The sequence below is a fragment of the Theropithecus gelada genome, chromosome 16, assembly GCF_003255815.1.
Source record: "Theropithecus gelada isolate Dixy chromosome 16, Tgel_1.0, whole genome shotgun sequence".
In the NCBI taxonomy this organism is placed as follows: domain Eukaryota; kingdom Metazoa; phylum Chordata; class Mammalia; order Primates; family Cercopithecidae; genus Theropithecus; species Theropithecus gelada.
Window position 1 is genome coordinate 9,883,853 of NC_037684.1, and position 70,705 is coordinate 9,954,557.

The 70,705-nt window shown below is 44.8% G+C and overlaps 2 protein-coding genes and 3 pseudogenes across 7 annotated transcripts; all 5 read right to left on the reverse strand.

The window, feature by feature from the left end:
• Positions 1–13,532: 13,532 nt before the first annotated feature.
• Positions 13,533–13,962, reverse strand: LOC112609737 (annotated as a pseudogene). The gene has a single exon (XR_003116232.1). The product of XR_003116232.1 is annotated as a small nuclear ribonucleoprotein E pseudogene (transcript).
• A 5,160-nt stretch (positions 13,963–19,122) lies between these two features.
• On the reverse strand, positions 19,123–20,587 carry LOC112609266 (annotated as a pseudogene).
• A 2,487-nt stretch (positions 20,588–23,074) lies between these two features.
• Positions 23,075–24,181, reverse strand: LOC112609270 (annotated as a pseudogene).
• A 4,505-nt stretch (positions 24,182–28,686) lies between these two features.
• Positions 28,687–41,039, reverse strand: RDM1 (RAD52 motif containing 1). Of its 5 annotated transcripts, XM_025362515.1 has the most exons (7): positions 40,901–41,039; positions 40,338–40,517; positions 35,755–35,877; positions 34,837–35,005; positions 32,835–32,933; positions 30,802–30,887; positions 28,698–29,061 (listed from the first exon to the last, which is right to left on the reverse strand). In XM_025362515.1, exons 1-7 carry the CDS (start codon positions 40,994–40,996, stop codon positions 28,960–28,962), a joined length of 855 nt encoding a protein of 284 aa, XP_025218300.1. In that variant the 5' UTR covers positions 40,997–41,039; the 3' UTR covers positions 28,698–28,959. The 5 variants fall into 5 exon arrangements, 3 of the variants coding, with proteins under 3 accessions (XP_025218301.1, XP_025218300.1, XP_025218302.1); XM_025362516.1 differs by lacking the exon at positions 32,835–32,933 and having other exon boundaries at positions 28,687–29,061; XR_003116217.1 differs by lacking the exon at positions 34,837–35,005.
• A 3,632-nt stretch (positions 41,040–44,671) lies between these two features.
• Positions 44,672–55,422, reverse strand: LYZL6 (lysozyme like 6). Its single transcript, XM_025361819.1, has 4 exons — positions 55,392–55,422; positions 47,935–48,093; positions 46,941–47,019; positions 44,672–45,010 (listed from the first exon to the last, which is right to left on the reverse strand). Exons 1-4 carry the CDS (start codon positions 55,420–55,422, stop codon positions 44,941–44,943), a joined length of 339 nt encoding a protein of 112 aa, XP_025217604.1. The 3' UTR covers positions 44,672–44,940.
• Between the last annotated feature and the right edge of the window lie 15,283 nt (positions 55,423–70,705).

A 70,705-nucleotide genomic window follows, 5' to 3' on the forward strand; every position in this document is an offset into this window, starting at 1 on the left:
AATTGGACTCAGTTCAACAAACACTGATGGCCTTCTCTAGGCTTGGCCCCTTGCCAAGTAGAGGGTAGACAGGCACAGTGCCTCCTTGCCAGGGATGCACGTTGATCAGAATGGTCCGGGAGAGCCTCAAGTTTGCAGCTGCCTCCCTGTAGCTCTGAGGTCTAGAGACGGTGTGGTCAGCCCCAAGGGGGCTGTTTCCAGGGCAGACGGCATTGGTGTTTGCAGTGGGGACTTTCTTGTCAGGGAACAAGCTGTGTTGGGAAGGAGTGAAAATCCTAGAGGCTGCTTCATGAAGATGGTGTGTTGGACTAGTAGGGGCCTTGGGAACAAGCTTCCCCAGCGTCGAGGGCTCCTGTCTCCTGCCCTGTCCCCTCCACAGAGGCCCCTGCAGTATACTGGCCTTTCCTGCCACATGGGAATTGGTTCCGAACATGGGGTTTGCCTCTCAGCTGCAGACACATATCTCTTTCTCCCCTGATGGGCAGTGGCAGAGAGTATGGGCATTTAGAGTAAGCAGACCTGGGTCTGAGTTCTTGCTTGGCCGTTGATTCACTCAGTGGCCATGCTCCCTAACTTTGCTAAGCCTCAGTTTCTTTGTGAAATAGGTATAATAATATTACCTACTGCTTCATGTGAGGATTCAAAAAAATACCCCATTACAAAAATGTTTGGAGGCATTACACAACTGTTTTAGCAAAGCTGCCTACCATTGAGCTGGCTGATCTAAAATGAGGGCAAAATTCTTCTTAGGGAGGGAATTACTCTTAGGATTAGGGGGAAAACACCTTAATGGGCATGTGTGATTATAAAAAGGGAAATCCGTCCATTCCCTCCCACCCCTACCTCATGTTGCCTAGAGAGGGCTAACTCTTTCTGTGTAAGAAACAGGATTGGAAGTCACTCATGGTCAGTGTGAGAGGTGGGGCAAGGATATGGGGTGGCGAGGGAGAAGAGGGGAGATGTGCAGGGCTCTAGAACACAGTGGGCCAGATCCCAGAGGATAAAATCAGGCCAGGGAGAGATTAATTTATTCTGTCAGGGAATGGCCAGTGGTTTTTTAAGGCAGGGATTTTTATGGCTGGTATCCAATTTCAAGTTCTAGCCTGAATTATTCTGTGCTATATTCAATACCTATCTTAATGTGCAAATCTCCAGTAAACACGTTACATCCAATAGCCTTACAGCATGGTTGTTTTGGGGGAATGAAGAAGTGAGGGCCCTGACTTTTGTGGGGTGAAGCAGCATGTGAAGAAATGGAGAACTCCGTGGAAGCTGGGAATCAGAGGAAGAGGTGCCATGATGTAACAGGAGCCTTCAGTTCTTCTTGGGGATGTTGATGGAGTGAGTCTTGACTACTTGCAGTATCTGAGATGGAGAATAGGAATGACTTTTTGGATATTTTGGTGAGGTTCCGGATACCCACATAGCAGAGGCTGCCAACTTTTCAGTGTAAAAAGGATAGAGGACATGCTAAGGCTCAGATCAGTGAGAACTGGGTGGGGCCCAGGCAGCAAGTGGCTGTGGGTTCTGGCCTCACCAAGAACACACCACAAGGTCCGCCAGCTGTAACACTGGAGCATCAGGAGGGTCCCAGGGCAAGGTGAGATGAGCCATATGTCAACACGTCAGCTGGCGTCAGCAGAATGAGAACCATGCCCCACCCGCAACCAGCGTCATGAGGCCCTGTATCCTGAAGCCACCTTGGGAGGTAAGAAACAGTCCTGACAAGGAGTTTGAACTTCACATTGGCCATGAATATTTACCTGAAGTGAAACTGCTTCATTTCAGAGGAGCCCATTTTCCTTAATTACCCTTGTTTAAGTTGTTTCTTCCACCACTGGTGAGAGTGGGTGCTCCAGTGTGAGCTCTGTTACTGAAAAATAGACAGCAACTCTTTTCTGCGTGTCCAAGTTGTAACATGTACATTTTTGACACTGCTACATGATTAATGATGAAGAATTACCCCAGGGTCACATATACACACAGTCCTCCAGCCATAAAACCTCCCTCTCATGTTGCAGACACACAGGCTGCTTTCTAGCCCCATCGCCGCAGACACTCTAACCACCCGTTTGTCTTGTCAAAATCCTGTCAGTGCTTCTGAAAATAGGAGAGAACCACTGACAGCTCACACCCTCATTTTCTCTCCTGCAGCTGCTTTTTGATTGCTCCAACCCCTTAAGCAGGCTTAATTTCCCTGCAGGGACCAGCCAGGATATGCTCAGAAACTAGGACATGGAATTGTTTTGTTAAAACAAACAAACAAACAAACAAATTAGAAAAAAGAAAGAAAAGAAATGGAAAACATAGAGACAGTCTGAGTCACAGCGAGGCGGGGCGTGACCCAGACAAACTGGGTATCAGGGTGGCTGGATTTTCTCTTTACTGTTCTGTAGAACGCGGCCTTTCCCGTTCTGATAATATTAGCTAATGTGTCCCTCAAGCCTTGTTGGTAAGATTAAAGAATTGAACAGTATCTGGCACATTGTAAACTTTCTCTCTCACCCTCTATACTTTTGCTCTTTTTCTTTCTCCATCTTTTCCACTCTCTCCATCAGTGACAAGGTGAATGATAGTACCATTAAGAATCCCCACTGTGGCCAGGCGTGGTGGCCCACGCCTGTAATCCTAGCACTGTGGGAGGCCGAGGTGAGTGTATCACCTGAGGTCAGGAGTTCAAGACCAGCCTGGCCAACATGGTGAAACCCCTTCCCTACTAAAAATACAAAAGTTAGCTGGGTGTGGTGGTGGGTGCCTGTAATCCCAGCTACTCGGGAGGCTGAGGCAGGAGAATTGCTTGAACCTCGGAGGCGGAGGTTGCAGTGAGCTGAGATGGTGCCACTGTACTCCAGCCTGGGCAACAGTGAGATGCCAAATTAAAAAAAAAAAAAAATTCCCCCTATGAGGAAATAGGAACTTTCCAGTTGGAGGGGGGAGCACATGGAAATAGAAGTTGTCATAACCCCACATTTTGGGCAGCCACGCCAAAAAGCAATGTGAACCTCCTTCATCTGCTGTTTACAAAGCAGCTCCACCACTTACTAGTTGTCTAATTCTGGGCAGCTGGTTGACGTTTCCAAGGTTCCCCTCCCCTCCCCTCCCCTCCCCTCCCCTCCCCTCCCCTCCCTTCCCCTCTCCTCCCCTCCCCTCTTCTTTTTTTTGAGACAGAGTCTTGCTCTGTTACCGAGGCTGGAGTGCAGTGGTGCCATCTCGGCTCACTGCAAGCTCCACCTCCCGGGTTCACGCCATTCTCCTGCCTCAGTTCACTCCTCTCCGAGTAGCTTGGGACTACAGGCGCCCGCCACCACGCCCAGCTAATTTTTTTTATATTTTTAGTAGAGACGGGGTTTCACCGTGTTAACCAGGATGGTCTCAATCTCCTGACCTCATGATCCGCTCGCCTCGGCCTCCAAAAGTGCTGGGATTATAGGCGTGAGCCACCGCACCCGGCTCCAAGGCTGTTTTCTTATTGGAGATATGAGGATGATGCTATACACTACACAATGTGGCTATGATTAGGAATTGGCCTAAAATATGTAACATGGTACTTGGCAGATACTCCGTAAATGTGGCTGTTTAAGCTAAAATGAGGAAGCTTAGCTGGTCAGGCCAACAACCTAGGAGGTGACTTTTCTTTCTTTCACACCTTTCTTAGGTTGGGCTCCTCCAAAAGCAGAATCTGAGATAAGGGTTTGAGTGCAAATATTTTTTTCTTTTTTTTTTTTGAGACAGAGTCTCACTCTGTTACCTAGGCTGCAGTCCAGTGGTGTGATCTCAGTTCACTGTAACCTCCGTCTCCTAGGTTCAAGCAATTATTGTGCCTTCTGAGTAGCTGGGATTATAGGCATGCGCAACCATGCCTGGCTAATTTTTGTATTTTTAGTAGAGACGGGGTTTCACCATATTGACCAGGCTGGTCTTGAACTCCCAGCCTCAGGTGATCTGCCCGCCTCAGCCTCCTAAAGTGCTGGGATTACAGGTGTGAGCCACCGCGCCTGGCCGAGTGCAAATAGTTTACTGAGAGGTGATCTCAGGAAGCTCCAGAAGGGAAACGGGGAAATGAGGTATACCTTATCTTATTTTAGCCTCAGATCAACCCTCTCAAGATAGATATTGTTATTATTCTTTTTTTCTTTTTTTTTTTTTTTGAGACGGAGTCTCCCTCTGTTGCCCAGGCTGGAGTGCAGTGGTGAGATCTCAGCTCACTGCAAGCACCGCCTCCTGCATTCATGCCATTCTCCTGCCTCAGCCTCCCAAGTAGCTGGGACTACAGGTGGCCGCCACCATGCCCGGTTACTTTTTTTGTATTTTTAGTAGAGACGGGGTTTCACTGTTAGCCAGGATGGTCTTGATCTCCTGACCTCGTGATCTGCCCGCCTCGGCCTGCCAAAGTGCTGGGATTACAAGCGTGAGCCACTGTGCCTGGCTGTTGTTATTCTTTATATTCTATAGATGAGTTAAGTGGTGGTTTTAAACATGTCCACAATTCTATGATATTTGTACCATTAAGTGGTGGAAAGTATGTCCTCTGTTCTTGGATCTTTGCAACATTATCAATAGATGGATCAGAGTGACTCTCAATGCTAGATCAGAAAATGTTGCACAGATGCTTGCTATTCTTTTTGAAATACTCGCTCAGGAAGCCTTTGAAGTGTAGCTACCCTGAGACTGCCATGTTGGAGAGACCTTGTGGAGAGAGAGAGAATTAATATCTGACTGTAACTACCTGAGAGACCCCACACCAGAACCTCCCAGCCAACCCTTTCCTGAATTCCTAACCCACAAAAATTATGAGAGATAAGAAACGGTTCTTGTTTTAAGCTTAAAGTTCTGAGGTGATTTTTCTATACAGAAGTTGATTACTGGAGCATGATCTTGATGGGATATGGAGCATGCTACCCCAAAATGTGGCACCTTGGCCTACTGAGTATTTTAAGCTGAAAGAAACTGAGAAAACTATAGAAACAGGGAGGTCACTCTCTTACGTCCTCCCACCTTTCTCCCTTGAAGCAGGCCGTAAAAGAATTCTGACCTACCTCCTCTGAAAATAGGTCGTAAGATCTTCATTCCAGAGAGGTCCTCCCCAACCCTGGAGGCCAAGAAGAATGTGAGCAAGCAGGCCTTGATAAGTCTTCCCCTCCCTCAGTTTATTACCATTAGATTATACCCTTTTGTCTTCTAATCATACTTCTGCATGACTGTACATAAAAGTAGTTTGTCTTTAGTATTTGGATTTTCATTTCCGAAGTCTCCTGTTTTATGTAAAACTTACCATAAATAAATTTGTATGCTTTCTCTTGTTAATCTGTCTTGTTATAGGGGCCTCAGCCATGAAACTCACAATGAGTGAGAAAAAGATACTACTTTTCCTCCCCTACAATTTGTGCCCAGATTTTTCTGACTGCAGAGATCTCCTTCAATAACTATTTATTTATTTATTTATTTATTTATTATTTTTATGTTTTGTGGCAGGGCCTTGCCTGTAGCCTAGGCTGGAGTACAGTGGCATAATCACAGCACTGGAGCCTCAACCTCCTGGGCTGGAGTGGTCCTCCCACCTCAACTTCCTGAGTAGTTGGGACTACAGTCATGCGACACCATACCCAGCTGATTTTTGTATTTTTTATAGACACAGGGTTTCGTCATGTTGCCCAGACTGGTCTCAAACTCCTGGGCTCGAGCCATCTGCCCACCTCAGCCTCCCAAAGTACTGGAATTAGAGGTGTGAGCCAACATGCCTGGCCAATAACTCCCTATTTCATAAAAAATAAAATGCAGACTCCTCTGCATGGCATTCAAGTCTTGACAATTTGGCCCCAGACTACTTTTTAACCCAAAACCCAGCCATGCCAGCCTGTGATTTCATTGTGAAACGATGGAGGGGAACAAAAAAGCATGAGCTTTGAAGAGAGTGTGGCATTGTAGAGGAGAAAAAGTAGTATCTTTTCCTCACCCATTGTTTCATGGATGGCACCCTTATAACAAAAGACAGATGAACAAGAATACAGCATAACACATTTATTTAATTTTTAAAATCAGAGTTTTGCATGACACTGAAACCTTCAGAAATTACACAAATACCCAGGGGAAAACTGCTGTTTTTTTATGCTTAGGTTTGATGAAGAATGGGCTGTAAACCAAAAATAAAATTTGAAGCCTTTCAGCCATCTGAATGGGCACCTCCTCTTGGCCAAGGGCATTCTAAAGTTAACCTGAAAAACTAGTTCAGGTCATGATGGGAAGGAGGAGTCAGACTTGTTACCATTAAAGTCGAAAAGATCTTAAGACTGATAGAACAGACTCTTTAAATCTGGTAAGAAACATTTACAATCTACTCTCTCTGAAGCCTGATACCCGGAGGCTTCATCTGTATGATAACAGCTTGGTCTCCACAACCCCTTATGGTAACCTAGACATTCCTTTCTAATGATTCCAGGTTTTTAGGAAATAACTCAACCAATTGCCAATCAGAAAATCTGAATCCGTCTATCTGGCCCTTCATAATAAAAAAAAAAAAAAAAAAAAAAAGAAAGTCTTCAGCTATTCAAATAGTTGTCGTATAGGTATTGTGTCACTTTTCTCTCCTGCTCTCAACATTTTCTCTTTATCTTTTGCTTTCAGCAGTTTGACTTTGATATGCCTAAGTATAGGTTTCTCTGGATCAATCCTATATGGGATTTGCTGACCTTGAATTTGTAAATTCAAGCCTTTCAGAAAATTTGGGAAGTTTTCTATAATTATTTCTTCATATTTTTCCCACTTCATTCTCTTTCCTCTGCTTCTTCACTTCAAGTATTCATATGTTGATGAAAAGAGTCGAACTCTGTAAAATATTTGAAGAGATTTATTCTGAGTCAAATATGAGTGACCATGGCCCATGACACAGCCCTCAGGAAGTCCTGAGAACATGTGTCTAAGGTGGTGGGGACTAGCTTGGTTTTATACATTTTAGAGAGGCATGAGACATCAATCACATACATTTAAGAAATACATTGGTTTGGGCCGGGCGCGGTGGCTCAAGCCTGTAATCCCAGCACTTTGGGAGGCCGAGATGGGCGGATCACGAGGTCAGGAGATCGAGACCATCCTGGCTAACACGGTGAAACCCCGTCTCTACTAAAAATACAAGAAAAATTAGCCGGGCGAGGTGGCGGGCGCCTGTAGTCCCAGCTACTCGGGAGGCTGAGGCAGGAGAATGGCATGAACCCGGGGGGCGGAGCTTGCAGTGACCCGAGATCGCGCCACTGCACTCCAGCCTGGGGCACAGAGCAAGACTCCGTCTCAAAAAAAAAAAAAAAAAAAAGAAAAAAAAGAAATACATTGGTTTGGTCCAGAAAGGCGGAACCACTCAAAGCGGGGTCGGGCGGCTTTCAGGCCATCGGTGAATGTAAACGTTTTCTGGTTGACAGTTGGTTGAGTTTGTCTAAAGACCTAGGATAGATAGAAAGTGAATGTTCAGGTTAAAATACAGATTGTGGAGACCAAAGTTCTTTTGAAGTCTTATAACAGCTGCCCTTAGAGACAATAGGTGACAAATGTTTCCTATTCAGATCTTAGTGAATCTGTTTAAGATTGGGAGGTTCTAGAAGAAAAAGATTTAGCTATGTTAATAGAGATGCTTTACAGTACAAAATTTCCCCCACAAAGAAAAGCTTTGAGGGGCCATTTCAAAGTATGGCAAAGTAACATGTTTTGGGGTAAAATATTTTGATTTTCTTCTTTGTCTTGTTATGACACGGTCAGGCTGGAAAGTAAATCATGATATATAGGGTTAAATAAAACCCATCTCATGAGAATTTACCATTTGTAGGGCATGACTCCCTGACTCCCCAGACCCCTTAGATAGGAATTTAGGCAAGATAAAAAAATTAGTCCATACTTAATGCTAGATCTTTTGAAATTATCCCACAGGCCTCTGAGGCTCTGTTCATTCTTTTCTAGTCATTTTTTCTTCTTCTTACTCAGGTTATAAATTTCTACCAACATATCAATTTCACTGATTGTTTCCTCTGTTATCTTCATTCTGCTATTAATGTCATGCAGTGATTTTTTTAAATTTTATATATGTTTTAGTGTTAAAGAGAAGCTTTAGCTCTAAAATTGTTTTTCTGCTGAGATTTTCTACCTTTGCCTTCATTATAAACATATTTTCCATTACCTCACTAGATAGAGTTTGACACTGCTCGAAAGTCCTTGTCTGGTAATGCCATTATCTGGCTCATCTGAGGGTTGGTATCTATTGGGTGTCTCTTCTCTTGAGATTAGGTCACATTTTCCTGTTGAATAATTTTGGATTGTATTTAGACATTGTGAATATTACGTTGTAGAGACTCTCGATTCTGTTAAACTGGTCTGAAGAGTTTTGCTGTTTTTATTTTAGCAGGCTGTTAACTTAGATTGAAACTGCAAACTTTCCTGCCTTTCCTAAGATGACAACTCCAATCTTAGCTCAGTTCTGGAAGTTTTAGCTGCAAGCTGCTTTCATGTTTCCTCAAGTACGTACGGTAGAGTAGTCAGCCAGAAACTTGAACTAAGTTTATATAAAGAATTTGGGATTCCCCCATGCTAATTTTTTCCTTTCTGGGCTTCCTGCTCCCTCTTGAATGGTAACTGTTGTCCCAGGGTCCTTCCCTTTTTTTGAGATCGAGTCTGGCTCTGTCGCCCAGGCTGGAGTGCAGTGGTGCCATGTCGGCTCACTGCAACCTCCACCTCCCAGGTTCAAGAGATTCCTCACAGCAGCTTCCCAAGTAGCTGGGATTACAGGCATGTTGCACCGGGGGTTTCGCTGTTTTGGCCATGCTAGTCTTGAACTCCAGCCTCAAGGGGGCCACACGCCTTAGCCTCCCAAAGTGCTGGGATTACAGGTGTGAACCACGGCACCCAGCCAAAAGCTGGGTAATGGTAATTTCAAGATGGTGATATCTGCTCTGCTTTCATTAAAACCTTTCCTCACATTTTCTTTTTTGTGTCTATCTCTCTCCACCACCATCCACACACACACACGCACACACACACACACACACCTACCCACACATCCCACCAAATAGTCTATTTGCCACCTCTCTAGATCACAAAGTCCCTGTTAGAATCCAACTGTAGGTGGCACCAAGATCAACAGAGCTGCCATTTGCTCCTGTTTTCCCAAACCTTATTGTGAAAGCACTAAAAGGAAGTATGTCAGGGCTGCACGTGAAGCCATTTGACTTTTTCCTCATTAAAAAAATTCGGCCAGGGACGGTGGCTTATGCCTGTGATCCCAGCACGTTGGGAGGCCGAGGTGGGCAGATCACGAGGTCAGGAGATCGAGACCACGGTGAAAACCCATCTCTACTGAAAATACAAAAAATTAACTGGGTGTGGTGGCGGGCGCCTGTAGTCCCAGCTACTCGGGAGGGTGAGGCAGGAGAATGGCATGAACCCAGCAGGCAGATGTAGCAGTGAGCCGAGATCGCGGCCCTGCACTCCAGCCTAGATGACAGAGCGAGACTCCATCTCAAAAAAAAAAAAAAAAAAAAAAAAATTCAAGAACTACAATGTTCATAAAGTGCACATAACATAAATGTTGTTTATATTTAATTTTTTTGAGACAGGGTCTCACTCTGTTGCCCAGACTGGTCTTAAACTCCTGGACTCAAGTGATCCTCTTGCCTCAGCCTCCCAAAGTGTTGCGATTACAGGCATGAGCCACTGCACCTGGCCAAATATTCAGTTTAATAATTATAAAGCAGATACACATGTAATATCATTACGAATGGTCGCTGTTAGTATTCCAGAAGCCCCCAGTGTGCCCCTTTCCAATCACAACCATCTCTCTAACCCTTACAGGTAATCAATATCCTGACCTTTGTAATAATTTTTTTGCTTGTAAACTGTAGTTCTGGCTGGGCAGAGCGGCTCACACTTGTAATCCCAGCAGTTTGTGAGGCTGAGGCAGGAGGATTGCTTGAGCCCAGGAGTTCGAGACCAGTCTAAGCAACACAGCAGGACCTCCTCTTTACAAAGATTTAAAAGTTAGCTGGGCATGTTAGCCTGCACCTTGAAGTCTCAGCTACTGGAGAGGCTGAGATGCAAGAATCGCTTGAGCATGGGAGGTCCAGGCTGCAGTGATCCGTGCTTGCACCACTCCAGACCCTGTCTCAAAAATAAATAAAATAAAATGTAGTTTTACCTATTGTATGTCAGTCATAAACAACATACTTTAGTCTTGCCTCCTGGAACATTGTATAAATGAAATCATATTATGCATATTATTTTCTGTATCACTTCTTTCACTCAATAATCTGTTTTTACATTTAAGATGTTGTATGTTGCTGAGGTTGGTGCATTTCAAGGCCTGTGTTGTGCTTCCAATAAGGAGGCCACGATCTACATTTGGCTACTGATAGTGGCTAATTTGACGGAGGAACTGAATCTTCAATTTCATTCATTTTAATTACTTTTAAATTTAAAAGCTGATACTCAATGCAGTTATTAGAAAATGTACGTTTGTGGCCGGGCACGGTGGCTCACACCTGTAATCCCAGCACTTTGGGAGGCCCAGGTGGGTGGACCAGCCTGGCCAACATGGTGAAACTCTATTAAAAATACACAAATTAGCCTGGCATGGTGGCAGGCACCTGTAATCCCAGCTACTTGGGAGGCTGAGGCAGGAGAATCGCTTAAACCTGGGAGGTGGAGGATGCAGTGAGCTGACATTGCACCACTGCACTCCAGCCTGGGCAACAAGAGGGAAACTCCGTCTCAAAAAAAAAAAAAAAGTATATTTGCAACAACTTGGGTATGTGATGGCTGCTTTTTCAACTGCAACTTTTATGAAATCTAAACATAGATTAATTTTTTTTTTGTTTGTTTGTTTTTGAGACAAAGTCTGGCTCTGTTGCCCAGGCTGGAGAGCAGTAGCATGACCACAGTACACTGCAGTCTCAACCTCCCAGGCTCAAGTGATCCTCCCACCTAAGCCTCCTGATTAGCTGGGACTATAAGCACACACCTTCGTGTCCAGCCAATATTTTTAATTTTTTGTAAAGATGAGGTCTCACTGTGTTGCCAGGCTGGTCTTGAACTCCTGGGCTCAAGCAATCCTCCTGCCTAGGGCTCCCAAAATGCTGGGATCACAGGGATGAGTTACCTCCGGCCACATTAAGTATTATTATTATTTATTTTACTATTCTCCCTAGACTGCTCAGCAGAACAGATTAAGTCTTTTTGATAAAAATTTAGCAACCACATTTAGACTTCAAAGAGTTAGTATGGAAAAAAGAATGTAAACTCCCCAATTAATTTTTATACTAATTACATGCAGAAATAATACCACTTTGGATACATTGAAGACTTAGTATGAAAATAGAATATCTCATTAATAACACATATAATAATTACATGTTGAAATGATAATATATTGGATATATGGGTGAAATAAAATATATTAACATGTTTCACCTGTTTCTTTTTTAGTTTTATTTTTTAAGTGACTACCAGAAAAGTTAAGATTATGTATGTGGCTTGCATTGTGTTTCTAATGAGTACTGCTGCTTTAAAGTATTCCATTGTACAATGATTCTGCAATGTATTAATTCACCTACTGTGGATGGATACTGAGATTTTTCTAGTTTTTAATTGTTACAAACAAACAATGCTGCTTTGAACATTCTTATACTTGTATCCTGACAACACTTTTGCTTGAGTTTCTCTAGGATATAAGGGTACAAAATTGTTTTCTAAGAAGTTGTGCTATTTCAAGTTGGCCGACTGAGAACATGCTATGTCTCTACCCATCTGATCTCTACCAAATCCCTAAAAATTGTGGAACAGAAATCATTTAAAAACCCACAACCGTAGTTCAAAATGTGGAAGCAGCTCTACAAATTCTCCCCTGTCAGAAATGCCCTGGAATTACCTACAAGTTCTTGGTTGGGACAGGGCATTAGGAGAAGCCAGAGGCACATCAATCCAATATCCTTCTTCCTTGGGCCAGGCAGCAAAAGGTGTCCTCCTCCAGGCAGGAGCAATTGGTGTTAGAAAGGAGGCAGGGTCCTGAAATCCTGGATGAAGGGTGTACACTCCCTTACTAGCCATCTCCCACAACTTCCTTATTCTCAGAAGACTCCATCCGGAACACAAGCCCCAGAATCCCACCCCTCCTCTAGAGCTGGAAAACAGAACGGTCCGGTTCTAGCTTTTTTTTTTTTTTTTTCTCTTATCAATAAGATATCAGACTCAGGATAGGGTAAAACTCTTTTAAAGTGGTCTTTTTAGATTACTATGATTGTCATGCGTTTTATTTTAAATGGAGAACTCATGTATGACCTGTCTACATAAGTTGAACTAATGATGTGACACACAAACTGTTGTGAAAAATGCCAGTTACTTTGAATGTAAGCATTTTTCCCAAAATCATTTGTCTAAACTAATTCCTTTAATAAATCAATAAGAAAATGATGAAACAATTCAACAGGAACATGAACAAAGGAAATAAAACTCAGAGAAGAAACATAAATGTTCAATAAATATATAAAGATGTTTAATTAAATTCATGAGTAATCAGAAAAATGGATATATAGATGGCATCCCTTTTATTCACCCATAACATCAACAAAAAGTTGGAGAATACCCAGCAGTAAAAAGGTGTGGGGAAATGAATGCTGTCATATTCTGTTGAGGACAGAGTAAGTTGGCACAACATTTTTAAGGGCAATTAAAATTTCATATCTACATAGTCTGCAGTGCAACAATTCCATTTCTAGAGATCCATTCTTTTTTCTCTTTTAGATGGAGTCTCGCTCTGTTGCCAGGCTGGAGTGCAGTGGTGCAATCTCGTTCACTGCAACCTCTGCCTCCTGGGTTCAAGGGATCCTCCTGCCTCAGCCTCCCGAGTAGCTGGGACGATAGGTGTGCACCACCATGCCCGGCTAATTTTTTTGTATTTTTAGTAGAGATGGGGTTTCACCATGTTGGCCAGGATGGTCCCAATCTCTTGACCTCATGATCTGCCCGCCTTGGCCTCCCAAAGTGCTGGGATTAAAAAAGAAAAGAAGAAGAAGAAGAAAAAGAATATAACCATGTATTACTTGTATAATAAAAAATAAATTTAAATTGCCTCTTATTTTAAAGACAGTGTACCAAATTTAATTTAAAAATAACCATAGGATTGCAATCAACAGAGGTTGATTTGGGGTATGGAGGGGAAATATCTTTTCTCAGAGGTACCAATCTCAAAATTCTGGACCAAAAAGACCTTACAATGCAGATAGTTTTTTGTCATATTTCGAGAGCATATACTCGCAGTTTCTCAGTCCAACTGTATGTTTCCACACATTTGCATCAATGTAAGAAATATAGTTTCCTTGCAAATGTCTGCGAAGAAACACAATTTATATCCTTAAATAGGTAGGAAAAGAAAAAAACAGGATAAGTAAAAGAATCATGGCAACCTTGTGGGAAATATTTAGATATAGAAAATAACACCTGCTTTCTAATTTCCAGCAGTATAAGTTTCCCAGTTTGCACAATTTTTTTAAAGAAGCAATGTAAACGTTTTAATACAAACAATCCCACAGCATTTATTGCCATCTTGTAATAACATAAAGGTAATCAAAACAATATGAATAAATGTTCATATTGGACGAAGGACATCTAAAAACAAACTGTATCCTTCTCCACAATTTCTCACTTCATTGATCATTTTCAGTTGGAGACACTTTATAGCAGAGTAATATTATCTCCTTTTAGCATGATCCGACCCAGTTGTTTTCTTGACTTTGTTTTAGAATGAATCTCTTCTGCATCATCTAATACAAGGTTCATATACTCATTAAAACCAATGATACAGCCTTCTATCCACATATTCACTTGCTCATAGAGCCACGCCTGAATCCACAATCTATTTTGTAAGTATCTGAAGATGAGGTTGATGGGCTGCACTACAACCTTCTGCATTTTCTGGCCCTGGTCACGGTATGCCATGTTGGAATTTCAAAGAGCACACCTGCACACTGCTTCTGAGAGCAACTTCCCCCAGTTTGCACAATTAATCAAGAAATAATGTGGGGCCACTGGCACAAATGACGAGGCATCTCCCCGAAGCTTAACTTCCTATCTATCCAATCTCTTGGACAGATAATGGCAGTTAATTACTTTGAATGTAAGTATTTTATCCAAAATCATTTATGTGTCTAAACAAACCCCTTCTACAAATCAAGACAAAAACGATAGATAACGCAACAGAAAAATAGGCATAAACTTATTATTATAAACAAACAAGAAGAAAGAAACCCTATGCCAGGTAACACCAAAGCTTGGGCTCAGTGCTCTCTGTGAAAACATCCTAGGATTTTTCTTTCCACTCCTATCACAACCGATCTGACTTAACCCCTTCTCACTTTACACCTAGGTTTTGCTAGACCTTTCTATTTTGTTGCCCTGAATTAAGCTTTCCCTTGTAGAGCACTCTACATATGGATTCTGAAATAATCTTCTGCCTGTCTACACTTGAACATAAAGCAAAAAATAAAATAAAATAATCCTCCTGGCCAGGTGTGGTTGCTCACGCCTGTAATCCCAGCACTTTGAGAGGCTGAGGTGGGCAGATTGTGAGGTCAGGAGTTTGAGACCAGCCTGGCCAATATGGTGAAACACCATCTCTACTAAAAATACAAAAATTAGCCAGTCGTGGTGCCAAGTGCCTGTAGTCCCAGCTACTCGGGAGGCTGAGGCAGGAGAATCGCTTGAACCTGGGAGGCAGAGGTTGCAGTGAGCCGAGATCACACCATTGCACTCCAGCCTGGGCGACAGAGTGAGACTCTGTCTCAAAAAAAAAAAAAAAAAAAAAAAATCAAAAAATCTCCTGATTTAATAATTTAATCTCTCTGGCTTGGAAACTTTCAATGACTTTCCATATCTCACTGTGTGGCCTTCAAATTCCTATGTCTGATAATAGAGGTTCTACATAATCATATTTTCATTGCTCCCTCAAAAAATTATTTGCAGCCAGATTGGACTACTAAATTCTGATCATACCTGTAGCCATGTCTTTGTCATCTCGTAATGCATTGGAGGTTGACCTGCAACCTCCTTAGGTGGCTCTGGAAGCTGAGCTGGGACCATTTGCTGGCTTGAAGGTTCAACCTCCTCGGGGGGCTCTGGAGCCTGAACTGTGGCCTCCTGTTGGGCTGGAGAAGGTTCTGCCTCCATTTGGGGCACTGGGGTCTGAGCTAGAAACTCCTGCTGAGTTAGAGATGGTTCCACCTCTTCAGGGAACTCTGGATGTAAAGATGGGGACACCTGCTGAGTCAGAGAGAGTTCTACCAACATAGGGTCCTCTGAAGATTGAGCAGGGCCTGCCTGCCGGACTGGAGAGGATTCTACCTCTTTAGGTGGCTTTAAAATCTGAGTTTGGGCCAGTTGTAGGACTGGAGATGGCTCGACCTTCTCAGGTGGCTCTGATGGCTGAGCTGGTATCTCCAGCTGTGGTGGAAGACTGACCTCTTCAGTGGACTTCAGAAAATGACCTGAGACTTCCTGCTGGGTTTCAGATGGTTCAACGTCTTTAAGGGGGCCTGATGGCTCAGGTGGGGACTCAGGCTGAACTGGAGAAGATTCTACCTCTTTAGGTGGATCTGGGATCTGAGTTGTGGCTGCTTGCTGGGTTGGAGATTTAATCTTTACAGGAGAATCCAGAAGAGGGATCAGGCGGGGTTAGAGAGTCACCGTGCTCAGTGGGAATAGGAGGGCTGTCCTGCTGGACTGGAGAAGGTTCAGCCTCCATAGTGACTGCTGTAGGTATGGTAAGCTCCATATTCACTTTTTTTTTTTTTTTTTGAGACAGAGTCTCGCTCTGTCGCCCAGGCTGGAGTGTAGTGGCACGATCTCGGTTCACTGCAAGCTCTGCCTCCTGCGTTCATGCCATTCTCCTGCCTCAGCCTCCTGAATAGCTGGGACTACAGGTGCCTGCGACAACGACCGGCTAATTTTTTGTATTTTTAGTAGAGACGGGGTTTCACTGTGTTAGCCAGGTTGATCTCGATCTCCTGACCTCGTGATCCACCCGCCTCGGCCTCTCAAATTTCTGGGATTACAGGCGTGAGCGGCCACGCCCGGGCCATATTCACATATTTAACTGTGGTATTAGGCAAAGCTGAACTACTTCTGAATATGGAAGAGACATCTAGAGGTGAAAATACCGTCTTACAATTAAATGAACTTACAACGTCTGAGGAGAGCTGAGTTGGAGACGGAGTTGTGGGGTCTTGATAGACTTGGCAGAAGTTCATCATTTCCAGGGGTATTTAGCTGCTGAATGATAATCTGTTGCTGGTCTTTCAAATGTTTAAACTGCTCAGGGGATATTAAAGACTGAGCTGGGACCCTGTGTTGAGTTAAAATTTCAACCTGATAAGTGAACTCTGGAGTCATGGTAACCATGTGATCCACAGGCTTAACAATGACATGGTGAAATGTTGGAGGCTGAACTTGATCATGACTTATAGGAGAAACTGTTATCCCATGACGCTCTGGAGGTTGAGCTACAACTTCATTAGGGAGCTGTGAAGGCTGAGCTGGGGCGTCTTTCTGGGTTGGAGAAGACTTGACCTACTCAGGGGTCTGTGGATGCTCACCTGCAGCCTCCTACTGTGTTGGAGAGGGGTTCTCATATTTAGTGGGTTCTGGAGATTCAACCGAAGTCTCCTGTTGAACTGGTAAAGGGCCAGCCTCTTCTAATGACTCTGTAGGCAGAGGCATGCCCCCATGCTGGGTGTTGGAATGTTCTACATCATTAACTGGCCCTGAGAGCTGAGCTGTAGCCTCCTGATGGATTGGAGAAGTTCTCACCTCCACAGTAGGCTCTGTTGCTATGGTGAGCTTCGTATCTGGAGGCTTAACAGTGATACTGGGCAAATCTCAGTGTTGAACTTGATGGTGACCGGGAGGTGGAACTGTTACTTGATGATGTTCTGGAGGCTGAGCTGGGGTCTCCTGCAGGCTGGAGAGGATTCAACTTCCCCAGAAGACTCAGAAGGCAGACCTGGCTGCTCCTGCTCAACGTTCATCCTTTACAGGAGGACCTGGAGGCTCAGTTGTGGCCTCCTGTTGGGTTGCAGAAGGTTACATCTGCTCTGGATGCTGGTTTGGGGCCTCCTGCTGGACTGGAGAAGAGTCAGTGTCCTTGGTAGGCTCGGAAGTTATGCTAATCTCTACATCTGCAGGTTTAACTGTAATGTTTGACAAGTTATAATGAGCTTGATACACAACCTAAGTTTGAACTGTCACCTCATGATTCAGTGGAGTTTGAGCTGCACTCTCTATAGAAGACTCTGGAGGCAGAGCTGGGGTCTCCTCCTGGGTCTGAGAAAATTCCACCTCCCCAGAAAACTCAGAAGGCTGAGCTGGCTGCTTCTGCTCTCTGGAGGAAGGTTCAGCCTCCACAGGAGGACCTGGAGGCTCAGCTGGAGTCCCTTGCTCAGGGCAAAATATTTCATCTCCTCAGGGCACTCTGGTGTCTGAGCTGGGGCCTCTAATTGGGTTGAGGAAGAGTCCACCTCCCCGGGATTCTCTGGAGGCTGAGCTGCAGCCTAGTCTACAAAATTTCGACCATACCTGTAACCATGCCTTTGCCCAGACTGTACTCCCATTTGTTTTCTATTTAACAAATTAGGCCGGGCATGGTGGCTCAGGCCTGTAATCCCAGCACTTTGGGAGGCCGAGTTGGGCGGATCACAAGGTCAGGAGATCAAGACCACGGTGAAACCCCGTCTCTACTAAAAGTACAAAAAATTAGCTGGGTGCAGTGGTGGGTGCCTGTAATCCCAGCTACTCGGGAGGCTGAGGCAGGAGAATGGCGTGAACCCAGGAGGCGGAGCTTGTGGTGAGCCGAGATGGCACCACTGCACTCCAGCCTAGGTGACAGAACGAGACTCCGTCTCAAAAACAAAACAAAACAAAACAAAACAAAAAAACAAATTATAGCTACACTTTAAGCCCCAAGTAAGTTTCAGCTTATTGATGTAGCTTTCCCTGATCTCCACACCTCAAGGATGACAGATTCCGGTGAATTCTAGCACTGATGGTCTGCATTATCTTGTATTACTTCATTATATAATACCTCCTTTTTATGCCTATTCTCTTTCTTCCTTCCTATCATTTTCATGTTCTGAAGACAGTATCATACTTGGGCCAGGGCTGGACACAAAACAACTGCTACATATAGAAAGTCAGGGACGAAGATGAGTTCTGGACATAACTAAAGGACTGAGTAATCATGTTAGCAGCCAACACTCCCACATATGGTAGGCACCGATGTAAGTAATACATGTATTCACTCAAATCTCACAACAATCCTATGGCATGGTAATTAGCATAATCCCCAGTTTAAAGATGAGGAAATTGAGTCACAGAGAATAACTTGTTCAGGGTAACCAAGCTAACAAATGACGGACCTGGGTTCAAACCCAGTAACCTGGCTCCAGAATCCATTCTTAACCACCTAGAGCACTATCACTGACATGGAGAGAGAGACAGAGTTCTGTAAAGAGGGTGAAGTGCAAATAGGAGGACAGCAGCAGTTAAGCAATGATGTGATGAGGATAAAGAAAAATGGAGGCCGGGCACAGTGGCTCAAGCCTGTAATCCCAGCACTTTGGGAGGCCGAGACGGGTGGATCACAAGGTCAGGAGATCGAGACCATCCTGGCTAACACGGTGAAACCCCGTCTCTACGAAAAAAATACAAAAAACTAGCCGGGCAAGGTGGCGGGCGCCTGTAGTCCCAGCTACTTGGGAGGCTGAGGCAGGAGAATGGCATGAACCCGGGAGGCAGAGCTTGCAGTAAGCTGAGATCACGCCACTGCACTCCAGCCTGGGTGACAGAGTGAGACTCCATCTCAAAAAGAAAAAAAAAAGAAAAAGAAAAATGGATAAGAAAAGGATTAGAGCAATCACAAGTAAAAGACCAGAGAAGGGGCCTAACAGTAAAGGAGAATGAGGAGAAGGAAGAGATGACAGGCAAAAGCGAAAGCAGAAAGTCAGTTGTCCATGTGGTTTGGTGAGATTAAAGAAGGCCCAGGAAGGCCTCCAGGAGAAAGCTGCCATGTCAGGCAGGACACAGAGAACAATTGAGGAAAGATGATTCTTACAAGATGGTGAAGGTGCCATTGTAGGTGCTGGGTTTTGGCATGGGCACTTGGTGGAACCTCTGCTTTGGGCTGAGATCAATACATGACAGATGAGATCAATACACCTCATCTCTGCAGGTACAGAGCTCACATATGTTGGTGCTTGTAGAGGCCTTCTGCTCCTCTTGTGGAGTTAAAGCCTTTTTTAGTGTAACTTTCAGACCGCACCAGTGAATTCTGAGTAGGTTCTAGTTCAGAAGGTGAACGTGTGACTTCAGTCAGGTTTCAATGCTAAGTCTGAACTTGGTCTTGTCATGGAGCTGTAGTCTTGTCCAGGCCTGTAGAATGCTCAGTCTTTGTAGTGGGTTCTGGAGTTGGGGCGAGCCCCAGGTCCGAAAACTGAGTTGAGGTCTTCTCCATGGTTGGAGAAGTTTTAACCTCTGTAGTAGGTTCTGTAGTTATGGTAAGCTCCAGGTCCAAAGGTTGAACTGTGAATTGAGTCAGGTTTTGATGCTGAGCCTGGTTCTTGTCTGGAGGTGGAAGTGTCACCTCAGGGTGCTTTGGAGGAGGAGCTGTAGTCCTCAGAGCTGTAGAAGGGCAGAGCTTGATCCTGGCTTGGTGTTGGAATGGGTATCTGATAACAATACACAGGCGGTTGAGCTACAGACTCCTTAGGTAGCTCTGGAGGCCGAGTTGGGGTCTTCTGCATGGTTGGAGAAGGTTCAACCTCCATAGAGTTAAGGTAAGTTCCAGACCCAAAGGTTGAACTGTGACTTGACTCAGGTTTGAATGTAAAGTCTGAACCTGGTGTGGATGTGGAAGTGTCACCTCAGGGTGCTTCAGAGGAACTACAGTCTTCTTCAGGGGTATAGAATGTTCAACCTCTGTAGTGGGTTCTGGAGTTATGCTAAGTCCACCAGGTCCAGAGGTTGAACTGTAACGATGGGTGACATTGGATGCTGAGCTTGATCCTGACCCGGTGTTGGAACTGTCACCTCTTGATATACTGGAGGTTGGGGTACAACTTCCTTAGGAGGCTGAGTTGGGGTCTCCTGCATGGTTGGAGAAAGTTCAATTTTTGTAGTGGATTCTGGAGTGATGATAAACCCCAGGTCAAAAGGTTGAAGTGTGACACTGGCCAGTGTTGAATGCTGAGCTTGATCCTGACCTTGTGTTGGAACTGTCACTGCTTAATGAGATGGAAGTTGAGCTCCAACCTCTGTAGGTGGTTCTGGAAGTTGATTTGAGTTCTCCATGGTTGGAGGAAATCCTCTGTAGTATGTTGTGGCGTTGTGGTAAGTTTCAGATCCAAAGGTTAAACTGTGACCTCAGTTAGGTTTGTGTGCTGAGCCTGCACATGGTCTGGAGTTGGAAGCGTCACTTCAGGGTGTTTTGAAGGAATGCAGTTTTCCTCAGGGTTGTCAAATGCTCAGCCTCCTTCGTGGATACTGGAGTTATGGTAAGCCCCAGGTCTAAAGGTTGAAATGTGATACTGGGTGATACTGGATACTGAGCTTCGTACTGCCTTGCTGTTGAAACTGTCATCTCATAACGCATTGGAGGTTGAGCTGCAACCCGCTTAGGTGGCTCTGGAAGCTGACCTGGGACCATCTGCTGGCTTGAAAGTTCTATATTCTTGGGGGGGGGGGGCTCTGAAGTCTGAACTGTGGCCTCCTGCTGGTTTGGAGAAGGCTCTGCCTTCACAGCGGGTATGGAGTCTGAACTGGAAAGTTTTGCTGAGTTAGAGAGGGTTCCACTTGCTGAGGGAGCTGTGGAGGCAAAGATGGGCTATCTGCTGGACTGGAGAGGGTTCTACCACAGTAGAGGGCTCTGAAGACTGAGCAGGGACTGCTTGCTGGACTGGAGAGGATTCTACCTTTTTAAGTGGCTCTAAAAGCTGAATTAGGGCCTGCTGTAGGACTGGAGATAGTTCAACCTTCTCAGGTGGCTCTGATGGCTGAGCTCAGCTGGAAACTCTTGCTGGACTGGAGAAGGATTTACCTCCTTAGGGGGATTTGGAGTCTGAGCTGTAGCCTCTTGCTGGGCTGAAGATTCACTCTCTTCAGGAGATTCCAGAGGTAGGAAAGGGGAATTAGGCTGGGCTAGAGAAAAGTCAGTCTGCTCATTGGAAATAGAAGGGTTGTCCTGCTGGACTGGAGAAGGTTCAATCTCTGTAGTGACTACTGTAGGTATGGTAAACTCTATATTCACATTTTTAACTGTGATTTTAGGCCAAGTTGAATTATTTCTGAATAGTGAAGACAGATCTTCAGGTGAAAAATTCCATCTCATCATTCAGTGGACTTACAATGTCTGAGGAGAGCTGAGCTGGAGACCAAGTTGTGGGCTTTTGAGCAAGAGGAGAAAGTTCATCCTTTTCAAGGGGTAGTTAACTGCTGAATGATAATCTCTTGCTCATCTTTCAAATGGTTAAACTTTTCAGGGGACATTAAGGACTGAGCTTGATGGTGACCTGGAGGTGAAACTGTTACCTCATAATGTTTTCAAGGCTGAGCTGGAATCTCCTGCTAGGATGGAGAAAATTCAACCTCCCAGGAGACTCAGAAGGCTAAGCTGGCTGCTCATGTTCACCGAGAAAAGGATCAGTCTCCACAGGAGAACATGGAGGCTCAGTTGGGGCCTCCTCTTGGGTTGCGGAAGTTTTCACCTCCTCTGGAGGGTAGGTTGGGGCCTCCTGCTGGACTGGAGAAGATTCATTATCCTTGGTAGGCTCTGAAGTTATGCTAATCTGTACATCCACAGGTTTAACTGTAATGCTTGGCAAGGTGTAATGAGCTCCATCCTTACCCTGAGGTTAAATTGTCACCCATGATTCAGTGGAGTTTGAGCTGTATTCTTCATAGAAGACTCTGGAGGCTGAACTGGGGTCTCCGGCTGGGTCTGAGAAGGTTCAACCTCCCCAGGAAACTCAGAAGGCTGAGCTGGCTGCTCCTGCTTACTGGAGGAAGGTTCGGCTGCCACAGGAGGACCTGGAGGCTCAGCCAGAGTCCCTTGCTGGGTTGCTGAAGATTTAATCTCCTCAGGGCGCTCTGGTATCTGAGCTGGGGCTTTTAATTGGGTTGAGGAAGAGTCCACCTCCTCGGGGTTCTCTGGAGGCTGAGCTTGGGCCATTCTACTCAACTTCGACCACACCTGTAACCATGCCTTTGCCTAGACTGTACTCCTATTTTTTCTTATTTAACAAATTATAGCTAATCTTTAAGCCCCAGGTAAATTTTTAGTTTATTGATGCAGCTTCCCTGACCTCCATAACTCAAGGATCACAGATTCTGGTGAATTCTAGCACTGATGGTCTGCATTACGTTTTAGTACTTTATTATTTACACCTCCATTTTTATGCTTATTGTCTTCTATAGTTTTCATGTTCTGGAGATAGTGTCATACTTGTCCCTCGGTTGGACACAAAACGGGTGCTACATATAGAAAGTCAGGGACAAAGATGAGTTCTGGACATAACTAAAGAGCTAAGTAATGTTAACAGTCACCGCTCCTACATATACTAAGGACTGATGCAAGTATTACAGGTATTCACTCACCTAATCCTATGAAATGGTAACTAGCATAATCCCCAGTTTAAAGATGAGGAAATTGAGTCACAGAGAAGAATAACTTGTTCAGGGTAACCAAGTTAATAAATGACAGACCTGGGTTCAAACCCAGTAACCTGGCTCCAGAATCCACTCTTAACCACCAAGAACACTATCACTGAGACAGAGAGAGAGACAGAGTTCTGTAAAGAGGGTGAAGTGCAAATAGGAGGAGAGCAGCAGTTAAGCAATGATGTGATGGGGATAAAGAAAAATGGATAAGAAAAGGATTAAGAGCAATCACAAGTAAAAGACCAGAGAAGGGGCCTAACAGTAAAGGAGAATGAGGAGAAGGAAGGGCCTAACAGTAAAGGAGAATGAGGAGAAGGAAGAGATGACAAGCAAAAGCGAAAGCAGAAAGTCAGTTGTCCATGTGGTTTGGTGAGATTAAAGAAGGCCCAGGAAGGCCTCCAGGAAAAACTGCCATATTAGGCAGCACACAGAGAACAATTGAGGAAAGGTGATTCTTACAAGATGGTGAAGGTGCCATTGTAGGTGCTGGGTTCTGGCTAGGCACTTGGTGGAGCCTCTGCTTTGGGCTGAGATCAATACACGACAGTGTCTCATCTCTGCAGGTACAGAACTCACATATGTTGGTGCTTGTGGAGGCCTTCTGTTCCTCTTGTGCAGTTAAAGCCTTATTTTGGGCGTAACTTTCAGACTGAATCAATGAATCCTGAGTAGGTTCTAGTTCAAAGGTGGACCTCTGACTTTAGTCAGGTTTTGATGCTGAGTCCAAACCTGGTCTGGACGTGGAGCTGTAGTTTTGTCCAGGGCTGTAGAATGCTCAATGTCTATATAGGGCTAGAGTTATGGCAAGCCCCAGGTCTGAAGGCTGAGTTGTGGTCTCCTCTGTGATTGGAAAATGTTCACCCCTGTAGTAGGTTCTATACGTATGGTAAGTTCCAAGTCCAAAAGTTGAACTGTGACTTGGGTCTGGTTTGAGTGCTGAGTATTGACCCTTGTCTCATGGTGGAAGTGTCACCTTAGGGAGCTTTGGCAGAGAAGCTGTAGTCATCATGGCTCTAGAAGGTTCAACCTTTGTAGTGAATTCTGGAGTAATGGTAAGCCTCAGTTCCAAAGGTTGAACTGTGACACTGGCTGATGTTGGATGCTTAGCTTGATCCTGGCCTTGTGTTGGAACAGACATCTCATTATAATACCCAGGAGGGAAAACCACAACCTCCTTAACTAGCTCTGGAGGCTGATTTGGGGTTTTATGCATGGTTGAAGGTTCAACCTCCATAGAGGATTCTGGAGTTAAGGTAAGTTTCGGATCCAAAGGTTGAAATGTGACTTGAGTCAGGTTTGAATGCCAAGTCTGAACCTGGTGTGGATGTGGAAGTGTCACCTCAGGGTGCTTTGGAGGAACTATAGTCTTCTTCAGGGGTGTAGAATGTTCAACCTCTGTAGTGGGTTCTGGAGTTGTGGTAAGTCCCAGGTACAGAGTTTTAACTGTAATGCTGGGTGATATTCAATGCTGAGCTTGATCCTGACCTGGTGTTGAAATTGTTACCTCTTGAAATACTGGAGGTTAAGGTATAACTTCCTGAGGATGCTGAGTTGGGGTCTCCTGCATGGCTGGAAAAGTTCAACCTCTATAGTGGATCCTAGAGTGATGATAAGCCCCAGGTCCAAAGGTTGAAGTGTGACACTGGCCAGTGTTGAATGCCAAGCCTGATCCTGACCTTGTACTGGAACTGTCACCTCATAATGAGCTGGAGGTTGAGTTACAACCTCCATAGGTTGCTCTGCAAGCTAGGTTGAATTCTCCATGGTTGGAGAAAATATACCCTCTGTAGTAGGTTGTTGATTCGTGGTAAATTTCAGATCCAAAGGTTGCACTGTGGCCTCAGGTTTGTGCTGAACCTGCACATGGTCTGAAGGTGGAAGGGTCACCTCAGTGTGTTTTGGAGGAGCTGTAGTCATCCTCAGCATTATAGAATGCTCAGCCTCCATAGCGGGTTCTGGAGTTATGGTAAGCTCCATGTGTAAAGGTTGAAATGTGACACTGGGTGATGCTGGATACTGAGCTTGGTCTTGGCCTGCTGTTGGAATTGTCATTTCATAATGCTGGATACTGAGCTTGGTCCTGGCTTGCTGTTATAATTGTCGTCTCATAATGCATTAGAGGTTGAACTGCAACTCCCTTAGGGGGCTCTGGAAGCTGAGCTGGGACCATCTACTGACTTGAAGTTTTTGCCTCCTTAGGAGGCTCTGGAGCCTGAACTGTGGCCTTCTGCTGAGCTGGAGAAGGTTCTGTCTCCATAGGGGGCTCTCAAGTCTGAGTTGGACCCTCCTGCTGAGTTAGAGATGGTTCCACCTCCTGAGGGAGATTTGGCGGCAAAGATGCGGCCATCTGCTGTGTCAAAGAAGATTCTACCACCATAGGGCTCTGAAGACTGAGCAGGCACTGCCTACTGGACTGGAGAGGATTGTACCTCTTCAGGTGGCTCTAAAAGCTGAGTTGAGGCCTGCTGTAGGACTGAAGATGGTTTGACCTTCTCAGGTGGCTGATGGCTGAGCTGATATCTTCAGCTATGGTGGACTGACCACTGCAGTGAACTTTGGAGGATGACTTGAGGCTTCCTGCTGGGTTGCAGATGGTTCAACCTGCTTAGGGAGCTCTGGTGCCTCAGCTGGGGACTCTTGCTGGACTGGAGAAAATTCCACCCCTTTAGGGGAATCTGGGGTCTGAGCTGTGGCCTCGTGCTGTGATGGAGATTCAATCTTTTCAGGAGAATCCAGGGGTGGGGAAGGGGTATCATGTTGGGTTGGAGAAAAGTCAGCCTACTCAGTGGGAATAGGATTGTCCTGCTGGACTGGGGAAGGTTCAACCTCCATAGTGACTTCTGTAGGTATGGTGAGGTCCATATCCATATTTTTAACTGTGGTATTAGGGAAAGTTGAATTGTTTCTGAATATTAAAGACAGACCTAGAGGCAAAAATACCATCTCATCATTCAATGACCTTACAAAGTCTGAGGAGAGCCGAGTTGGAGACTGAGTTGTGGACTCTTGAGGGACTGGAGGAAGTTCATCATTTTCAGGGGTATTTGGCTGCTGAATAATCATTTCTTGCTGGTCTTTCAAATGCTGAAACTGCTAAGGGGACATTGAGGACTGAGCTGGGGCCCCGTGTTTGGTTAAAATTTCAACCTGTTAGGTGAACTCTGAGTCATGGTTACCATGTGATGCACATGTTTCACAGTGTCATTGTGCAATGTTGGAGGCCGAACTTGATCATGACTTAGAGAAACTGTTACCTCATGATGCGCTGGAGATTAGCTACAATTTCATTAGGGATCTCTGAAGGCTGAGCTTGGGCCTATTGCTGTGTTGGAGAAGACTCAACCTCCTCAGGCATCTGTGGATACTCAGCAGCAGCCTCCTGCTGGGCTGGAGAGAGGTTCTCATCTTTAATAGCTGGAGATTGAACTGAAGTCTCCTGTTGAACTGGTAAAGTCATCTTCTGATTACTATGGAGGCAGAGTTGGGCCCCCGTGCTTGGTAGTGGAAGGTTCCACATAATTAACTGGCCCTGAGAGCTGAGCAGTAACCTCCTGGTGGATTGGAGAAGTTCCCACCTCTGCAGTAGGCTCTGTTGCTATGATGAGCTGCATAACTGGAGGCTTAACAGTGACATTGGGCAAATCTGAATGCTGAGCTCGATAGTGACCTGGAGATGAAATTGTTACTTCGTGATGTTCCGGAGGCTGAGCTGGGGTCTCGTGCTGGGCTGGAGAAGATTCAACCTCCCCAGAAGACTCAGAAGGCTGAACTGGCTGCAAATGCTCACTGGGGGAAGAGTTAGCTTCCACAGGAGGACCTGGAAGTTCAGTTGGGGTCTCCTCCTGGGTTGCAAAGGGTTCCATCTGCTCTGGAGGCTAGGTTGGGGCCTACTACTGGGCTTGAGAAGATTCTGCCTCCTTAACAGGCTCTGGGGTTATGATAATCTCCACATCTACAGGTTTAACTGTAACACTGGGTAAGTTATAACGAGATTGATCCTCAACAGGAGGCTGAAGTGTCACCTCATGATTCAGTGTAGTTTGAGCTGTACTCTCCATAGAGGACTCTGAGGCTCAGCTGGGGTCTCCTGCTGGGTCTAAGAAGGTTCAGCCTCCCCAGAAAACTCTGAAGGCTGAGCTGGCTGCTCCTGCTCACTGGGGGAAGGCTCAGCCTCCATAGGAGGACATGGGAGCTCAGTTGGGGTCTCCTTCTGGGTTGCGGAAGGTTCCACCTCCTCTGGAGGCTGGGTTAGGGCCTCCTGCTGGGCTTGAGAGGATTCTGCCTCCTTGTTAGGCTCTGAAGTTATGGTAATCTTGAAATCGGCAGGTTTACCTATAATGCTGGGCAAGGTAAAATGAGCTTGATCCTTACCCTGAGGTTGAACTGTCACCTCAAGATTCAGTGGAGTTTGAGCTGCACTCTCCACAGAGACTTGGGAGGCTGAGCTGGGGTCTCCTGCTGAGTCTGAGAACCTCCCCTGGAAACTCAGAAGGCTAGGCTGGCTGCTCCTGTTCACCTGGAGAAGGTTAAGCCTCCACAGGAGGAACTGGAGGTTCAGCTGGATTTCCTTGCTGGGTTACAGACGTTTTCGTCTTCTCAGGGTGGTCTGGTATCTGAGCTGGTGAATTTAATTGGGTTTAGGAAGAGTTCACCTCCTCGGGGTACTCTGGAGGCTGAGCTGCAGCTTGTTCCTGGCTTGATGTAAGTTCCTTACCTGGCTCTTGAATTATCATAAGCTCCACATCCACAGGTTTAACTGTGACATTGGGCAAGTATGAGTGCTGAGCTTCGCTCCAACTTTTAATGGAACATTTACCTGATGATGTATTGATGGCTGAGCTACAGTCTCTTCTGAGGCAGGCAGCTGCTGTGCTGGGGCCTCCTGCTGTGTTGAAGAGTGGAGCCCCTTAACGGACTGTGAAGGCAGAGCTGGGGCCTCCTGCTGGGTTAAAGAAGGTTCTACCTCCTCAGGGAGCTGTGGAAGCTGCACTGGGGCTTTTTGCTGGAGTGAAGAGGACTGGATCTGTCCTCTGGATTTTGAGTTTCAGGCTCTAGATGGAATTGAGAGTCCAACTTGCTCAGGGGGCCCTGGAGGCTCATCTGAGTTCACCTGGAGTTCTGGAGGCAGGCTGCCCAGATATAGTATATCCATACTTGAATCTAAATACTCATCCTGTAAAGTTTGTTTCTGACGCTGAGGTTTTGATATAAATCGGTGTGGAGTTCCAACAAAAACCTTAGCAAGCCTCCGATGCTTAGCTAGATCTTTCTTCAGGTTTTTGGGCAAAACACTAATCTTCACTGCTTTTGAATTCTGACTATCTAGAGGTGGAACAAGTATTTCATATGCCTGATGATCTGCAGCCTGATCTAGACCTACAGTTTGAACCTTACTTTTGAGGCAAAGAGGCCGAGCTAGCGTCTGGTTCTGATCCCAGTCTGGCATTGGAACCAACTCTGGGAGCCTTTCTTGCAAGTCAGCTTGTCATTCAGATGCTGGTGTACAGCAGCGAACTTCTCTGGCCCCAGGGGCAGCTCTCCAGCTGGATCCGTGTCCAGGAATGGAACCCAAGTCTCAGTCGGTTCCTGAGGCGAGGCTGACATCTGGGTGGAAGTAAAGGACCCCAGGTTATCAAAGCCCCCCGGGTCTGTATGGGGGTGGGGGTGGATAAGCGCATGGGGAGATTCCAGGGGGAGATGGCAGGAGCGCCAAGACCAGGGCTCAGTTGGCCTCAGGGGGTCGGAGGTCAGCTGGAGTGGGCCCTGGACCTGGCTGAGCCTCCTGGACTAGTAGCCACAATAGTTGTCACGTGAGGAGGGGCCGTAGGGACCAGAGACGCAGCCCATATATGACATACGTTGGCGTCCCACACTGAGCTAGAACCATTATGGCAGCCCAGAGATGCTCGCACACCTAGCAACCTCGCGCTCCTAGCAACCACGGCCCCGCCTCCTCCGTTATTTACCATATCTTTATTTAGGCAACCTTTACTAAGTTCCATTCCAGATTTGCTCCTCGTCACCAGGGCGATCTTATCCCACAATCCCGCCCAAGCCTCCCTTCCCTCTCCACCAGAACACCCTTTCCCTCCCCTAAGCCAGGAAAGATTTGGGCAGCCGACCCAGGTGGTCCCAGGACTCCAGCAGCCTACAGTGGTGGGGCGGGGTGTGGTAGCGGCACGGCAGAGCTTCTCAAGGAAGTTAGGTGACCTCGCCTCGGGATATTCAGAAATGCTAGTCAAGTTCTGGGAGCCTGAACTCTTCCTCCTCCAAGCTGAAATCGGAGAGATACTCTTCCTCCTCTTGGCCACACTGCTTCCAGGGAGAGCAATGGACCTGCAAAATGTGCACCAGTTAGGGTGGCAGGCAGAATGCACAGTAGGGTCATTCATTCCAAAATGTTGTCATTTTTGCTAAACTTTTGATATCCCTTGTTGCATGTTTGATAATTCACCACTCTATTAGGTAGGAGCTGCCAGGGAATAAGTGAGGACTCCAAATTTTCTGTAGGAAGGGTTTTGGGAGGTGGGCAATTCAGTCTGGGAGAGAAGTCTGAACTGTCACCCTGCCTTAACACAGCCATTACCCTAGAAATTACAGCGCCACTCTTCAGAGGTCTACCCTGTGTGCACACATGGAGAAGAGGCTTAGGTTGTTAAAGTCAGCATATTAAATAATTTCCTGAAATGTGACTATAACTAGAACCCAGCTGACTTCCTCCACAGCCATTATTACCTATTGTATTTCTCATTGTCTGGCACAATCACCAGCATGCGAACTCTAAGAAGGTGCTTCATCTTATGCCAGTGCCTAGCATAGGCACATGGTGCAGATTAATGGTTTTACAATGAAAGGGATTCCAAGACTCGCCTCATTTAGGGGTGGATCTATTATTATAATCAGATTTCTGAAATCAGTGCTAACTTTGTCTCACATTTCACAGGAAGCTAGACTTCTTAAAGCTTGAAGTTTCCTTGATGGGTTTTATTTAAATTGAATTGAAATAATTATTTTACAGGGAAAAACTTCAAAACAAAACACTTTGCAACTTTGGGGTGAAAGTTAAATAAAACACTCTAGCCCCAAATTAAGTTCCCACTGAAATAAAACACTTTTGCTCCTTTAAAAAAAAAAATTCTATATGTAGTAAATAATGACTGTTTTCTTTCAGAGATTAATTTAGAAACTTAATCCCTATTTAAGAGCTTTCATATACAGTCATACGTTGCTTGCCATGTGAGGAGAAACTTGAGAAATATGTCATTAGGGGATTTCACTCTTGTGCTAACATCATAGCATATACTTCCACAAACCTAAGTGGTATAGCCTACAGCACACCTAGGCTATACGGTATGGCCTATGGCTCCTCGGCTATAAACCTGTACCGTATGTTACTATACTGAATACCGAAGGCAATTGTAACACAATGGTAGGTATTTATGTATGTAAAATGGAAAACATACAGTAAAAATACTGTTTAAAAGATAAAAAATGGTATAGCTGTATAGGGATAGCTCCATTATACTCTTATGGAATCACCATTATATATGTGGTTTACTGTTGACTGAAACATCATTTTGCAGCACATGATTGTAATTGATTTACAGAAAGATCTTCAACAAAATGGTCTACCCAAGATATAAGGAGATATTGAGATCTAGGTAATAAGCCATATTTGAAAGGCATTATAGTTTTCGAAAGCTGTAGCACGATCATTCTTAAGGCCAGTTACTTTTTCCCCATATCTCTGGGATCCTGTTTGAAGAAAGTTCTAAAAAGGCCTATGTTCAAGCAGCCTGGCATCCCTAAATCCTGGGGGAAGACTAACCCCTCTCCTGTGTCCACAACTGTAATAACACTCTGACAGTCCTCAGTTCTGCTCTCCAAACTTCAAATAACAGGTCAGAGTCAAAGGTCAAGACTTCAGGAAAAGCCCCAGAAATACTCTGCACTCAAAAGTAGTATCAGTTTCACATTTTCCTAAGAATGAAATAAATTGTCCTCCAAATTATGCTGCTTGTTTTGAATTATGGTTGCATTGGCTATGTTAACCCCTGAGTTTTTATCTCCACATACTTGAATTAAACCGTGTAGTTCTTCTTCGCATCTGACATCTATGATGTCTTCACTGGGTCTGTACTCCACAGCTATTTTACCACTTTCTGAAATAAAGTTAGTGAGGATCAATTCAGAATCTTTTTCATTCTAAAACATCCTGCATATAATGGTAGCACCCCATGAACATTCTTTTGGTTTCTAAAAGCAGAAAATAAGAACATTTTCCTGGAAGTTTCCTTATCTCCTCATCTCACACTTCAGTTTTTTCTTTCTTTCCTTTTTTTTTTGGAAGACATGGTCTTACTCTGTCACCCCGGCTGGAGTGCAGTGGCGTTGTCATAGCTCACTGCAGCCTGGAATTCCTGGGATCAAGTGATCCCCCTGGCTCAGCCTTCAGAGTAGCAGGGACTACAGGTACACACCACTGTGCCCGCCTAATTTTTTTTTAGAGACACGGTCTTGCTTTGTTGCCCAGGCTGGTCTCAAACTCCTGGCTTTAAGTGATCCTCCTGCCTTGGCCTCCCAAAATACTGAGATTACAGGTGTGAGTCACCATGCCTGGCCTCACACCTCAGTTTTTAACATATATATGAAATATCAACCGTATTTTGTACAAAGGACATCATGATCTTACAGATAGGAACTAAGGAATAACATAAGACATAAAAAATATGGAAACCAAAATGTTCAATCATAATACGATGAAATGGTAAGGTATCAGGTGGGGGTCAAAGCAAGTTCAAATTTGGAGTAGAAACCACTGGGCCAGTAGACACTTCACATTAGAAGCAAGGGCCAGGTGTCTGCACCCTGAGAACCAAAATTCATTCCACCAGATACAATGAACAAAGCTTCTGAGAGAGAGAACATTTGAACATTTTATTGGCAGACACAGGCCCACATATTCTTATAGACAATAGAACTACCTTCAAGGCAAACTAGAGCCATAAGACTTTTGGTCTAAGAAGTTTTCAGTGTGTGCAAGAGATACCTTTGTATACTAGGGAGAGGTAAACAACCCACACACTTCGTTTGGTTCTTAAAGGTTGTTACTCAGACTTGACAGCTGATGATCAAGGAAGTAAGACTTTCACTAGAAGGGCTATTGTCCAGGTTGGAAAGCTGAGAGCAATCAGGGCCACCTCCTACAAGCAAATAAAGGTCTGTGGTAACTTAATTAGGATCTCTCAGTCTCTTAAGCCTTTAGGGCTGTGAAGCAGAAGAGCAACTCTGTTCAGGGACTCTTTGCCAATCATCAGGCTTCCTTTGGGCACAGCCTGTAACATTCGTGCCACTGTAGAACTCAATAGGGAATACAAGCAATGCCATTCAATAGCATGACCAATTCCAAGGCTCACAGCAAAGCAGCTGATTGTTGTATAAGAATCATACTTGCCCAATGTGTCAGTGCCAGAAATGAAAGCTGAAATTGAATTCTCGATTCAGGAAACAAAATCTAATAAACTCCTCGGCACAGAGTTTATTTATTCAGACAGAAATCAACAATGACAATAATAGTTAATATGTCTGCTTATCTTGTAAGTGTAGTTCTGAGTTTTTACATTTGTCATCTCATTTACCCTTACAACATCCTTCATAAGGCTGACTGAATTACTAACCCCAGTTTGTAGATGAAGAGACTGCAGCTTAGAGCTATTAAGTATTTTCAAATCTCTCTGGCTATAAGACCTAAAATTGCATTAAAAATCTAAGAGACAGAGTTAGGACTCAAATCCATGTGTCCAAAGCTTATAATCACTATTCTATATGATAGGCAAGCAATTAAAGAAGACCTGGCTTAAACATTTTCTGTGGGAACTGAGGCAAGTCCTTTCGCATCTGTAAACTAGGAACAGTATTTGCTGTCGTTTTTTTTTTCCACAAATGTCACACAGAACAAATTTGAGCCTGTTGCTGTGAAATAATTTAGCAAATGAAAGCATACTATAGAGTGCTTTAGATATCAATATTTTTATCCAATTAACTTTTCAAAATGAGTTTATTTGCCCATTGAAACTGAAGTACTTCTAGGACGATCAAGAGAGTCTTACCTAGAACAACAATCAACAGTTTCTGGAATGCGTCTGACAAAGCCTTCTGAATAGCAAGCTTCTGGGCTGTCTTCCTTTTCATCAGGAACGATAACGGTCCTAAATCCAACCAAAACAAATGGATTTAAGATGCCTATCTGAATGATAATTGCTATATGTTTAAAAACTACAAATGCACCCATGGTTCTTAGCTCATAACCTTTGTGATTAAGGACAGACGGCACAAGGGTATGGTTGAATGGCTCTGTTATAGGTACATCCTGGCAGGGCCCACTGTTACGCCTCCATCTAGTAGGGAAGTTCCTGAAGTACTAGAAGGGAGAGAACAGCCAAGAACCTGGCACGTCTCACATCACCCAGATATTTCAAATTGATCAGTTAAGGCAACACTCCTACAGACCCTACCCTCCTGTGCATCAAGGGCTGGAATCACTCATCAAAAAAGGTTTGGTTGGCTGGACATGGTGGCCCATGCCTGTAATCCCAGCACTTGGGGAGGCTGAGGCAGGTGGAGGCCAGGAGTTTAAGAACAGCCTGGTCAATGTGGTGAAACTTGAGGCCAGGAGTTCAAGAACAACCTGGCGAACACGGTGAAACCCTGTCTCTATTAAAAATGCAAAAATTAGCCAGGTGTGGTGGCACACACCTGTAATCCCAGCTACCTGGGAGTCTGAGGCTTGAACCAGGAAGCAGAGGTTGCAGTGAGCTGAGATCAGGCCACTGCACTCCAGCCTGGGTGACAGAGTGAGACTCTGTGTCTCAAAAAAAAAAGGGCTAGGTCCGGTGGCTCATGCCTATAATCCCAGCACTTTGGGAGGCCGAGGTGGGCAGATCACTTGAGGTCAGGAGTTTGAGAGCAGCCTGGGCAACATGGTGAAACCTTGTCTCTAATGAAAACACAACAACAAGAAAATAGCCAGGTGTGGTGGTAGGCACCTGTAACCCCAGCTACTTGGGAGGCTGAGGCAGGAGAAATGCTTGAACCTGGGAGGTGGAGGTTGCAGTAAGCCGAGATCACGCCAGTGCACTTCAGCCTAGGTGACTGAGTGAGGCTCCATGTCAAAAAAGAAAAAACTTTGGTACAGATAATTTGGCTCCTCCCTGGGCATCACCCCCGGGAGCCTACTCCACTCCATTAGCCTACAGCCCTGCCTCTGACTTCAAACCCTAAGCCTGATGGTCATGAATACTAAAAAAATACTCAACATTAGTATCAATTGAGTACTCTTTCTAGGTATCTATATTAGACTCTTTTTTGGCTGAAACCCTTTTATGAGTAAAAAAAAAGAACTGAATGTTTACACAAAAGTTTATGTAAATCTTTAGATGGTGACCTGGCCTGGTAGCTCATGCCTATAACCCCAGCAACTTGGGATCCTGAGGCAAGAGGATCTCTTGAGGCCAGGAGTTGGAGACCAGGTGGGACAACACAGAAAGACCCCATCTCTAAAAATAATAATAATTAGCCAGGTGTGGTGGTGCATGCCTGTAGTCCTGGCTACTCAGGAGGCTGAGGCAGGAGGATCCCTTGAGCCCAGAAGTTGGAGGTTACAGTGAGCTATGATCATGCTACTGTACTCTAGCCTGGGCAACAGAGCAAGACCCTGCCTCTAAAAAAATAATAAATAGATTAAAAAAAAAACAAAAACTTTAGATGGTTTTGCTGGGATAACCGAGGGCTATAAGAGACACATATTTGAAGAACTATTTTAGCTCGAAGCAAGTTCTTAACCAAAAACTGTAAAAACATTACTTCCTTCTTCCTCCTAAGTTTCTTGGCAGGAAGTCAGCTGTACGATTTTAAATTTAAAGGTTCAATCAGGTATTACCTACAGTAAAATCCTATACTGTAAGACAGAAAAACTCTGCCCAGGACTTCAGTAGCTCAGAGAGGGAAGGGCTTGATATGTATCCGAAAAGATGACTTTCGGAAAGTAAGAAAAAAAGAAAGATCCTTTCCACGCCAAATCCCTACCCTCCTCCACTCCCAATGAAAACAGACCTTCTTCCACCTTATCCACAGGCTCCTCCACTAAGCCAACGCCAGGACTCCTGCAATCATAGGATGGCAACATCACCTCTAAAGCACAGAAGAACTTCAGGCTTTGCTTCGGAAGTGGCACCATGCTATCTTCATTTTCTCTTTCTTCAAGGTCAGAAAGCTCCTGAAGCTGTAAGGATATTTAATGTAAGGTCCTTCCTAGGATCTTAATGTAGGCTTCAAAATGTTTTGTTATTAAAAGTAAAAACTTGGCCAGGCGTGGTGGTTCATGCCTGTAATCCCAGTACTTTGGGAAGCCGAGGTGGGCAGATCACGAGGTCAAGAGATTGAGAGCATCCTGGCCAACATGGTGAAACCCTGTCTCTACTAAAAATGCAAAAATTAGCTGGGCATGGTGGCGGGCGCCTGTAGTCCCAGCTACTCAGGAGGCTGAGGCAGGAGAATCGCTTGTACCCAGGAGGTAGATTTTGCAGTGAGCCGAGATAGCACCACTGCACTCCAGCCTGACGACAGAGTGAGACTCTGTCTCAAAAAAACAAAACAAAACAAAAAACCAAAAAGCAAGCAAACAAACAAAAACAACAAAAAAACAACTAAATTCCAGTCATTCAAGCTAACAGTTGAGGTATGCTATGGCTTCAAAATCAAGTTAGATTTGCAAATGAGTTGCTAGATAGAGACAACCATTTTTTATTATATGCCACAAAAACAGTAGAGAAAATTATGGATACCACCATCCAAGTGACTGACATTATTAATTCTAGGTAGCAGGCCAATTCAGAAATGTCCACTTATCCTCAATGGTAGAGGCCTCTCACATCTCCTCCCTACAATCCAGTTCAATACTTCTGTCTAAAATCTAGGATTTCAATGTTGAAAGGAGAGTGTGGTTAGTGAAAAAAAATCTACAAGGTTTACCTTGATGATCCTTTTGGACCACCCATTGAAACCAAAGTAGTAATTCGCCAGTTCTTGGCATCGGGAACTGTTCAGGGCAAGGGCTTGATGTTGAACTGCCTTATGTCTGGTGCCAAGACGAACCTAAAATCATAAGAGATAGACTCATAAATATCACAACCTGCTAGAGATTTTATTATGGATACATCTGAGATTTGTCAATACCAAGTGTGCAAAGAAAAATTGTTTCGGTCTTCCCATTCAGTAGCTCCTGCTTGAGAATATGACCTGAATATAGATAAGATGAACCCACCACCCATCCCCCTCCCCAAGTTACTAACCCCTGTTAAAAGATGAAATACAATCGGGTGCGGTGGCTCACGTTTGTAATCCCAGCACTTTGGGAGGCTGAGGCGGGTGGATCACAAGGTAAGGATATCGAGCCCATCCCGGCTAACATGGTGAAACCCTGTCTCTACTAAAAATACCAAATATTAGCCAGGCATGGTGACATGTGCCTGTAGTCCCAGCTACTCCAGAGGCTGAGGCAGGAGAATGGCTTGAACCTGGGAGGCAGAGCTTGCAGTGAGCCGAGATAGTGCCACTGCACTCTACCCTAGGCAACAGAGTGAGACTCCGTCTCCAAAAAAAAAAAAAAAGAGGAAATACACATACTTCTACAAATTTTACAAGCAACTGAAACAACTAGAGGTTTATATGCATTTATAAGTTTCTTTGAGAATGCAAATATCTACTGTTAATTCTTAAAATATTTTACCCATTTTTGTGGATTTCTTACATCACAAGTTCTTTCCTATATGTCTATTTCATTTTTAACTATATTATATTCATGAAATTCAAATGATACAAAGTCAAATTTATTTGTATTAGAAATTAATAAGAATTAACAGTAAAGTTAATTCTTTTTTTTTTTTTGAGACGGAGTCTTGCTCTGTCGCCCAGGCTAGAGTGCAGTGGCCCGATCTCGGCTCACTGCGAGCTCCGCCTCCTGGGTTCACGCCATTCTCCTGCCTCAGCCTCCCGAGTAGCTGGGACTATGGGTGCTCGCCACCACGCCTGGCTAATTTTTTGTATTTTTAGTAGAGACGGGGTTTCACCATGTTAGCCAGGATGGTCTCAATCTCCTGACCTCGTGATCTGCCTGCCTTCACCTCCCAAAGTGCTGCGATTACAGGCGTGAGCCACCGCGCCTGGCCGAAGTTAATTCTTTATTGATTTGATTATGCACCTTCCTCTATCACTGGTTTACAAGCTCCATAAGTCCCAGACGAAACCATAGCTTTTTTCACTTCCAGAACCAAGCACAGTTCTTGGCATATAATAGAGGACAGATGATCTGTCAATTGAATGAATAAAACAATGAGCAAGTAAAAATTGAAATTACTTTCTCCAACTGAAAAGAAGGAGAAATGCCTGTTGGGAAAGAGAAATGAAGACCAATTTTTAAACATTGAGTGCTACTGGCGAGACCGGCCTGTATCATGAGTCACAGTGGAGTCTTTCTGGACAACCAGGAAGCTTCAGAAAAACTCTGAGCCCCTGGGTGGCACAGACAGTTGTCAGCTTGGATAACCTTGCCACAGTGCTTGGCGGCAACCATTTTCCTTCATTTCACAAAAAAACAAAAACAAAAACAAAAACCCACAAAAAACCCTCTTGGCCAGGCGCAGTGGCTCATGCCTGTAATCCTGGCACTTTGGGAGGCTGAGGCGAGCAGATCACTTGAGGTCAGGAGTTCAAGACCAGCCTGGCCAACATGGAGAAATCTTGTCTCTACCAGAAATACAAAAATTAGCTGGGTGTGGTGGTGCATGCCTGTAATCCCAGCTACTCTGGAGGCTGAGGCAGGAGAATCACTTAAACCTGGGAGGCAGAGGCTGCAGTGAGCTGACATCATGCCATTGCGCTCCAGCCTGGGTGACAGAGCAAGACTCTGTCTCCAAACAAAAGCAAAAACAAAAACCCAAAAAGTAAAAACAAAACCCTCTCAGGTGCCTTAGGCCTTTCCTTGATTTTATTTTAAAACATCATTCTCTTTTCTGTATTTAAAAAGGCAAAAAAAACCAGGAACTAAATGTATGTGCTAAAGTAGAAAAGAACACTTAAACTAGATTACAGTGGGGGGTGAGTAGCAACCCAAGGTTTTGGGTTTAGTAAACAAATAAATCTAGTATGAACGCCCTCTCCTCTCACCTAATCTATTGAGTTGTAGAACATATCCTTCATTACTGTCTCAGTGATGGGCTTTATGCTGTGAAATTCTCAAAACCTAAAGCTTATGAAATGGTCTCAATGTCCAAAGAGCACTAAAAACTCATTACTCACAAAATGATACCAAGTAAATGTTTCATAATCTTAGTTGCACCTTTATAATATTTGAGTGGCTATGTGAAATGGTCACAGGTTAGAAACAGACCATAGTTCAAAAGTTAAATAATATCTCACAGGCAATCATTTCAGTCACAGGAAGTGGAACCAGGATTGAAGAGGGTGTTGAACAGGCTACCGAAGTGGGAGTGGTATATCTGGAGTCATTACTGAGCAGAGTTCTCAGATTTGATCAAGGTTAATTCAATGAGGAATGGAATATAGACAGTAATAGGCAGCAAGATTAGTAGGAAACAGTCAGATCAAGTAGCCAATTAGGAATTGAAATGGTCCTTGAAAAGGGAAAGGTGACTGAATTGAGGCATACAATGAGATATCATTCTGTGGCTCTGGGAAGGTAAAATTGGTTGGCATGTTAATATGGAATAGGGTTTCTACAATGCTGCTTAAAGAATGTTCCCATCCTCTCAGAACTGAAGGGAGTTCCAAATAGGCAGTTTGTGAGCCATGGTGAGCATGATGATGATGATGATGATGATACAGTTTCCTTTATGTAACAGCTGGCAGAAGACTTGGTCACACCCACACATTTTAAATTCACATAAAAGTAAATATATAGGCTGGGCGTGGTGGCTCATGCTTGTAATCCCAGCACTTTGGGAGGCCAAGGTGGGTGAACCACCTAAGTTCAGGAGTTTGAGACCAGCCTGACCAACATGGAGAAACCCCGTCTCTACCAAAAACACAAAATCAGCCAGGCATGGTGGTGCATGCCTGTAATCCCTGCTACTTGGGAGGCTGAGGCAGGAGAATCGCTTGAACCCGGGAGGTGGAGGTTGTGGTGAGCTGAGATCATGTCACTGCACTCCAGCCTGGGCAACAAGAGCAGAATTCCGTCTTAAAAAAAAAAAAAAAGTAAATATATAATATATGGCTGGGCGTGGTCGCTCACACCTGTAGTCCCAGCACTTTGGGAGGCTGAGGTGGGCGAATCACTTGAGGTCAGGAATTCAAGACCAGACTCACCAACATGGCGAAACCCCATCTCTACTAAAATATAAAAATTAGCCAGGTGTGGTGGCAGGTGCCTGTAGTCCCAGCTACTCAGGAGGTTGAGGCAGGAGAATCGCTTGAACCCGCAAGTCAGAGGTTGCAGTGAGCCAAGATCATGCCACTGCTCTCCAGCCTAGGTGACAAAATAAGACTTCATCTCAAAAAACAAAAATAAAAAATAAATGTAGCTGGGCATGGTGGCTTGTACCTAGCTACTTAAGAGGCTGAGGCAGGAGGACTGCTTGAGGCCGGGATTTAGACCAGCCTGGGCAACACAGGGATACTCTGTCTCTAAAAAAATTAAAAAGTAAATAGAAGCAGAAGTCTTCTGGCGAAGATTTCATTCATTCACTCATTGTTTAGAGATAGGGTTTCACTGTGTGGCCCAGGCAGGAGTGCAGTGATGCAATTATTATGACTCATTGCACCCTCAAACCTCTAGGCTCAAGCGATCCTCCCACCTCAGTCTCCCAAGTAGCTGGGACTACAGGTGTATGCCACCATACCTGGCTGATATTTAATTTTTTATTTTTCTTTCTTTCTTTTCTTTTTTTGAGATGGAGTCTCACTCTGTCACCCGTGCTAGAGTGCAGTGGCACAATCTTGGCTCACTGCAGCCTCCACTTCCTGGGTTCAAGTGATTCTCATGCTTCAGCCTCCTGGGTTCAAGCGATTCTCATGCTTCAGCCTCCCGAGTAGCTGGAACTACAGGCGCATGCCACCATGCCTGGCTAGTTTTTGTATTTTTAGTATAGATGGAGTTTTGCTATGTTGCCCAGGCTGATCTCAAACTGCTGGCCTCAAGTGATCCGCCTGCCTCCATCTTCCAAAGTGCTGGGATTATAGGCATGAGCCACGGTGCCCAGCCTTATCTTTAATTTTTTTTTTTATAGAGACAGGGTCTCACTTTGCTGCCCAAGCTGAGATTTCTTAAAAAGGGACAGCATAAAATGACATGAGGTTTAGCTCAGCAGGTTTTAGTTCAACCTCAAGTTTCCATAATTCTTTTCAGGAACCTTAAACAAGTCACTCAACCATCTTGAGTTTGAGTTTCTTCATCTAAAAAACCCAGAGAACTGGAAGATTAGTGTGGCAATGCATCTGAAAATATTCCGTAAACCAGAGAGCTAGACAAATGCTAACCTATTATTGAATTCAGCACTTCATCACAGCGGAGCTAGGAATTCCATATTTGGACCCACCTTGACTGGAGAGTTCTGAAAAAGCTGCTTCCGGTCGCATGCCTTTTGGGCTCTGCGGGCAGCCCTTGCTGAATAAAACTTAATGACGGCATAGAAACCAGGATGGGCCACTGCAGCATTTGGGAAGACCCGGACTGAATACAGAAGGCCAAACTGGGAAAATGCTGTGAACAGAGAATGCTGTGGGGGTGGTCCCACCCCAAGTAAGTACATGAAATCTCACGCCCAGCAAACAAAACCGCACTTGCCCTCATATTCCCCAAACCCCTCTTCGCGAAGGATGCTATTCAAAACACTTCCCACTTAATCAACAGGTTTTCCTCTTAAATTCCTAAACTTTAAGAAGCACTGGAAGGTAAAACGTGCTGTCGGTGGAGAGATACCTCTCTGGGACTCTTAAAAATCTTTTGGGGGTCGTTTGTTGTCAGTTGGGATCCCTTTTAGAATTAAGAGTCCTTCAGCAGAGGCTGAGGCAGGTAAGGGTCTGAGGCAGGGCTCCGGAACTCCCAGTCAGCGGGTGGGCGGCTTTCTCCATCCCTCCCTCCTTTCTGGCCCCGGCTCACATGCAAAGCCTCGGCCGTAGGTCCGGAGCTCAGTTCCCACACTAGCAAGGTTTTGTCACTCTCGATGGGAACCGCAAAAGGAACCAACTCCGCCATCCTCCCTTCACCGCACCTGCGCGGCTCACCTTCGCCCCAGCAATGCGCCTGCGCAAGGCACGCCCGCGCTTTTTTAAAAAGAGGCGCATGCGAGGGGCGGGGCCGGCGCTCGGATCGCTCCCTCGCCCCTCCTGCCTAGGGCCGGCCTCTGAGTCTGTTCCCCTCCTCCAGCCACAGCCCCAAGATCCCTGAGTTCAGAGCTTCCGTTCAAAGCATGTTTAGCGTTCCAAAATGGGCTGACAGGATGGAAGGGTAGGGACATGTTTATAGCAGCCAGCTTCATCTTCACTCCTGAAGGAGATTAGGGTACTAAGTATTAGCACTACCTACTGAGCTTGTGGGAAATAACCATGAAAGATGCAATCTTTTGACTTAAGAGGTTATTTTGTTTTTGTTTTTGTTTTTTTGAGACGGAGTCTCGCTCTGTCGCCCAGGCTGGAGTGCTGTGGCCGGATCTCAGCTCACTGCAAGCTCAGCCTCCCGGGTTCACGCCATTCTCCTGCCTCAGCCTCCCGAGTAGCTGGGACTACAGGCGCCCAGCACCTCGCCCGGCTAGTGTTTTTTGTATTTTTTAGTAGAGACGGGGTTTCACCGTGTTAGCCAGGATGGTCTCGATCTCATGACCTCGTGATCCACCAGCCTCGGCCTCCCAAAGTGCTGGGATTACAGGCGTGAGCCACCGTGCCTGGCCGAAGCTGGTGTTTTTTAAAGGATAATTTGGCAGTCAGGGGGCCAGGGAATTGGAAATGCTGACTGGTTGGGTCAAGGATGAAATCAGAGAGAGTCAGAGCTTGTGTTCTTGTGCTGAGTGAATTCCTGGTTGGGGGGCCACAAGAACAGATGAGCAGGTTTGCCCATCTGAGTGGTGCCAGCTGGTCCGTCAGAATAAAGGGTCTGAAAAATACCTAGAACGCCAATTTTAGGTTTTATAATAGTAATGTTGAAAGGAGTTAGTTAGCTTGCCTTACGGAGAGTGGACACAAAGCAAGGGAAGGTCCCTGGAGAGATCCCGGCCCATAGGGTCAGTGCCTTATCCCCACATAACATAAAAAGCAGCCTGGGAAAAAATTCAAGCTACCAGCACTGATAAGGGAACTAGCATAGGTCATTGTGCCTGGAGACATGCCCACGGCTGCACAGATGGAAAAACCTCTGGCCCATTTGGATAAAAGCTTGCACAAACCTTCAGTTCACTCAGATAAAGGAACGAGGCCTGGCATAGAAATGCCTTTGTCCTTTGTATAGTCAGCGGGCTCCCAGGATGAAGTTGCTTCTCCTTTTGTGGGCATGCGCATAGTGGGCTCCGGTGGGTTCCAGTGGGCACTCTGCTTTCCTTTTTGGACTGTCAGTCCAGCCTCTATGAATCATCACTTCGGCCCCTGATAGGTCTCGGGCCAAGTTAAGAAGCATCTAAGAATCATCATTTCAGCTCCTGACTGGTCCTGGGCCAAGGCTCCTGGCCAAGCTGAGTTCTCCAAGACAGCCGGCGGACTAAGCACATTGCTTCCCCTTTCCAATCCATAAATACCCAGCCTCAGAGGGGACATCCATTCTGGCCCCCACTCTCTGCTGGCAGAGAGCTTTCTTCTTTCGCTTATTAAACTTTCGCTGTAACCCCACCTTTGTGTCCCTGCTCCTTAATCATCTTGGAGGTAGGACAAAGAACTCCGGGAGTTATCTCAGACAACTAGAGACTGTTGTATCTTGGTGCATTGCTGAGACTACAACAATGTTTTGAATAGGAGCAACTGGGGAGGTTAGGAATCTTGTGGCCTCTGGCTACATAATTTCTGAGCCATAATTTCTAATCTTGTGGCTAATTTGTTTGTTTTACAAAGGAGATCTGATTCCCAAGCAGGGACGTGGTTTGTTTCAGGAAAGGACTATTATCTTTGTTTCAAAGTTAAACAGTAAAAATTCATCCCATAGTTAGTGTGGCCTGTGCCCAGGAATGAGCAAGGGCAGCTTGGAGTTAGAAGCAAAATGGAATCAGTTAGGTCAGATTTGTCATAATTTTTATAAAGTCTGTTTCAGTAACACAAGAAGGAAAGCAAGCAGTTCCTACTACTGTTTATTTTAATCCTATAATGTTAGAGCCAGAAGAGACCCTGCAGGACAAGTCTCTTGTGGTTTCTGAATAATGATCCTCAGACCCATGCTGTGATAAAGTTTTCACCCCTACTCTACAAAATGAGGACAATCTGGAAAATATAATCAGGTTTTTTATAATTTCATAAAATAAGATAGATTCCACTCCATTCTTCTACAAGTATGACCTCCCTATAATGTTGATACTAAAAATTGTTTTATGACAAGATGCTAATAGAGGATAGTTGCTTTAATGCTCTTATTTGGACATTAAAATTAAAAATTAGAAATCTCAGCCGGGCCTGGTGGCTCACATCCATAATCCCAGCACTTTGGTAGGCCAAGGCAGGTGGATCACTTGAGGTCAGGAGTTCAAGACCAGCTTGGCCAACATGGTGAAACCCTGTCTCTCCTAAAAATACAAAATAGCTGGGCACGGTGGCTCATGCCTGTAATTCCAGCACTTTGGGAGGCTGAGGTGGGTGGATCACCTGAGGTCAAGAGTTCAAGACCAGCCTGGCCAACATGGTGAAACCCTGTCTCTACTAAAAGTACAAAAATTAGCCGGGTATGGTGGTGGGTGCCTGTAATCCCAGCTACTGGGGAGGTTGAGGCAGGATAATTGCTTGAACCCAGGAGGCAGAGGTTACAGTGAGTGGAGATCATGCCACTGCACTCCAGCCTGGGTGACAGAGTGAGACTCCGTCTCAAAAAAAAAAAAAAAAAAAAAAAATTGGCTGGGTGTGGTAGCCCACACTTGTAGTCCCAGCTACTTGGGAGGCTGAAGCAGTAGAATTGCTCGAGCCCAGGAGTTGGAGGTTGCAGTGAGCCAAGATCCTGCCATTGCATTCCAGCCTGGGCTATGCAGTGAGACTCTGTCTCAAAAAAAAAAAAAAAAAAAAAAATTAGAAATCTCAGGTTTAATTATTTTTTACATTTTATCACCTGTGAAATACAAAAGTCTGGGAACCACTGAATAGTCAAATCTCTCCTTTTATAGTAGAAACAGTTAAGGCTCAGTGGTAGAGAAATAAGTGGTCCAAGATAAAACCCCAGTTTGGTCAGACACTACTGATGGTAGCTATGTGTAGGACATTCCTTCAACTGTCCCTTTTCTGACTTTGCTTTTTCTTTAAGCATGTTCTACTCCACATCAGCACCCTCCAGGCAAACCAGATCCTGTCCAGAGAAGACTTTTTAAATTGTCTAGATCCTAGCCTATTCTCCCAAAGCACCCCACAATTATTGGCGTCTGCCACTATTTCTCCATCCCATCACTACTTTCTCCACATCAATACCATACCCTTAGCCCCACCCATTGCCTACTTCTGAGCTTTCTCTTTTACTTCAAAAATTATTCTTTGGAGGAATTACTTGGACACTGATACTGTTTCAAAGCAACAATTACGAATTTTATTATACATTTAATTATGTATTGTAATGTTTGTGGATGTTTCTGCGTCTCCACCTAGATTATGAACACCTAAAGAGCAACAGTTGTGTTTTGTCTTCCTTCTAGTACCTAGTACACTCCCACTGTCTCAGGTACTCAAATATACATAGAATAATGAAAAAATGGATGCCTTCTTTGCAGAGTGAGTGCTTCAATAAATATAGAGATTTCTTTATTGTGGTCCTCAGTTTACAAATGACAGACAGGAACCAGGAGACTGGGTCCAGATGGGAGTAAGGAGGAAGCCAAGAAAATAATTTATTCTTGGGGCTCTGGTCAGTTTTAGTTGTAAATGGGAAGGGAAGAAAATAACATGAAGTTGAGGCATAGGAAGAAGAAATGAAGAATTCCTGAGTAAGGACAGGAGTCTTGGAATGACTCCATGGTGCACCCGCACCCTGTTTCATCCCAGTCGGCATCCTGTCAGCCAGTAGGAGAGTGGCCGGCCTGAACAGTGCAACCTCCATTCTACCCTGTGGAGAAAAAAGACATGGTTCTTGCCTCACGCTCAGTGACTCCTCCACACACATGACCCAGTTCTTGGTGAGTCTCGCATGTGGAGCAATGCCCAGAATCCCCTTCATTGTTATCCTTCTGGTCTGTCCTCCACTGTCCCCTCTGACGAATCCTGTAAAACTCTCTCATCTCTGGTGTTTGCCTGCTTCCCTGGATCAACATTTCCACATTTGAAAATCCTCATCTCTCCCTGAAGGGGTGAGTACTGTTTCACAGGGCTGAGACTTACTTATTACAAAAAAAAAAAAAGTCTCGGGTGCACCCATTGCTTCTCCCTCCAGAAAGGGTCGGCATAATCATTGCTATCAATTCTTTTCTGTGGTGTTTTGAGTATGCAAGGGATTTGACTCCTTCCACAGTCGCCTATAGAGGCGGCCATTTGTGTTACTTATATATCTAGTTTGAAGCTCAGAAAAGGTGACTATCTGAATGTCCACCGTTGGTGAGCTCCCAGCTTTGTGGGTGTCTGCCTAGCTGATGAGCGCCACATTTTTGTTGTTGTTGTTGTCGTTTTTTGTTTTTTGTTTGTTTGTTTTTTTTTGAGACGGATTCTTGCTCTGCCGCCCAGGCTGGAGTGCAGTGGTGCGATCTCGGCTCACTGCAACCTCTGGCTCCCAGGTTCAAGCGATTCTCCTACCTCAGCCTCCCAAGTAGCTTGCCTTAAGGAGCATGGACACAAAGCAAGGGAAGGGTCCCCAGAGAGATCCCGGCCCACAGGGTGAGTGCCTCATCCCCATATAACATAAAAAGCAGCCTGGGACAGGCGCCCACCACCACGCCCGGCTAATTTTTGTATTTTTTAGTAGAGACAAGGTTTCACCATATTGGCCAGGCTGGTCTCGAACTCTTGACTTTGTGATCCACCCACCTCAGCCTCCCAAAGTGCTAGGATTACAGGAGTGAGCCACCGTGCCCGGCCACCACATTTTTTTTTTTTTTTTTTAAAACAAGAATCTCACTGTGCCGCCCAGGCTGGAGTGCAGTGGTGTGATCTTGGCTCACTGCAGCCTCAATCTCTCAGGTTCCAGCGATTCTTCTGCCTCAGCCTCCCGAGTAGCTGGGACTACAGGTACACGCCACCATGACCAGCTAATTTTTTGTATTTTTAATAGAGACGGGGTTTCACCATGTTGGCCAGGCTGGTCTCAAACTCCTGACCTCAAGTAATCCACCCGCCTTAGCTTCCCAAAGTGTTGAGATTACAGGCGTGAGCCACCACGCCCGGTCAGCATTTTTAAATTAAAAAAAAAAAAAAAAAGTCAATTATGGCCATAGGGCCCCCGCAGCAGCCGTAATTGTATTGCTTAACTCCTCCCATCCCTACAGTTGATTGGACCAAGGGGGCACAAGTGGTGCAAGTGGAACCAATCAGATTCTGTATCCCAGGAAATTGGACTGGGGCTGAGCCTAGCCAGTCCCTATGGTTGCTTAGGACTTCAGCTCATTAACTTTGCAGCACCCTTTGTCCTTTAGACTGTGGAGCAGAGAAAGTCTGCAGAGAGAGTTGTGAAGCAAATGCACCAAGAGAAGCTGAAACCTGCCATGGAAAGCTTGCTGACAATTTCCAGCCCTGGTTCCATGATCTTTCTGGGGCCCAGCTGAAGCCCTTGAGTGGGCTCAGTGAGACATCTGGTCCTCTCAGAATAGATTTTCCCCAGCTAGCTCAAGTTGTTTTCTGTTACCGCAACCAGAAGAGTTTTGTTCAATACAATATCATGGAAGAACCAGATCCCAGGTCTTCTAACTCAGAGTTCCAAGCCCATCGCTATCCCACATCTTTCTAGACACTGCAAGGGCGTGCCCGTGAGTCCTTGTCTACCGCCCTTTTCTCTGTCATGCCCTCCTTCGTGGGGCTCTGCCCGCTGAGTCCCACGGTGTCCTCCTCACCAGTTGTTCATCCCCCGTGCTCCGGACACAATCCTTTTTGCACAGTGGATGCCTGCGAGAAGGTTGGGATTGAGCAGATCTGAAAGGAAGGAAGAGAAAACCTGTGAGGGCACAGAAGACAGTCCCTAAGATGGAGGCAGACACCAGCCCTCCCTAGACAGGCTTATGCCACCTCGAGGTTTCCAGCTGAGGCAAAGGCTCTCTCCCAGGGGCCCATTTAGACATCCCTACAATGGCTGCTGGAGGTTGGAGGTGAAAGGGGGTGTGGGCAGAAGGGGCAAGAGGCCTGAGATTTGGGACCGTTCACTACTATTCTTCCTAACCAGAGTAGATGGTGGTTCACTCAAAGTTTGTGGGAGGTTTCTAGGGAGAGGAAATGCCAAAACACCACAGAGGTATGTCCCGCCTAGTGAGCGGGGGTCTTCAGGTGAGGAGCCCAGGGGCATCAGTCAGTGTGCAAAGGCAGTGGTGAGGGGCAGAGTCATGGGCCCTGTCGAGCCTCCTGGATCAGCTCTGAGCTAGGGAATTTGCACTTGGCCTTTGGTCAGATCGTTAGCTGAAGATGGTACTCCGGAATGGTTAAGAGCCTGTCAGGTCTGGCATTCAATGCTGGTTCTCTTTTTTGAGCCTCACTTTGCTGTTTTGTAAAGTGGGGATCATAAATGGTTTCTACTGCATGAAAGTTGGATGAAATAAGCTAAGTATGTAAAGTGCTTAGTGTATAATATTCTCTCAATAAACATTGGCTGCTGCAACTGTTCTACTATACCAGCTGTATACAGAGCCTTTCTGCATCCTATTCAGGGACTCTATAGAATCTCCTAACTGGATGGCCATTAGGGACACTACTCCAGCCCTCTGCTCAGTAAAGGGATTCCCTGATTTTTTGAACCATATCTCTGGGGCCATTCCCAGGCTGTGGGTGGAAAGAGAAGTCTGTGAGCAGAGCCTGGTTTCCACTCTCATCTCTCCCACCCTGGGGCCCTGGCCAGACCTTGACAGTCCACCTGGCAAAGGTTTTCCGAGTGACTCTTATAATCGTTGCACCAGTAGTGGCCGTTGATCTGGAAGAGGCCATAGTCAAAGCTTCCATCTGCGTTTTCATTTATCTTTGATATGTTGAACTTGCTTTCCACAAAAGCCAGGCACAGCCCTTAGAGTAGGGAGAAGGTCAGGATTTAGAGGGGACCAAGCTGAGTGAGAAGGGAGATGGAGGAGAAAGGGAGGCAAGGAATCAGACAAAAGGAACAAGGCCTGGGATGCAAGATAGGACTAGAGGGCTGGAAACCTCCATTGACTTGCCCTCTCATCCTTTGGTCCATCCACCCCCTGATAAGTACAACCATTCATCTGTCCATCTATTCATGTGTCTTGCACTTACTGAGCACCTGCTGTGTGCCAGGAACTGTGCAAAGCCCAGTGACAGACATTTCAATTGGGTCAAACACAGATGCTGCCTTCAAGGGGCCTATATTAAAAGCATAAAAATATGTACCTAAGGCTGGGCACAGTGGCTCACCCCTGTAATCCCAGCACTTTGGGAGGCTAAGGTGGGCGGATCACGAAGTCAGGAGATCGAGACCGTCCTGGCTAACATGGTGACACCCCGTCTCTACTAAAAATACAAAAAATTAGCTGGGTATGGTGGTGGGCGCCTGTAGTCCCAGCTACTAGGGAGGATAAGCCAGGAGAACGGCGTGAACCCAGGAGGCGGAGCTTGCAGTGAGCCGAGATTGTGCCACTGCACTCCAGCCTAGGTGACAGAGTGAGACTCTGTCTCAAAAAGAAAAAAAGTACCTAAAAAACCCACAAAGCAAGATAAAAGGACAAGTGTTGCAAGACAGGTGCACACAAATCCTAGGCAAAAGGGAGATATCCCTTCCATGCAGGAGGATAAAGCGTTTGTACTAGCTGTCCCCTCTGCTTGGAGTGTTCTTCCCCCAGACATTTGGGTGACCAGGTCCTTCACTTAATTCGGTGCTGCTCAATGTCACCTTCTCAGAGAGGCCTTCCCTGACTTCCCCATCTAAACAGTGTCACCATCGCTCCCCCTGCTTTATTCTTCTTCATAGCATTGATCACTACCAGGCAGTACTTTATGAGTTTGTTGCTGCTCTCTTCCCCTAGGATATGAACACTACAAGGGAAGGGAATTTGTTTATCTCTACATCCCCAGCATCTAAAACAGTTCTTCGTACGTAATAAGTGCTTGGATAGGCCGGGCGCGGTGGCTCAAGCCTGTAATCCCAGCACTTTGGGAGGCCGAGACGGGCGGATCACGAGGTCAGGAGATCGAGACCATCCTGGCTAACACGATGAAACCCCGTCTCTACTAAAAGATACAAAAAACTAGCCGGGCGTGGTGGCGGGCGCCTGTAGTCCCAGCTACTCCGGAGGCTGAGGCAGGAGAATGGCGTGAACCCGGGAGGCGGAGCTTGCAGTGAGCNTCTCTCATTTACTATTTTATAGATTTTTTTTTTATCATGGAAAATTAAACAGTTACAAAAGGAGAGAGAATAGTATCATGAACCTCCATATACCAACTTCTGAGCTTCAGCATTAAAAAACCAAGGCTGATCTTTCTTTGTTGTTGTTTGTTTTTTAGTTTTTTATTTTTTAGAGATGGGGGTCTCACTATGTTGACCAGGCTGGTCTTGAACTCCTGGCCTCAAGTGATCCTCCCATCTCAGCCTCCCAAAGTGCTGGGATTATAGGTGTGAGCCACCACACCTGGCCAATCTCATTTCATCAATAGGTCCTCTTATATGGGCACCCAGCTATGGGTAGTATTTGGGTATTGGGATGGTGAGTGAGGTTGGCAAAGGAGATTACTGAAGACTATCTTCACCGCATATGTGTGTGTGTATCTGAGGATGTGCTTTTAGAAGGAGGGCCAGGATACTGGGTGCTCATCTCCCCACAACCCTACTCCCTAAGACACATGACACATGATTTTTCCCAGGGGCCATACCCTGCCTGGTACAATTCTTGGTGGGCTGGCTGTAGACATAACCTTCACTTTCACATTGTGTGTGTGTGTGTGGAACAGCAAGGGCCCTAGATTCACACTGCCTGCTTTCAAATCTTGGGCTGTTATGTGATTTTTGGTAACATACTCAACCTTTCTGGGCCTCATTTGTAAAATGAAGATATGCTAATACCTACCTAAAAGGGTTGTTTTGATGATTAAATGAAATAATGCCCAGATCTTGGTTCACATTCCACACAAAAGGGAACCGGGACTCCAGGAAATATGGCTGATTCCCAGGCTGGAGCAGGAAAGGGTTATGAGATGTCTGGATTATCTTGCTGTACCAGAAATTTTAAAAGTGCTAAAAATATGGATTGGGGCATGTCAGATTGACACAAGAGCTAGCTCAAAGGGGGCACCGATTGGCCAGATCTGGAACGATATGTTTTGGTAACGGCATTATTGAGATATAATTCACGTATCAAACAATTAATTCAGTTAAAGTGTACAATTCAGTGGTTTTCAGTATATTTGCAGAGTTGTACAACTACTATCTCACTTTATTTTAGAATATTTTCATCAATCCGAAACAAAACCCTGTACCCATTTAGCAGTCACTGCCCATCCCCCTCCTCCCAACCTCTGGCAACCACTAATCTACTCTCTGTCTCTATGGATTTGCCTCTTCTGGACATTTCATACACATGGAGTTACATAAAATATGGCATTTTGTATCTGGCTTCTTTCACTTAGCATAATGTTTTCAAGGTTCATTCAGGTTGGAGCACATAATGATACTTCATTCCTTTCTATGGTTGAATAATATTCCATTGTGTGAATAGATCATACTTTGTCTATCCATTCATTAGTTGATGAACATTTGGGTTGTTTCTGGTTTTGGCTATCATGAATAATGCTGCTATGAACATTCACATACTAGTTTTTGTGTGGATATACATTTTTATTTCTTTGGAGTAGAGTTGCTGGGTCATGGGGTAACCCTAGGCTTAAGCTTATCAGACCTACCAGATTTCCAAAGTGGCTGCACCATTTTGCATTCCCATCAGCAGTGTATAAAGATTCCAATTTCTCTACATCCTCACCAACACCTATTATCTGTCTACAAAAGGTTTCCTCATGGATATGAACTGGTATCACCCTGTTGTTTTAATTTCCATTTCCCAGATGGCTACGGATGTTGATCATCTCTTTTTTTTTTTTTTTTTGAGACGGAGTCTTGCTCAGTCGCCCAGGCTGGAGTGTGGTGGCGCGATCTCTGCTCACTGCAAGCTCCGCCTCCCGGGTTCACACCATTCTCCTGCCTCAGCCTCCCGAGTAGCTGGGACTACAGGCTCCCGCCACCATGCCCGGCTAATTTTTTTATATTTTCAGTATAGACAGGGTTTCACCGTGTTAGCCAGGGTGGTCTTGATCTCCTGACCTCGTGATCTGCCCGTCTCGGCCTCCCAAAGTGCTGAGATTACAGGCGTGAGCCACCGCGCCCGGCCGAACATCTTTTTATGTGCTTATCGGCCATTGTATATCTTTGGGAAAATGTCTGTTCAGAACCTCTGCCCAGTTTCAAATTGAGTTGTCTTTTTATTACTGAGTGGGAAGAGTTCTTTATATATTCTGGATACTAGATCAGCATCAGATATATGGCAGATATTTTTTCCCATTCTGTCGGTTGCCTTTCACTTTCTTGGTGGTATTCTTTGAAGCCCTAAAGTTCTTAATTTTGAAGATGTGCAATGTATCTATTTTTCCTTTTGTTGCATGTGCTTTTGGTGTCATATCTAAGAAATCATTACATAATGGTTTCCAAGGTAATCTGGGACAATTAGACCATCAAAATAAATGACAGTAACAGATTATACATTAATATAATTAATGTATCCATGAGCCTATGACAATAATAAATTGACAAAAAGATACATAGTGTGGAGCTGAAGCAGAGACCCTCTTCCTGACAATAAAAGGCCAACCGATACATGTGGAGGAAGTCATGGAGTTGAAAAATAATCACCATTTTGCAACCATCATAGATTGGTTTGAGAAAGAATCATCATTGCATGCTAAATCTGAGGTTGTGGGAAGACTGCTGAATAACTGGATATATTATCCATGATCTTATAGGGTCTCCCCACAGATTGCTTATTAGTTGCACAGAAAGAAAAAACAAAACAGATACAGTGGAGGATAACCAGACAGTATTTTGAACTTGCAATCAAAATGAACATCTCCAATGAGGGACAGAGGGACATTGTGTGCCTCCAGGTGTGAGTCCCAAGGAGGACACATCACTTATGCAGTATTCCATCCAGGGATGCATAGCCTGTATCTAATCCTGAGGAAACATCGAAGCCAAACTCACTGAAAATCTGTAAGATAACTGGCCTGTATTCTTCAAAATGGCCAATGCCATGGAAACCGAAAGACTGGCCAGGCATGGTGGCTCAAGCCTGTAATCCAAGCACTTTGGGGGGCTGAGGTGAGAGGATTGCTTAGGCCAGGAGTTTGAGACCAAGCTGGGAAACAGCAAGACCTCATCTCTACACTACAAAGAAGCAATACTTCCAATAAATCTGAAAACCTGCGACTATTTCTGTCACTGGTCTGGTGTGTTTTTCCCCTTAAACTAGGTATATGTTGGTGAGGGGGCAGAAGCCTGAGTTCTTCCATCCCCCGCCTTCCAGTGTCAGGCGGCTTCTGCTTGGACAAGATGGCTATCCTGGTGGGCTTGTTTCTTCTCCGGTCTTGTTATAGGAGGCAGAAAGAAATTACTGGCCGGCGCGGTGGCTCAAGCCTGTAATCCCAGCACTTTGGGAGGCCGAGACGGGCGGATCACGAGGTCAGGAGATCGAGACCATCCTGGCTAACACGGTGAAACCCCGTCTCTACTAAAAAATACAAAAAACTAGCCGGGCGAGGTGGCGAGCGCCTGCAGTCCCAGCTACTCGCGAGGCTGAGGCAGGAGAATGGCGTAAACTCTGGAGGCGGAGCTTGCAGTGAGCTGAGATCCGGTCACTGCACTCCAGCCCTGGCAACAGAGCGAGACTCAGTCTCAAAAACAACGACGGGCGCGGTGGCTCAAGCCTGTAATCCCAGCACTTTGGGAGCCCGAGATGGGCGGATCACGAGGTCAGGAGATCGAGACCATCCTGGCTATCATGGTGAAACCCCGTCTCTACTAAAAATTACAAAAAACTAGCCGGGCGAGGTGGCGGGCGCCTGTAGTCCCAGCTACTCGGGAGGCTGAGGCAGGAGAATGGCGTAAACCCGGGAGGCGGAGCTTGCAGTGAGCTGAGATGTGGCCACTGCACTCCAGCCTGGGCGACAGAGCGAGACTCCATCTCAAAAAAAAAAAAAAAAAAAAAACGACGACGACAACAACAACAACAAAAGAAATTACTTACGTAGACAGGGTAAAGTGAATCCCCAGCAGAAAACTTTCCTTTTAGCAAAAAGCAGCTCAAAGATAGCTCCCTTTCTAACCTCACGCAGCTCAAGGAAATAACTTTTCTTCTAACAACAAGCAGCCTGAAAGAGCAAACAGTAAAACAGGTAAGACAGCTCAGGCACAGAAGGATCCTGGAAGTCTCCTGGGTAATCACCAAACTTCACACTTATACAATGGGCACCAGTAAAATAGCGGGCCTTACTAACCACATTCCTTTCTCTTTAGGTGCGCTAAGATAGGGAAGCTAAAAGCAGAATCGAGGGGTATGCCTACAGCTGCAAGATGTATGGGAACAGACACAGAAATTCTTCCTCCCAGATAAGCAAGACAAAGAGACACAGACTAAAAGTTGGCCTATGTGGTCGGAAATGGGGTGAGAGCCTATTAAAAACTCTGCTCTATACAGATAGCACACCTGGTCCCAACTGAACCATCGGGCCCTAGGAGGATAAGACATCCCCTCCTCACAAACGCCTCCTCACTAGCCCATTTAGAAAACTCTGACATTTCCACTACCACCTGGCAACCTGCTTGGGACCTCTGTCTATGACAGCTGTTCTTTCCTTTTGCCTATTAAACTCCTGCTCCAAACTCACTCTGTGTGCGTGTGTGTCTGTGTCCTTAAACGTGAGACCATGAACTGTGGTATTTACCCCAGACAACAAGGCTGCTTCTGTCTCTTGTTCTAAGACTCATTCCACACCAGCCTGAGCTTGGGGCCATTTTTTTGCTTCTCCCACCTTCCTACCCCCAGAGCTGACAGATTTAGCGAATAATTTTTTTTTTTTTTTTTTGAGACAGTCTTTCTCTGTCGCCCAGGCTGGAGTGCAGTGGCCGGATCTCAGCTCACTGCAAGCTCAGCCTCCCGGATTCATGCCATTCTCCTGCCTCAGCCTCCCGAGTAGCTGGGACTACAGGCGCCCGCCACCTCGCCCGGCTAGTTTTTTTTTTTTTTTTGTATTTTTTAGTAGAGACGGGGTTTCACTGTGTTAGCCAGGATGGTCTCGATCTCCTGACCTCGTGATCCGCCCATCTCGGCCTCCCAAAGTGCTGGGATTACAGGCTTGAGCCACCGCGCCCGGCCAGCGAATAAAATTTACAAGATGCCCTGTTAAATTAGAATTCCAGGCAAACAACAACCAACTCCACACTGACTCAGGAGGGTCCCTCAGAGATAGATGTCACTGAGCCTCGGGAAGCAGGAAGCTCCATCCCTGCCCATTCAGCCCCCTCTCAGGGTCCCCTCAAGGAAGACAGTGGTTCCAGAAGGTATATTCCCACCCCTTCCACAGCTTACCTCTCTCCCATCCCTCTCTGACTCCAGGTTCCAGCTGGCCTGGGGATTTCTGGGAGGACCTGTGGAAAAAGGCCGTCTACAGTAGGAGCCTCTTCTTCCTCACCACGTATGCTTCAGCCCTGCCCAACTAACAGCTCTCCATGTTCTAAAGAAGGAGGGAGTGCTGGGCCATCCCAGCCTTCTGGAACTCCAGTTCTGTGATGTCATCCATCTCCTGGAAATACACTGGTTTTAGCCAGGCAAATTGGCCAAGCGTCAGGCAGAATTAGCAGCTGGGCCTGGGAGGACAGGTGACATCTGTGAGGAAAATGGCCAGGTGGGACAGGGTGGAGAGCACTGGCTGTTTCCTTCCTTTTTGGGAACAGCACCACCTTTGGGGGAGCTCCTTCCCTCATGGGGTTTTAGTGGGGGTTGCCAGTCCTAGGGCCCTGCCCCCCAACATCCCCCAGTAAGCATAGGAATGCTTGTGTGCCAGTCACTGTATTTGTAAACGGAAGTGGTGGACCTGCTCAGCTTCCAATAGAAAGCCCGTGTGTGCAGGGCCAGAGGACACAGCCCATCTAAGGCGCTAAGCCTCCATAAAGAGGGAGTGGAATCTGGACGGGATTCCAGCCCCAGGGTACACCCTTTCTGGGACCCAAACACACCCTTCCCCTTCCTTCAATTCTGAGACTCAGTAAATGTCTCTACTTGCAGAACAAGTTTGAGTTGGGTTTCTGTCACTTGCAGCCGAAGAGCCAGTCACAGTCGGCATCGGGTCAACCATCTGTGAAATGGTGACCTGACACCCTGTCCCCTCCCAACACCATTAGTTGTGTGAAGGCCACAACATCCCAACACCATTAGTCAGCAACGAAGTCCAGGAGAAATTTCTACCAACTGTAGCAAAAGAGACGCAAGGGAGAAAACATTTTGTTACTGACAGTGCACACTTCCCTCTGAAACAGGGAGTCAGGATCTGACAGAAAAAAAGGACAAGTGGCGGCCGGGCGCGGTGGCTCACGCCTGTAATCCCAGCACTTTGGGAGGCCAAGGCGGGCAGATCACGAGGTCAGGAGATCGAGACCATCCTGATTAACACGGTGAAACCCCGTCTCTACTAAAAAAAAAAAGAAAAAAAAAAAAAAAAATTAGTTGGGCGTGGTGGTGGTTGCCTGTAGTCCCAGCTATGCAGGAGGCTGAGGCAGGAGAATGGCGTGAACCCAGGAGGCGGAGCTTGCAGTGAGCAGAGATCGTGCCACTGCACTCCAGCCTGGGCAACAGAGCAAGACTCTGTCTCCAAAAAAAAAGAAAAAAGAATAAAAGGACAAGGGGCTTCTAAGTGGGCAGTGTTGGCCCGTGCCCCTCCAGACTTCTCTTCCCAGCAAGGCAGCGGTGCATGGCACCCTGGGGTAGGAGGCCTGCGGGGGCAGAGGGGAGGCTGAACATGCTGGGGGCACCACTGTATGAGAAACCGTTTGTGGCGAAAAATCTACATGGGCCTTAGATGACCTGAATGAATTCGTCTCTGTAGAGTGAGAGTCCTGGGCAGGAGGAAAGGTTTCCGTAGCCCAGGACCACATACTTGGAAATTTGGTCTCTGAAAGTTAAGATCTGAGAGAGGATGGTCTTTGTGGCATTCAAAGGGGGTCCAGAGGGACCCTCCACCTCCAGCCCCCTAGCTGTGGCAAACATGAACCCTGAGTAGATTCCCACCCATTCAAACAACTGGAAAACCCAGGCTGGGGCCCATGAGTCAAGTCAGCTCAGGGCAAGAGGACAGATGGACCCCATAGGCCATCTGTCTCAATATTTGCAAGTTATAAATTAAACTAACAGACTGTTAAAGTATGTCCTATCCTCATCCTCTGACAAATATTCCTTTAAAAGGACAAAATTTTAAAATGTGTATGAAGTTATGATTTGAATTTTTTTTTTTTAAAGAGATGGAGTCTCACTCTGGAGTGATCTCGGCTCACTGCAACCTTTGCCACCTGGGTTCAAGCAATTCTGCCTCAGTTTCCCGAGTAGGTAGGACTACAGGTGCATGCCGCCATGCCTGGCTAATTTTTTTTGTATTTTAGTACAGACGGGGTTTCACCTTGTCGCCCAGGCTGGTCTCAAACTCCTGAGCTCAGGCAATCTGCCTGCCTTGGCCTCCCAAAGTGCTAGGATTACAGGCGTGAGCCACCACGCCCAGCCGATTATGTTATGTTATGTATGTTAAAGTATGTCCTATCCTTATCCTCTGACAGATATGCCTTTAAAAGGATAAAATTTTAAAATATGTATGAAGCTGTGATTTGTATATGACAGAAAATTAGCAAAATGTCAAAGATCATGAAATTTCATGTTTATTGCACACGTCTGGGTGCTTTGTTGATGGGCTGACAATATTGGGATGAGTAATAAAGATATGTGTAATTTATAAATTACTGAAACTATTCCGTGAAATTTATTTTTCTTATCTTTCTTTCAGCAAAATCAGTAATTATATTATTATCAAGATTTGAAAATACATGTAAGGATTAAAACAATCATTTAAAGTACAAATATCTTAATATTTTCATCAAAATTATGTTTATGTAAACAAATTTAATTTTATCAGAAATGTTTTCCCAAAAGTTAGTTTTCTTTTCAAATATTGAAAAGTATCTATTAAACCAAAAGGCAACATACAAATTAGAATTAGTCAAATTTGTACATCAAAATGATTGAAATAAATCCATTTTATTTTGATTTTTGAAAACTTGATTAATTTTTGTTAAATTTAAATTCATAATTCTAGCATTCAGTGACACCTCGTTGCCAATGTAAAGAATAGGCATCACAGTTTGTCTGAGAGCTAGACATAGATACAAATATTAATGTGTAACGTGATTTATTTAACCCTTTTTCTGTTTGCCCAGAGAATACTCACTGGTGGCTTGCTGCAGTGCTTACCCCAAGATAACTTTGCCATGAAATATTTAACACAAGGTATAAATGCTTGAGGGGATGGATACCCCCTTCTCCATGATGTGATTATTACGGATTGTAGGCCTATACGAAAACATCTCAGGTGCTCCATAAATATGTACACTTACTATGTACCCACAACAACTACAATTACAATTTTAAAAAGTAATGAACGATTGCCACACAAAACAACATGGATAAATCTCAGAATAATTATACCGAGTGAAAGAAGCTTGACAAAAAACAGTACACACTGTATGATTCCATTTCTAGACAGCACTAGAAAATATAGACTAACCTATGATGATTGAAAGCAGATCAGGGCAGGGTGCGGTGGCTGACACCTGTAATCCCAGCACTTTAGGAGGCTGAGGTGGGCGAATCACTTGAGGTTAGGAGTTTGAGACCAGCCTTGTCAACAGAGTGAAACCCTGTCTCTACTAAAAATAGAAAAATTAGCTAGGCCTGTTCGCACACAGCTGTAATCCCAGCTACTAGGGAGGCTGAGGCACAAAAATCACTTGAACCCAGGAGGTGGAGGTTGCAGTGAGCCAAGATCACACCACTGCACTCCAGCCTGGGAGACAGAGCAAGACTCCATCTAAAAAAAAAAATAAATAAAAAATAAATAATAAATAAATAAAAAGAAAAAAGGAAGCAGATCAGTAGTTGCTTAGGTGTGGGGAAGTAGAAAGAGCAGGAAGCAGGATCACCAACGGCAACAAGGAAACTTTTTGGAGGGATCTATCTTGATTGTGATAATGATTTCAGTTGTATACCAAGGGTCAGATGTTACCAAATTGTAATCTCTATATATGCACAGTTTATTATATGTCAATACCCCAATAAATCTGTCTAAAATATTTAAAAATTACAGTAATTATGCAAAATATATTTTATGAAAAGGAAGGTATGGGTGGGCATGGTTGAGAACTCCAGCATCAGGTAGATTCAGAAGTGGGGAAAAGCATCTCCCACTTTCCCTTCTTCAGGCCAGCGTGCTGTGCAATTTATCCAGTGGCCACTAGAGGACAGCCGCGACTCAGGCAGAGGAAGCGGGCCTTTCAGGGCTTGAATACTTAGAATTCCCTGCTCTGTGCTCCCTATCCTGGGCGGTGGGCGTTAATATCCCCATAATACTCAGTTAGAGCTGGGACTTGGTCCCTGATCTCTGGCTCCTGATACCACCTTGTTGGTCTCCCAACACCGGGAGAGCTCCCTGTGCTCCCAGACTTTTTTTTTTTTGAGATGGAGTTTCGCTCTTGCCCAGGCTGGAGTGCATTGGCGCGATCTCGGCTCACCGCAACTTCTGCTCCCGGGTTCAAGCAATTCTCCTGCCTCAGCCTCCCAAGTAGCTGCGATTACAGGCATGCACCACCACGCCCAGCTAATTTTGTGTTTTTAGTAGAGACAGGGTTTCTCCATGTTGGTCAGGCTGGTCTCGAACTCCCAACCTCAGGTTTTCTGCCCTCCTTGGCCTCCCAAAGTGCTGGGATTACAGGCGTGAGCCATGGCGCCCGGCGCTCCCATTTCTTTTTAAAAGGATGTCCTGACTCCAGTGAGGCAGCAGCCATAGTTCCCTGTCTGTTATCTGCAGGGCTGATATGGAGGATTGCAGATGTCACCAAAGAGTTGTGGTTCTCAGGCCGGGCACAGTGGCTTACGCCTGTAATCCCAGCATTTTGGGATTCCCAGGCAGCTGGATCACATGAGGTCAGGAGTTTGAGATCAGCCTGTCCAACGTGGCAAAACCCCACCTTTCCTAAAAAATACAAAAAAGTAGCTGGGTGTGGTGGCACACGCCTGTGGTCCCAGCTACTCAGGAGGCTGAGGCAGGAGATTTGCTTGAGCCCGGGAGGTGAAGGTTTCAGTGAGCTGAGATTGCACCACTGCACTCCAGCCTGGGCGACAAGAGTGAAAAAAAAAAAAGTTATGGTTCTCAACTCCCAGCTTGCCTGAAATCCACGATTATAAAGCCCGTCAAAGTTGCATCATCAGACTCTGCAACATCACAGGTTAGCAAGTCATTGAGAAAACGACACACTGAAAGGTCATTTTTATAAGAGCGAGGGAAAGGAGAGAAGGTTCAATTGAGGGGCAGGGAACATGATGGTGGAGCCCCCTTAGGGTGCTGCAATGGAAGTTTCCCCCAAAAAAGCAATCGTGGGCTGGGCACTGTGGCTCAGGCCTGTAATCCCAGCACTTTGGGAGGCTGAGGCAGGTGGATCACTTGAGCTCAGGAGTTCGAGACCAGGCTGACCAACATGGTGAAACCCCGTCCCTACTAAAAATACAAAAATTAGCTGGGTGTGGTGGCATGTGCCTGTAATCCCAGCTACTTGGGAGGCTGAGGCAGGAGAATCACTTAAACCTGGGAGGCGGAGGTTGCAGTGAGCCGAGATCATGCCACTGCACTCCAGCCTGGGTGACAGAGTGAAACTCCGTCTCAAAGAAAAAAAAAAAAGAAAAAGAAAAAGAAAAAGAAAAAAGCAATTATGAACATACATTGAGCCATCCCAGTGTGTGAGGCACGATGCCGAACACTCTAGGCAGGGAGTCATCTCATCTTCACAGCACTCACACTAAATAAACTGCAGAGAGGTTAAGAAATGCCTAAAGGGCCAGGAGCGGCTCATGTCTGTAATCCCAATACTTTGGGAAGCCAAGGTGGGTGGATCACTTGAGCCCAGGAATTCAAGACCAGCCTGCGCAATATGGCGAAGCCCCATCTCTACAAAAAAATTACAAAAATTAGCCAGGTGTGGTGTCCTGTAGTCACAGCTACTCCTGAGGTTGAGGCAAGAGGATCCTTGAGGCTGGGAGTTTGAGGCTGCAGTGAGCTATGATTGCACTATAGCCTGGGTGTGAGAGTGCACATAGTCTCAAAAAAAAAAAAAAAAAAAAGAAAAGAAAAGCCATTGTGGACACACATTGAGCCCTCCCAGTGGGTGAGGCACGATGCCAAACACTGTCTGAAGGAAATAATCTCATCTTCACAGTATTCTTACTGAATAAGCTGCAGAGAAGTTAAGAAATGCCTAAAGTCACAGAGCTGATAGGAGGCAGTGCAGGATTTGAATTCAGATTTGACACTAATGTGTGGATCTAGCTACTGCTCTGTAGTACCCGCTTAAATGGAAGTGTTTTTCTTTCTAGGTTATTTAATAATTAGTTCATGTGTTAAACTGGTTGGTGTTGGCAGCAGAAGTAAGTATTGTAGTTCAGCCTTCTGAAGAAAGCTTGTCAGGCTTCAAGAGAATGTTAAGCATCTGTGACGGTCCAGCAGGCAGGTTCCCCTCTCCACCCCTTCACTGCTTTACATGGAGCACTTACAATGTGTGAGGTTCTGTGTTAAGGATGATACTTTCATGATGACGGTATCTGAAGGGTAGGTGGGCAGAGGCCAGCAACGAGGAATTGAAGGGCCAGTGATGTAGCAATCCAGTGACACTGTTCATTTGCACACACATGGGTCTGTCACATGCAGCCCAACTCAACTCGAGTCCTGAGAAAGTAACCAGACCAGGATGGAGGCCCAGGGAACTCACCAGAAGTCCTTAGGCATCAGAACAAGGTCAGAGCATCCTGGTGAGCAGATAACACATGCCCACGGTTTGTGAGAGGAAGTCGTCCAGCAGTTTCTCTCCTTCCCGTTGGCTCTGACCCGGCTCACCTGGGATCACGCAGTTGATTCTTCAGGCCAGGTGCCTCAGGGAGGTGACCCTTCCTGTTCCGGGTTCTGCAGAAGCCAACAGCGCTGGGCTTGTGCTCATCAAGCACTCTTCTGCCCATTTTACACTCTCATGGACGCATGGTGGTGTTGATACAGGCCCTGAGTTAAAGGCTCCACGGCTGCCCATGACAGGACAAAGCAAAAGAAAGTCAGAGTTAAACAGGCCCCTTGGGTCCCCTCCTTCATTTCATAGATGGGAAAACCAAGGTCTGGGCAGGGAAAGGGACTCAGCCAAGGCCACAGCGCACTGAGGGCTGAGCCAGGGTTAGGATTCCCAGCACAGTCTGTTTCTCTCATACTCCACAGCCTTCTCTAATAATAGATTTTGCTGTTGGGTTCTTCTTTATCAAGCGTTGGTCACACATTATCTCTCTCTCTCTTTCTTAAAACAATTGTTCTTTAATATCATTATACATTCAGTCAGTGTTCAAATTTTCAACTGTTTTATGTCAAAGGGCATTTTCTAACATGTTGATTAAACCAAGATTGAAATCAGATGCACACATTATGATTAGTTGATGTCTTTTAAATCTCTTTTAATCCATGGATTGCTCTTTCCTCTTTCTCTTTTTCCCTTTATTCTTGAATAAGCCACATCCTGCATAAACACTTGAAATCCTTCTCATTAAACAGAAAAAAAATCAAACCCCACAGGAAATGTTACTACATATATAAAGCTGAAGGCAGGAATTGCTTGTGAGTGAAGCAATGAAGTCTGAGCACAATGTGGAAACTGGAAATCAGAGGTTGTATTTTGAAAATCTCCACTCTCTTCTTTAGATAGATTGGTGATTATTTTACCTATTTCATTATACCGATCTTAAACACAATGTAAGGAGCCTAAAGAGAAAACTTGTCAGCAATTGATCTGTCTTTTCAATTAACAGTGAATGCCAGTGGATATGTCCACATGGGTACAAATCTCCACTTGCTAAAAAGCAAACAGCAAACCTCTAACTCAACGTAAACTTTCAGCATGTTTCACTTCAATTGATTCCACATGTTGAGGCTAAGCACAGCTGAGCAAATCAGCTGTAAAATCCTAAAGAAGATATCATTTTAAAGATAACAATTGTGATATTTAGACAAATAATTCTTTTACTGATTTCATTTAAAAAACCATCTGTGCTCTTGGCTGAATGCTGTGTGAATTTGATCCTGTCATCATGATGCTAGCTGATTATTTGGCACACTAGTTGATGCAGTTTCTTCATAGTGTCACTGGTCTTTATATTTTGGTGTGTTTTTGCAGTGGCTGGTACTGGTTTTTCCTTTCCATATTTGGTGTTTCATTCAGGAGCTCTTGCAAGGCAGGCCTTGTGGTGATGAAATCCCTTAGCATTTGCTTGTTGGGAAAGGATTTTATCCCTCCTTTGCTTATGAAGCTTAGCTGGGATGGATATGAAAATCTGGGTTGAAAATTCGTTTCTTTAATTTTTTTTTTTGTTTGTTTGAGATTGAGTCTCACTCTGTCACCCAGCCTTGAGTCCAGTGGCGCTATGTTGGCTCACTGCAATGTCTGCCTCTTGGGTTCAAGCGATTTTCATGTTTCAGCCTCCCAAGTAGCTGGGACTACAGGCACCAGTCACCATGCCTGGCTGGTTTTTTATATTTTTAGTAGAGACAGGGTTTCACCATGTTGACCAGGCTGGTCTTGAAATCCTGACCTCAAGTTATCCCAAAGTGCTGGGATTACAGGCGTGAGCCACCATGCCTGACCTCTTTAAGAATGTTGAATATTGGCCCCCACTCTCTTTTGGCTTGTAGGGTTTCTGCTGAGAGATCACTGTCAGTCTCATGAGCTTGCCTTTGTAGGTGACCTGACCTTTCTCTCTCGCTGCCCTTAACATTTTTTCCTTCATTTCAACCTTGGAGAATCTGCTGATTTCGTGTCTTGGGGTTGCTCTTCTCAAGGAGTATATTTGTGGTGTTCTCTGTATTTCCTGAATTTGAATGTTGGCCTGTCTTTCTAGGTTGGGGAAGTTCTCCTGGATAATATCCTGAAGTGTGTTTTCCAACTTGGTTCCATTCTCCTCGTCACTTTCAGGTACACCAATCAATCATAGGTTTGGTCTTTTCACATATTCCCATACTTCTTGGAGGTTTTGTTCATTCCTTTTCACTGTTTTCTCTAATCTTATCTGCTTGCCTTATTTCAGCAAGATGGTCTTCAATCTCTGATATCCTTTCTTCTGCTTGATCACTTTGGCTATTGATACTTGCGTATGCTTCACGAAGTTCTCGTGCTGTGTTTTTCAGCTCCATCAGGTCATTTTTGTTCCTCTCTAAACTGGCTATTCTAGTTGGCAGTTCCTGTAACCTTTTATCAAGGTTCTTAGCTTCCTTGCATTGGGTTAGAACATGCTCCTTTGACTCAGAGGAGTTTGTTATTACCCACCTTCTGAAGCCTACTTTTGTCAATTCATCAATCTCATTCTCCATCCAGTTTTGTGCCCTTGCTGGAGAGGAGTTGCAATCATTTGGAGGAGAAGAGGCATTCTGGTTTTTGGAATTTTCAGCGTTTTTGCAGTGGTTTTTCCTCATCTTCATGGATTTATTATCTTTGAGGCTGATGACCTTTGGATGGGGTTTTGTTGCGGGGTCATTTTTGTTGATGTTGTTGTTGCTTTCTCTCTGTTAGTTTTTCTTCTAACAGTCAGGTCTCTCTTCTTCAGGTCTGCTGCAGTTTGCTGGAGGTCCACACTCCAGACTGTGTTCACCTGGGTATCACCAGTGGAGGCTACAGAACAGCAAAGATTGCTGCCTGCTCCTTCCTCTGGAAGCTTCGTCCCAGAGGGGCACCGGCCTGATACCAGCCGGAGCTCTCCTGTATGAGGTGTCTGTCGATCCCTCTTTGGAGGCCTTTCCCAGTCAGGAGGCACAGGGGTCAGGGACTCACTTGAGGAGTCAGTCTGTCCCTTAGCAGAGCTGGTGTGCTGTCCTGGGAGAATCCCCCTTATCAGGATCAACCACTCTCTTTAGAGCTGTCAGGCAGGAAAGATTAAGTCCACTGAAGCTGTGACAACAGCCGCCCCTTCCCCCAGGTGCTCCGTCCCAGGGAGATGAGAATTTTATCTGTAAGCCCCTGACTGGAGCTGCCGCATTTCCTGCAGAGAGGCCCTGCCCGATGAGTAGGAATCTGGAGCAGTCTGGCCACAGCCGCTGCACTGTGCTGTGGTGAATTCCGCCCAGTCCTAACCTCCCAGTCTCCTTAGCACCGTCAGGTGAAAACTGCCTACTAAGTTTAGTTAGTTTGCATTTCTTTAGTTATAAGTGAGTGTGAACATGTTTTCAAAATGTTTCAGGGCCATTTTAATCCCTTTTTTGGGAATTGTCTGTTTCTTTCTTTCCTATCATGTTTTGGTCCATTTTTTCCTCAGTTTTTAAGAGTTCTTTAGGCTGGGTGTGGTGGCTCACACCTGTAATCCCAGCAATTTTGGAGGCTGAGGTGGGTGGATCACCTGAGGTCAGGAGTTCAAGACCAGCCTGACCAATATGGTGAAACCCCATCTCTACTAAAAATACCAAAATTAGCTGGGTGGGGTAGTGTGTACCTGTAGTCCCAGATACTCGGGAGGCTGAGACAGGAGAATTGCTTGAACCCAGTAGGCAGAGGTTGCAGTGAGTGGAGATCATGTCACTGCACTCCAGCCTGGGCGACAGAGTGAGACTCCGTCTCAAAAAAAAAAAAAGTTCTTTAAATATAAAATATATTAACCTTTTATCTGTAGTATATGCTATAAATTTTTTCCTTCAAATCTTTGATTCATTGAAAAAAATAAACCTATTACATGCTGACATCTAAGAATATATCTTATGAAAAGAACTATTGTTCAAAGCAAACATTTCAGAAAGTGGCACTGTTTTACACTTTTGCAATAGACTCCCAAATTTGCCTCTGCATTCAGTATGTTGCAAGAAACTGTCATGGATTCGAGTATATGAGGAAAGCCTAGCCATCTGTTGGAGAAGGGAAGGTGGATACTTTTCTTTTACACTATGCTAAAAGTTGACAAGTGGTAGATTTTTAAATTATTATGTTTGATTGACTAATCATAATTGTGTGCATTTATGGTGTACTTTGTCATGTTTTGATATATCTATACAATGTGGAATGATTAAATCAAGCTAATTAACACATATCGCCTCCCTAACCTATCATTTTTTATGGTGAAACATTTAAAAGTTAGTTATTTTGAAATATATATTATTATTGTAGTTACCTACTCTGCTGTGTAATGGATCTCAAAACTTATTCCTTCTCTCTATCTAAAAATTTGTACCCTTTGATCAACAATTTCTCTTCATTTCTTCCTTCTTCACACTCCCAGTCTCTGGTAACTATCTTTCTACTGTCTATTTCTATGAGTTTAAGTTTTTTAGATTCCACATATAAGAAAGATCATGCAGTATTGGTCTTTCTGTTTCTAGCTTATTAACTTACCATAATGTCCTCCAGTTTTATCCATGTTCTTGCAAATGACAAGATTTCCTTCTTTTTAAAGGCTAAGTATATTCCATTATACAAAGGCACACACACAATGGAATACACACACACACACACACTCATATCTATACACATATCACATTTTAAAATTCTGTTTATTTTTTCTTCCAACTTTTATTTTAGGTTAAGGGAGTACACGGGCAGGTTTGTTACATGGGTAAATTGTGTGGGGTTTGGTGTACAAATGACTGTCATCCACGTAGTGAGCATAGTACGTGACGGGCAGTTTCTTTTTTCTTTCTTTCTTTTTTTTTTTTTGAGACGGAGTCTTGCTCTGTCGCCCAGGCTGGAGTGCAGTGGCACGATCTCTACTCACTGCAAGCTCTGCTTCCCCGGTTCATGTCATTCTCCTGCCTCAGCCTCCTGTGTAGCTGGGACTACAGGCGCCCACCACCTCGCTCGGCTAGATTTTTTTTGTATTTTTAGTAGAGACGGTGTTTCACCGTGTTAGCTGTTGGAACTGAACTCTCGATTCCCTCCTGGGCAGGGGTCGCCGCGAAGGATCACCGACACGAGGTTCACAGCAGAGAGTTATTTATTACTAGCGCGCTAGGGTCCCAAGCTCTAAGTTGGCCCTGGGACCCTGACTGCTTGTTACAGGCTGTTTATATAGGCAAACACAAGTTCAAACACAGCTTATGGCGCGAAATTCAAACAAAGCTTAAGGCACAAAATAATTGGGTCTAGCTATGGCCTGAGCAAGGTGTCTTGTTCTAATTGGTTAGAGCAGGACCTTATGAGGTTCTTTCCTGGAGTTGTTGATTCTGGGAACTTCGAGGCAGGGTGGGACCCCCGGAATTGGCAGGGTGGGACCCCATGAGGTTGTTTCCCAGAATTGGCAGGGTGGGACCCTATCGAGGCAGGGTGGGACCCTATCTAGGGCCACCTGGTGCTAATTTTTTAAGTTTTATGAGGCCTAGTTTCATAGCCAGGATGGTCCCGATCTCCTGACCTTGTGATCTGCCCCTCTCAGCCTCCCAAAGTGCTGGGATTACAGGCTTGAGCCACCGGCCTTTTTTTTTTTTTGAGATGGAATCTCGCCCTGTCCCCCAGGCTGGAGTGCAATGGCGCCATCTTGGCTCACTGCAACTTCTGCCTCCCGGGTTCAAGAGATTCTCCTGCCTCAACCTCCCGACTAGCTGGGATTACAGGCACCCACCATCATGCCCAGCTAATTTTTATATTTTTAGTAGAGATGGAGTTTCATCATGCAGGCCAGGCTGGTCTCAAACTCCTGACGTCAGATGATCCACTCACCTCGGCCTCCCAAAGTGCTGGGATTACAGGCGTGAGCCACTGAGCCCAGCCCCTGATAGGTAGTTTCTTGATCCTCACCCTCTTCCTACTCTCCACCCTCAAGTGAGCCCCAGTGTCTGTTGTTCTCTTCCTTGTGTCCATGTGTACTCTATGTTTAACCCCCATTTATTGGTGAGAACATGCAGTATTTGGTTTTCTGTTCCTGTCTTACTTTGCTAGGGATGATGGCCTCCAGCTGCATCCATGTTGCTGCGAAGGACATGAATGATTTCATTCCTTTTCTATGGCTGCACAGTATTCTATAGTGTATGTATATCACATTTTCTTTATCCAGGCCACCACTGTTGGGCATCTAGGTTGATTCCATGGCTTTGCTGTTGTGAAAAGTGCGACAATGAACAAACGCACACATGTATTTATGGTAGAACAAGTTATATTCCTTTGGGTGTATACCCAGTAATGGGATTGCTGGGTTGAATGCTAGCTCTGTTTTAAGTTCTTTGAGAACTTTTCAAACTGCTTTGTAAAAAATAACACATTTTAAAAATCCATTCAGCTTGGTTGGTTCACGTTGGTTCCGTATCTTGGCTACTGTGAATAATGCTGCAACGAACATGGGAGTACAGGTATCACTTTGACATTGATTCCCGTTTCTTTGGATATATACTTAGAAGCAGGATTACTGGATTTTTCAGTTTTTTGAGGAACCTCCATGCTGTTTTCCATAATGGTTGTACTAATTTACATTCCCACCAACAAAGTAGAGTTACCTTTTCTCCACATTCTTGCCAACACTTATCTTTCATCTTTTTTGGTAAAAGCCATTCTAATTGGTGTGAGATTAGCATTCGTTGTGGTGTTAATTTGCATTTCCCTAACGATTAGTTATGCTGAGCATTTTTTCATGTACCCATTGGCCATTTGTATGCCTTCTTTTGAGAAATGTCTGTTTAAGACCTTTGCCCATTTTTAAAATCAAGTTGTTTTCTTACTGTTGAATTGTTTGAGTTCCTTTTACATTTTGGATATTAACTCCTTATCAGATGTATGGTTTGCAAATATTTTCTCCCATTGGGTGGATTGTCTCCTCACTTTGTTAATTGTTTGGTTTGCAAATATTTTCTCCCATTCGATGGATTGTCTCCTCACTTTGTTAATTGTTTCCTTTGCTGTGCAGAAAGTTTTTAGCTTAGATGTTATCCCATTTGTCTATATTTCCTTTTGTTGCCTGTACTTTTGAGGTTTTTTGTCAATATTTTATCTCAGTTTATCAGTTGTCTTTGTCTTTTGACTTTGTTTATGGTTTTTTTTTTTGGTCCTGCAACATTAAAAGTTTTATTTTTTATTTTTTTGACACAGAATCTCACTCTGTTACCCAGTCTGGAGTGTAGTGGCATGATCTTGGCTCATTGGAGCCCCGACTTCTTGGGCTCAAACGATCTTTCCACCTCAGCCTCTCTAGTAGCTGGGACTATAGGCACGCGCCATTACACTTGGCTAATTTTTTTTTTTTTTTTTGTACAAACAGGATCTTACTAGTGGTTCAGGCTGGTAAAATTTTTTTCATGTGGCCAAATTTGTCAATCTTTTCTTCTATTCCTCTAGATTTAGATCTTAGAAAGTCTTTCTCTTCACCAAGGTTAAAGAAAAAGTTACTAAGTTTTCTTCCATTAGTTGCATTGTTTTATTTTTAGATATTTAGATCCTTTAGATCTTTAATCCATTTGTGTATTCTTGTACATGGTGTGAGATACGAGTTATCTATATGGTTATTTAGTCATCTCAGCCCATTTAATTAAAAAGTCCACCTTTATCCCAGGGATCTGAAATGCCACCTTTTTCATACACTAAGTGTCGCATGTCCTTGGGTCTAATTCTGAACTTTTTGCTCTATTCAACTTGTCTATTGTCTATTTGTGTACTAGTAACACACTGTTTTGATTTAGGCTTTATAGTAAGCTTCAGTGGGTGGTAGTAAAAGCCCTGTTGTTTAATTAACTGTAGCAGAGTTCAAGGTAATGCTTATCTTTGTTATAATTCTAGATCTAAATAGCTATATCCTATAGATTGTTACTATTCGATTATAGATTACTGATTACTTGAGCCAAAGGCGGTGAGGGCCAATACCAAATACAAATTTGAAAGAAAAGTGGCTAATGTATTTAGTTCATCTGGAATTCCTAGAGAAGCAGATCTGGCACAATATAAACAGTCTAAGTACATTCAATCCCCTGTGAAACTCTGTCTCAGAGGATTGGTGGAATTCCAGATTCTCTAACAAGATTCATTCCTGGAGCACATGAATCTGATTCTAATTTGACCTTATAAATTGGTCGAGAACCACTATTATGTGTAAGCATCCAGCTGAATGCTCCAAGATTTCCTAATGGAAAATACTGGCATTTTCACTCATTTACAAATATTAATTGAACATTGTATGCCAGGCATTGTGTTAGCTTCTGGAGCTATAATAATGAGTAATATAGTTATGACCCCTGTCTGCCCTCCACAGTTTAGCAGGAAACAGAGGCAATTAAATTAGTAATAATAATAGTGAAATAAGTACTGGGAGAGAGGAAATACAGTGTGCTGGGGCAAAACACAGCTGGGGCACCTTAAGGTAATTTAGGAGAGTCAGAAAAGGCTTCTTAGAAGAAGCAATATTTTTTATTTATTTTTATTTTATTATACTTTAAGTTCTAGGGTACATGTGCACAACGTGCAGGTTTGTTACATATGTATACATGTGCCATGTTGGTGTGCTGCACCCATTAACTCATCACTTACATTAGGTATATCTCCTAATGCTATCCCTCCCCACCTCCCACAATAGGACTTGGTGTGTGATGATCACCTTCCTGTGTCCAAGTGATCTAATTGTTCAATTCCCATCTATGAATGAGAACATGTGGTATTTGGGTTTCTGTTCTTGTGATAGTTTGCTGAGAATGATGGTTTCCAGCTGCATCCATGTCCCTACAAAGGACATGAACTCATCCTTTTTTATGGCTGCATGGTATTCCATGGTGTGTATGTGCCACATTTTCTTAATCCAGTCTGTCACTGATGGATATTTGGGTTGATTCCAAGTCTTTGCTATTGTGAATAGTGCTGCAATAAACATACGTGTGCATGTGTCTTTATAGCAGCATGCATTATAATCCTTTGGGTATATCCCCAGTAATGGGATGGCTGGGTCAAATGGTATTTCTAGTTCTAGATCCTTGAGGAATCGCCACACTGTTTTCCACAATGGTTGAACTAGTTTACATTCCCACCAACAGTGTAAAAGTATTCCTATTTCTCCACATCCTCTCCAGCACCTGTTGTTTCCTGATTTTTTAATGATTGCCATTCTAACTGGTGTGAGATGGTATCTCATGGTGGTTTTGATTTGCATTTCTCTGATGGCCAGTGATGATGAGCATTTTTTCATGTGTCTGTTGGCTGTATGAATGTCTTCTTTTGAGAAATGTCTGTTCATATCCTTTGCTCACTTTTTGATGGGGTTGCTTGTTTTTTTCTTGTAAATTTGATTGAGTTCTTTATAGGTTCTGGATATTAGCCCTTTGTCAGATGAGTAGATTGCAAAAATTTTCTCCC

Excerpts from the sequence above, each read along its gene's own strand:
- RDM1 (XM_025362515.1), bottom strand. The coding sequence starts at position 40,996 with ATGGCGGAGTTGGTTCCTTTTGCGGTTCCCATCGAGAGTGACAAAACC. Across the intron at positions 35,006-35,754 it reads GGTCCAAAAGGATCATCAAG|CTTCAGGAGCTTTCTGACCT; the intron begins GTAAACCTTGTA and ends ATATCCTTACAG. Across the intron at positions 30,888-32,834 it reads ACTGTTGATTGTTGTTCTAG|AAAGTGGTAAAATAGCTGTG; the intron begins GTAAGACTCTCT and ends ACTTTATTTCAG.
- LYZL6 (XM_025361819.1), bottom strand. The coding sequence starts at position 55,422 with ATGCCGACTGTGACTGGCTCTTCGGCTGCAA. Across the intron at positions 48,094-55,391 it reads GACTGGCTCTTCGGCTGCAA|GGCTGTGCCTGGCTTTTGTG; the intron begins GTGACAGAAACC and ends CCCTACTCTAAG. Across the intron at positions 47,020-47,934 it reads TTGCCAGGTGGACTGTCAAG|ATCTGCTCAATCCCAACCTT; the intron begins GTCTGGCCAGGG and ends CCTTCCTTTCAG.